Source organism: Oncorhynchus gorbuscha, linkage group LG01 (genome assembly GCF_021184085.1).
Source record: "Oncorhynchus gorbuscha isolate QuinsamMale2020 ecotype Even-year linkage group LG01, OgorEven_v1.0, whole genome shotgun sequence".
In the NCBI taxonomy this organism is placed as follows: Eukaryota; Metazoa; Chordata; class Actinopteri; order Salmoniformes; family Salmonidae; genus Oncorhynchus; species Oncorhynchus gorbuscha.
This window is the reverse complement of record NC_060173.1, coordinates 28,067,726-28,139,814: the sequence shown is the minus strand read 5'-3', so window position 1 is coordinate 28,139,814 and position 72,089 is coordinate 28,067,726. Positions and strand designations below refer to the sequence as shown.

Genomic DNA, 72,089 nt, shown 5'->3' with positions numbered 1-72,089 from the left:
TTGGCCGGGTAGGCTTTCATTGTAAAATAAGAAATTGTTCTTAACTGACTTGACTAGTTAAATAAAGGTTCACATTTTTACTCTAAAATAAAGGTATAGCAGTTAAAATACACCCACCCACAAAAACACCACATTTTAAGGACCCTGGCAGACCAGGCAGATTAGCATGCTATTTCCAGGCAATTACAGTGGTTTTAATTGCGAGGACCATTTTTTGGACCTAAATTTGTCCAAATGTCCTAAAATGGAAGATGTTTATGCAAGTGGGGGTTCCAATATGGTCTCAAAAACAACACACACACAATCCAACCAAACCAGATCTTTCAAACCAAGTTAGCCAACCTCTAATTGAAAGCACTGTGAGGCATATGAGCAGAGAGAAGACAGAACTTGACTGTGTCTCTAACTGGGGACATCTGTCTAGCTGTGCATATCATGCCTCCAAAGACCTTGCTGTTTTTAAAGGGACAACTATCTGCCTTCCTGATTCCTCTATCTATATCTATATCTATCTATATCTATCTCTCTATATATCTCTCTCTCTATATATATATCAATTCAATTCAATTCAAGGGCTTTATTGGCATGGGAAACATGTGTTAACATTGCCAAAGCAAGTAAGGTAGATAATATATAAAGTGAAATAAACAATAAAAAAAACAATAAAATGAACAGTAAACATTACACATACAGAAGTTTCAAAACAATAAAGACATTACAAATGTCTATATTTATATCCATCTATCTATCTATCTATCTATCTATCTATCTATCTATCTATCTATCTATCTATCTATCTATCTATCTATCTATCTATCTCTCTCTCTCTCTATATATCTCTCTCTCTCTCTCTCTCTCTCTCTCTCTCTCTCTCTCTGGTTTGACATCACACTCTTTCTCTCTCCCGCTATTGCTTTCTCTTTCTCCCTCCCTCTCTCTTTCCTTCCCTCACTCTCTGACTTTGTCTCTTCCCCCTCTCTCGTTTCCACCCTCTCTCTCTCTCTCTCTCTCTCTCTCTCTCTCTCTCTCTCTCTCTCTCTCTCTCTCTCTCTCTCTCTCTCTCTCTCTCTCTCTCTCTCTCAAAATGTCTGCATTGTGAGCAGTGTGTTCAGACTTTACCATGGTTAACCTCGGCTCACAGTCTCTTTCTCTCTGCTCTCCAACAGGCTACACTCGTAGGGTACATTCAGATTTTGGGGGCACTAGAATTTAAAGGACAATTTTAATGGTTTTCCACCATGAGTGGCTGAAAATCTCTTCAACATGTTATACAATCATACGTTTCGGCACCAATTGCCTTTTGTCAATTCATGTACCTGTTGGTCCGCAAAGATACTTTTTAAAAACTTTTATTTTGTGGGTATTTTCTTAAAACTACATTATTGGTTAAGGGCTTGTAGTAAGTAAGCATTTCACCTGTTGTATTTGGCGCAGGTGACAAATAAATTTTGATTTGATTTGAGGTTGTGGCAATATTCTTGTAAGTGTCCGCTCCCATCCAGAAGTAATAGGACTCTACTTCTGCCCCACTGGGTCCCTTGTCACTGGATTAACCCCCTGGCTATTCTGCAACAACATAACTCAGGGAGGGGCTAAAGGGTCAGGATCCTGGACACAAGACTGAACCCTGACCTGTTGACCCAGGGGTGTTCTGGGGCAGGGCTGTTGACACCACCCTTGTGGGGGAGGGATAAGCATACTGGTCACAGGGGCAAGAAGGGTTCAAACCAGCCAGGCAGGAACACAAACAGCCCTGGAGGACAAAATCAGACATGGCTGATCAAATGGTCCAAAGCCCCTGTAACCAGACACACGCTGTAGTGATTTAAATGTCTATGTAAATCATGCATTCATGTCATGCTATTGTGGTGGCAGAATTTGACAAGTTTTTCACAAGACTATTCTTAAAGCTATACTGTGTGGGGGAATCTGCACTCTAAAAAGAGATTCAAATGTTATTTCAAGCATCATGCTTTAATCATTCGTGTTGCTTTTTGCATGCCTCTCATGAGAAAAAATACTTTAAAATCTATTTTTGGGCACCGATCCCCCACACAGCATTTGATGCTACTATTTTCATCCACACACCCCAAGTTCTGAGTGAAGTGGTTTCAAGAACTTTTGCATTTTTAATGCTTGATCTCAAGTTACCATTCAGCCCATGTAGGTGACAGTTGCCAGAGTGCTTACTTGGACAAATATAGAAATTAATTGTTCCATTTTTTTTGTTTTTGCTTTGCACAGTACAACAAAACTATTTAAAAAATATATACGGTATATATTATGTTTTCCTCCAAACTGGGAGTAAACCCCTTACTCTGATCTCTTTTCATTTCACTGAACTGTGCTATGCATTAATCAAAAGGTCCTATTTTTTTAATCGCGCAGTTCAATGACAAAGAGTGGAGCCATCCATTTGATCCAAACAGGATGCACAACACCAGCACCTGATATAATTGGCTGTATTTCATTCCACGTCAGCCATAAAGTGGGCACCAGATCGTTTATGACCTTGCCCTTGCCAAAGCATGCATCTCCATAAGTTTTGGTGTTACGTATGATTTTGCTTCACTTGTGCCTGTGAGCTCTAAAGTGGCGGATAGCCTATCGCCACTGATGAATTTGTGTCCCCTGGGACTGGCTTGTAATCACTGTGGGCTGTCAGCGCATACATTACTCAGTTTTAGAGAGAATGATTATCACCATCAACAATTAAATGATCTAGTGTGGTGGGTAGTGGTGGAAGCAGAACATCACTGATAGATAGAGGGTGATACAAATACACACCATTATCGAACACACACACACACACAACGGGGGGGTATAAATCATATTTATTTAACGAGGCAAGTCAGTTAAGAACAAATTCTTATTTAAAATGACAGCCTACCCCGGCCGACACTGGGCCAATTGTGCACTGCTCTATGGGACTCCCAATCACGGCCGGTTGTGATACAGCCTGGAAACGAACCAGCGTCTGTAGTGACACCTCTAGTACTGAGATGCTGTGCCTTAGACTGCTGTGCCACTCGGGAGACCAAATATAATATAAATGGATCAAAGGCTCTGTTACAGTATGGTGGGTCTGTTCTGTTCCAGCCCACTGCACCCACTCAGCAGGAGAGGATGTCTTGCTCTTAGCTGGCACATTGGAAATCAATACCATACACCATAGATTTAAATGCAACATTGGAAGAAGTCAAACGAGTACAAAGAAAGCTGTCTGTGGACACCTTCATCTAGACTGTCCTCTCCTATCCTCAGTTCAGTGGTGATGACGGAGACGAGGAGATGATGCCACTTGTCCTGCCCTCCTTCTGTAGCTTCTTGCTGACTTTGAGGTTATGGTGCCCCCTAGAGGGTGGTAGTAAAAACAGAGAGAACCAATAGGCCTCTACTCCCGGCCTTTGTTTAAGTACCACATAAATCCCGATGACTGATAACTCGTCCTCATGAATAATTATGGACAGTTATACTGATAATGACTGGCCTTTCAAACCCACTTTAATCTATGCAAAGAAATGCTGTGTCTCAGCATTATCTATTTTTGTCCTCATAATTCAGTCCTGAAATATTGTTCTGGCCTGTTGACCTTTGTTTTCTTTAAAGGTGAAACACAACTGTATTAATGAATTGTACAATACATTTTCATTTAACTGTATCTTCATCCTAGCTCATTCCCACAGTTAGAAATATATTTGGATCAATAAAGGGCTTAGCATGTATCTGCACATTCTGACTCAAACTCATATCATTACTTCAAAATTAGCCCTCCAGTCAATTGTGGGAATTATCTCAGTGTTTGTTTAAGTTCTTTGCACACGTCACTCAAGTGTTAGAACAAATCTTCTACAGACATTCTGTAACGGTTTTCATGTGGTGAAGGAGAGTCGGACCAAACTGCAGTGTGTATATTGCGATCCATGTTTAATCAAACAACGTAGACACGAATAAACACAAACACTACAAAACAATAAACAGCGTATACTTGTGTCAACTAACACAGCACAAGGCCATCAAGACACTAAGGACAATCACCCACAACACAACCAAAGAATATGGCTGCCTAAATATGGTTCCCAATCAGAGACAACGATAAACACCTGCCTCTGATTGAGAACCACTTCAGACAGCCATAGACTTACCTAGAACACCCCACTAAGCTACAATCTCACTACATACACACCACATACAAAAACCCATGTCACACCCTGGCCTGACCAAATAAACGAAGATAAACACAAAATACTTCGACCAGGGTGTGACACATTCATGCACAATTATGAGGAAAGTTCCAGTCATACATGGATTATTATCAACCATTGTCATAAACCTAATTGTATACCATTATATCACTATATATGGCAGCAGAATAGATACCTACTAGGCTGTTTGATCACTACCCTATAGGCACCTCTCAATAAATGATGGAATGTTTTAAAGTTTACTATTTTTACGTGACTTCTCTTGGATGGGAGGCAGACTCATATCTACACTGGTTAATTCTTCAACAGTAATCTGCAGCTTTGAGTTTAGTCGATGTCACAGACACATTCTATCATTATTCCCTCTGGGTTCCCTAAATTAATTGTAGACGTGTTGCCTACCCTGACAGTCACAGCTTTATACTAAAATAAGATGCCAGAGAAAGGAGAGAAGGCTGCACTAGCCACGTTCTCTCTATTTATCACTCTCTCATTCCCTCCCTTCACTCTCTCATTCCCTTCCATCACTCTCACTCTCCCCCTCTCTCTTCTCCTTCTCCCTCACATTTCCTCCTCCCACGCTCCCTAAATCCAATTTTATTCTCCTCCTCCCACCCTCCCTCCCTCCATCCATCCCATTTTCTTCTCCTCCTCCTCCCACCCGCCCTCCCTCCCTCCCTCCCTCCCTCCCTCCCTCCATCCCTCCCTCCCTCCCTCCCTCCCTCCCTCCCTCCCTCCCTCCCTCCCTCCCTCCCTCCCTCCCTCCCTCCCTCCCTCCCTCCCTCCCTCCCTCCCTCCCTCCCTCCATCCATCCCATTTTCTTCTCCTCCTCCCACCCACCCTCCCTCCCTCCATCCATCCCATTTTATTCTCCTCCCACCCTCCCTCCCTCCCTCCATCCATCCCATTTTCTTCTCCTCCTCCCTCCCACCCACCCTCCCTCCCTCCATCCATCCCATTTTATTCTCCTCCCACTCTCCCTCCCTTGCTCCATCCATCCCATTTTATTCTCCTCCCACCCTCCCTCCCTTGCTCCATCCATCCCATTTTATTCTCCTCCCACCCTCCCTCCTTCCCTCTATCCATCCCATTTTCTTCTCCCTCCCTCCCATTTTCTTCTCCGTCCCTCCCTCCCTCCCATTTTCTTCTCCCTCCCTCCCTCTCTCCCATTTTCTTCTCCCTCCCTCCCTCCCTCCCATTTTCTTCTCTGTCCCTCCCTCCCTCCCATTTTCTTCTCCCTCCCTCCCCGCTCCCATTTTATTCTCTCTCGCTCTCTCTCATGATGATGATGTGCTCCCTCCCTGTTGGCTGATGATTATCAAGGCAGTGTGTTGCTGTCTCAGCTCTGAGCTATATCAGACACCTCACCAGTCTCCACAGAACGCCCTAAAGGGATGTCAGATCCCCCTCATCCTCTTAGCAAAGGTGTCCAATACCTAACCCAACAATCTACCCTCTCTCCATGTCACAAGGGACCACCACACATGCAGTAACACAGTGTTCACACAAAGTATTGCCTTGGCTGAGGATTACAAAATATGTCTCCAACAGTTGAATGTAGCCTAGGTGATATTAAAATATCAAAATAACAATTCTGCTTTGTCTTATCCAACTACCTGGAAACTTATAATAATTTGAAGTGTCCAATAATATAAAAAAGTAGAAATTGTCTACATTGACATGTATGCACTATTTTGGGCAACAACTCATCTAAATGCTTCCCTCTAAGTTAGACAAAGGGAAAAAAATGTCATATTTTAGGCCTCATAGCATTTGTCTACATAAGATTTAGATCATACTTTGGTCAGCTTTTCAGAAAACCACGCTGTGTTAAAAATGAGTCTATAGAGACTCATAGCTCATAATCAACAGAGTGAACAAGGACAGCAGGCCTTTACTTAGCCTAGGTCCCTCAAAACCCAAAGGTTGTTAAGAGGTTTCAAGGCATTCAGACATTTCAAGAACTGGCTCAAATGACTTATTATAGACAGTATACACAAACCTTGCTTTTGCACCACATACCCGGGCGGTTTTGAGTGTACCAATCCTGGCTGTAAACACCAGGCGAGCGTTAAACTGACTGACTACACTGAATACCATGCTGGTCCTGGCATGGCTAGAGCTTGCCTTGGGATCAGAACCACTGCCCACACACTGAGACAAGCAACAGTTCATGAAGTCCAACTATTGCCACAAGAGGGTGATCTGGTACCAGAGGCTCAGGCTGAGGAAAGAGTGGTAGTAATGAGCATTGTCCTTCTTCTCTCCCATGGGAATTGTTGTAGTTACTCTTCCTGGGGTCCAAACACATTAAGGCACTTACATTACATATAAAACAAAATATAAAACAGTACATCATATAACATTATTACACCACTTCATATCTACAATACAAAAGGTACGTATAATACCACTTTACAACAATAATACAATGTACGCGTGTGTAGAATGTGTGTGCTAGCACTTATATGCGTATCTGTACCTTTGTGTGTGTCTCTTCACAGGCCCTGCTTTTCCATAAGGTGTATTTTTACCTGTTTGTAAAATCTGATTATACTGCTTGCATCAGTTACCTGAAGTGGAAAAGAGTTCCATGTAGTAATGGCTCTATGTGGTATTGTACGCATGTCTTGTGGAGTATGCTGGGTGTCTGAGCTGTGTGCTAGTAGTTTAGACAGACAGCTCAGTCCATTCAGTTTGTCAACACGTCTTACAATAACAAGTAGTGATGAAGTCAATCTCTCTTCCACTTTGAGCCATGAGAGATTGACATGCATATCATTAATGTTAGCCATTAATGTTAGCTCCCTGTGTAGTTTTAAGGGCCAGCCGTGCTGCCCTGTTCTGAGCCAATTGTAAAAGTCCCTCTACGTGGCACCTGACCACACTACTGAACAAGTATTCCAGGTGCGACAAAACTAGGGCCTGTATGACCTGCCTTGATGATAGTGCTGTTAAGACGGGAGAGCTTTGTTATGGACAGACTTCTCCCCATCTTAGCTACTGTTGTATCAATATGTCCTCAACTTGCTCAATTTCCACATTATTCATTACACAATTTAGTTGAGGTTTGGGGTTTAGTGAAGCATTTGTCCCAAATACAATGCTTTAAGTTTTGGAAATATTTAGGACCAACTTATTCCTTGCCACCCATTCTGAAACTGTATTTGCTGACGTGTATAATGTTGAGTCATCCGCATGCATAGACACACAGGCTTTACTAAAGGCCAGTGGCATGTCATCAGTGTAGATTGAAAAAAGTAAGGGGCCTAAACAGCTGCCCCGGGGAATTCCTGATTATACCTGAGCAAAGCAAAGTACAGAGAGATCCTTGATGAAAACCTGCTCCAGAGTGCTCAGGACCTTAGATTGGGGCGAAGGTTCACCTTCCAACAGGACAATGACCCTAGCACACAGCCAAGACAACACAGGCGTGGCTTCAGGACAAGTCTCTGAATGTCCTTGAGTGGCACAGCCAGAGCCCAAATTTGAACCCAATCGAACATCTCTGGAGAGACTTGAAAATAGCCTTGCAGAAACGCTCCCCATCCAGCCTGACAGAGCTTGAGAGGATCTGCAGAGAGGAATGGGAGAAACACCCCAAAATCACTATGGGGTATTGTGTGTAGATTTATGAGGGGAAAAAACAATTTAATCCATTTTAGAATATGGCTGTAACCTACCAAAATTGTGGAATAATTCAAGGGGTCTGAATATTTTCCGAAGGCACTGTGCATTAAGTTACTTACATTGTGTCTTCCATCACCCCTGGGTTGTACATTTGATGTACATTTGACATTTTATGACAACTCAGCATCACAATGGTAGCTGCACCATTGAGAACATCCTGACTGGTTGCATTACTGCCTGGTATGGAAACTGCTCAGCCGCCGACTGCAAGGCACTACATTGGGTAGTGCGTATGGCCCAGTACCTCACTGGGGCCAAGTTTCCTGCCATTCAGGACCTCTATATCAGTCGGTGTCAGAGAAAGGCTCTAAAAATTGTCAAAGACTACAGCCACCCTAGTTATAGACTGTTCTCCCTGCTATCGCATAGCAAGCGGTACCGGAGCACCAAGTCTAGGTCCAAAAAGCTTCTTAACAGCTTCAAACCCCAAGCCATAAGACTCCTGAACAAACAAACAGACAGACAGACAGACAGACAGACAGACAGACAGACAGACAGACAGACAGACAGACAGACAGACAGACAGACAGACAGACAGACAGACAGACAGACAGACAGACAGACAGACAGACAGACAGACAGACAGACAGACAGACAGACAGACAGACAGACAGACAGACAGACAGACAGACAGACAGACAGACACCACATAACAGGTGGGTGAAGATCAGCTGAGGGGAGGATTGCTTAAAAAATGATTTGGAACGGAGCAAATGGAATGGCATCAAACACATGGAAACCATGGAAACCATGTGTTTAATGTATTTGATACCATTTCACTTATGCCACCCCAGCCATTACCACAGCCTGGTACGGCAACTGCACTGCCCTCAACCGCAAGGCTCTCCAGAGGGTGGTGCGGTCTGCACAACGCATCACCGGGGGTAAACTACCTGCCCTCCATGACACCTACAGCACCCGATGTCACAGGAAGGCCAAAAAGCCAATCAAGGACAACAACCACCCGAGCCACTGCCTGTTCACACCGCTACCATCCAGAAGGCGAGGTCAGTGCAGGTACATCAAAGCTGGGACCGAGAGACTGAAAAACAGCTTCTATCTCAAGGCCATCAGACTGCTAAACAACAATCACTTACTCAGAGAGGCTGTTGCCTACACTGAGACCCAATCTCTGACCACTGTAATAAATGGATCACTAGCCACTTTAAACAATACCACTTTAAATAATGTCACTTTAATAATGTTTACATATCTTACATTACTCATATCATATGTATATACTGTATTTTATACCATCTATTGCACCTTGCCTATGCTGCTCGGCAATCGCTCATCCATATATTTATATGCAAATATTCTCATTCACCCCTTTAGATTTGTGTGTATTCGGTAGTTATTGAGGAATTGTTAGATTACTTGTTAGATATTACTGCACTGTCGGAAATAGAAGCACAAGCATTTCGCTACACTCACATTAATATCTGCTAACCATGTGTATGTAACCAATACAATTTGATTGGATCCTCCCCAATTAAGGTGCCACCAAGCTCCTGTGGTGTAGGTCCACCCACACCCCCTGTCCCAACATCAGCACAATGTGACTTTTTTTTTTTCATTCAATTTTTGGGGCTGGTTAACTGGTTCTGTGAAACCAAGGTTCGGTACTGCCAACAGTTCCTCACCCACCCAGATTCCACTGACTGTGCGTATGTCACCACCAACTGGGTGAGATCATCGCCCGCTGCCTGCGTAGACTCACATGACATTATTACCAATAGAAACCAATAGCAAAACAAAGCTGGGCGATCCAGACTTGGGTTTTGCTGAAAAGCCCAGGATAAAAGGACTTTAAACTGAGAACAGAGACAATGTCTTTGCTGTAAAGTCTTGGAGTGTCTGGACTTTTTTGGGTGGTGTTCTCTTCTTTTTTTGGTTTGACTGCTTCCAATTCCATTTTCTCACCCTCTCTGTAGACGCACACACACGCAAGCACACAAGCAGACGCACACACAATACTTTCACAACCCACCCATGGGCATGTAACACACATCCATATATAATGACCAATTTTCCAAAGTAATAGCATAGGGTTGGTGGCCCACCCGAAACAGAACTGGAAACAAATAAAGGGACATACAACATGGAAACTTTGTTGCTATGGTGACACAAAACAAACTGTTGAGTGTGAACCGTCTGTCTGCTCCGTTGCCTTTGGCTGTTCTCCAGTACAGGCTTTCAAAACACACAGACATGCTCAGGGTTCCACTCGGAATCTAGTTCAAAACAAGGATGTGGGGAAAAATAGAAAACAACAGGCTTGTATACAGCAGGGTATGCAGTGCCTGTTGTGAAACTGATGAGTAGGGGCGAGAGTTTACATCGACCATGTGACCTGAGTTGTAAAAACAACCCAACCGATGAGCACGGAGAGACCAGAGGAAGCAGTGGTGTGTTTCAGAGACCTCGTGGCTCCCTGTAGGAGCGTGTGGCCGGGCCAGACGGAAAGACTCATTCCTCTTTCTCCTCCTCCTCTTTTCCTCTGTGTGTCATTCCCCCTCTACTCTGTGCTTTCCATTACTTGACCAATGGTTTTTCTCAGAGTGTTCCAGGGGTTCGGTCATCAGGCCAACCGCTGGAGGAAATCACAGTCTCCTTTCTCGTTTTTCTGAGACCCCCAGAGAGACACAATATGCCCTGAGGGTCTATTCCAGATATAGTGTTAGTCAGGCGAACTACTAAGAAGTTCCGTAATTATCTCAGTGCTTATCATCTTCATGAGCTTACTTCAGATGTACTGTATATACTGTTCCATTCAGCTGTATAGAGGTGTTCTGCATATCTCCAGCAGCATGAGGTGAGCATGTCAAAAACCATAAACATAAAGAGAGTCAGTTGAATGGAATTGCACAGGGTGTGAATACAGTATATGATATTGGGCTATCATGAATCGTTGTTAAATGGTATTTTAAAGATTTCCTCCAGCGATTTTGGAACTTTTACTTTTGAAAATTAATATCTCAAGTATTAACACAGTTAAGCTTTAAGGAATAGGGCATTCAAGGAGTTGGTCTGATGAATTTGGGATGTCATCGGCCTCCCTCTTGCTTAAGGAACAATAGAAAACAAAAGAGGAAAGGCCCACCCCACTTTTGTGCTATGTCATGACTTACCTGGACCACTTATCAAGATGTTCCTTTTGTTAAGTAAACCAGGTGTTAAATGAGGTATAAAGGAGACTGGTGTGTCCCCTACAGGTGTGTTGAGCTAACGTAGGCTAATTCAATTAGCATAATGTTGTCAGTAACAAGAACATTTTCCAGGACTTAATTGTTGCTATGGTGACACAAAACAAACTGTTGAGTGTGAACCGTCTTTCTGCTCCGTTGCCTCTGGCTGTTCTACAGTACAGGCTTTCAAAACACACAAACATGCTCAGGGTTCCTTTCGGAATCTACTTCAAAACAAGAAAAATAGAAAACAACAGGCTTGTGTACAGCAGTGCCTGTTGTGAATCTGATGAGTAGGGGCAAGAGTTTACATCGACCATGTGACCTGACTTTTAAAAACAACCCAACCAGTGAGCACGAAGGGACCAGAGGAAGCAGTGGCGTGTGCCAGATACCTCCTGGCTCCCTGTCGGAACGCGTGGCTGTGCCAGACGGAAAGACTCATTTCTCTTTCTCCTCCTCTTTTCCTCTGTGTGTGAGAGAGAGAGAGAGAGAGAGAGAGAGAGAGAGAGAGAGAGAGAGAGAGAGAGAGAGAGAGAGAGAGAGAGAGAGAGAGAGAGAGAGAGAGAGAGAGAGAGAGAGAGAGAGTGCTCCTGTCTTTCAGGCCAGGAGTTCGGTCAGCAGTCCAACTGCTGGAGGAAGTCAGTCTCCTCTCTTAGAACCCCCCCCCCTCCAACAGTATGAGGTCTGCAGTGCCTTGCGGTCAAGCAATTGTCATACCAGGCAGTGATGCAATGGTGCAACTGTAGAACCTTTTGAGTATGAGGACACATGCCAAATATTTTCAGTCTCCTGAGGGGGAATAGGTTTTGTCATGCCCTCTTCATGACTGTCTTGGTGTGCTTGGACAATGTTAGTTTGTTGGTGATGTGGACACCAAGGAACTTGAAGCTCTCAACCTCCTCCACTACAGCCCCATCGATAAGAATGGGGGCATACTCGGTCCTCTTTGTCCTGTAGTCCACAACCATCTCCTTTGTCTTGATTACGTTGAGGGAGAGGTTGTTGTCCTGGCACCACACGGCCAGGTCTCTGACCTCCTCCCTATAGGCTGTCTCGTCGTTGTCGGTGATCAGGCCTACCACTGCTCTGTCATCGGCAAACTTAATGATGGTGTTGCAGTCGTGCCTGGCCGTGCAGTCATGAGTGAACAGGGAGTACAGGAGGAGACCGAGCACGGGCCCCTGAGGGGCCCCTGTGTTGAGGATCAGCATGGCGGATGTGTTGTTACCTATCCTTGCCTCTTGGGGGTGGCCCGTCAGGAAGTCCAGGATCCAGTTGCAGAGGGTGTTTAGTCCCAGGGTCCTTAGCTTATTGATGAGCTTTGAGGGCACTATGGTGTTGAACACTGAGCTGTAGTCAATGAATAGCATTCTCACATAGGTGTTCCTTTTGTCCAGGTGGGAAAGGGCAGTGTGGAGTGCAATAGAGATTGCATTATCTGTGGATCTGTTAGGGCGGTATGCAAATTGAAGTTGGTCTAGGGTTTCTGGGATAATGGTTTTGAGAAATGCCATTTCAGTTAGTCCAGTTTAAAGGTGTAATTTAGTATAGGATTAGGCTTAATCTGTGCCCGCGAAACCGCCCCTATATTATAGACAATTTTTTTCCTTTTATGAATGTGCTATTCAATGCATTTCCATTGGCTATAGTAATAAAGGCCAAATTCAATATTTTATCAAATAATTTTTTCATACAATTTTGGGACACCGAAATGGGTCCTAAAATTCTAAGTCAATTAGCTTAATGATCCAAAACAATTCCATATGTCAGTTTAGAACCCCCCCCATAATGATTTGTATTGTGTATTTCACTGTAATATTGATTGGTGTATGAGTACACTTCAAATACAATTAGATTTAATTAGAGACAGTGTGAGAAAGATGATCCATGCTTCATCCTCATGTATATCCTATGACTATACAACCATGGAAATGGAACTCTCTCTCTCTCTCTGTCACAAGACACTATAATTCGATTTCTTGGTATTAAAACCACATGGGTTCCACAGGCTCATCCCTGTCTCATCTGACCCTGAAGTTCACATTAACCTCTCAAGCATCTTTTTGAAACAATTAACAGGCTATTAATTATGTCCCTCCTCTAGCCTTCTCTGATAGGCTACTGCGCTCACTTACAGTCATTCCAGGCACTGAACCAAGCAAAACTGACAAAAGCCCCAGTAAATAATTAAGCCCCCCTCTCTACCAAAGCCATGATAGTGCAATGTGTGTTTGATTGAATTGAGCTTATAGCTTCTTTATAGCTCCCTATGAATTTAAGTTCAAACCCCAGGGATGTTGGAGAATGTGTAGGTTACCCAGCAGTGTTGCAGTTCTTGACACACTCAAACCGGTGCGCCTAGCACCTACTACCATACCCCATTCAAAGGCACTTTAATATTTTGTCTGAATGTCACACATCCACATTTAATTTCTTAATTGTTTCAAGGCTTACAAATCCTTCTTTAATATGTCTCCTCTTCGTCTATCTGGATTGAAGTGGATTTAACAAGTGACATCAATAAGGGATCATAGCTTTTACCTGGATTCACCCTGTCAGTCTATGTCATGGAAAGATCAGGTGTTCATAATGTTTTGTACACTCAGTGTATATCATAAGGCCTAGTTTTTCCCTAATATAGTTGCTGCCACCATCAGCCTGCAAGTCACATTATGTTGGTTTGCAAAGCACTGTTTAACCTCCCAAGGTCGATGTCCACACATGCGTCTCAATCCATTGCATCCGTTTATGTCGCACTTCCACTTCCAGGTCTTGAGATTCAAAATAAAATAACAAAATGATCCTTGTTATGACCTTCTTAAAACAATTCCATATAGCTTAGTAGAACCCACCCTCACCTGGCTTAGTCAGGGTTTATGAGTTTATTCATATTGGAATCCTGCCAGAGTGGGGAAATCCAACAATTGAAACTTTTATTCAGCCACAATCTCCATGCAGAATGACTCCCTGGTTTAGAAAGATAAATTGAGACGACTTAATCCACTGAAATAAAAAAAAGTATTAAAATTAACATTTTATTCACTCACTACTGTAAGTCGCTCTGGATAAGCGCATCTGCTAAATGACTAAAATGTAAACTGGAACAACCATTTCACTAAAAGGTGCAATAAGTCCACCTAACAGATTGGATTAGTTTACAAAAATATGTTATTTATCTTTGTGTAGTATAAGATTAATGGATCAATATGCATTCAACCAACAAATATTGGTTGCTTGACAACTCAAACTGAATTCTTCTGCAGCTCCATGTTCTCTACTGTACATACTTCAGTCTGAGACAGCCATTGTCTAAGTCATTTATGGTGGTGTCAAAATGAGGGGTGTTGTACAAACCAACTCATCAGAGTATCAAAGTCAATGACGAATTTTCAAAACTGCACTTTACCCACAAATGTTTTCTGCATCTGGCCCAAACAATCAGTTTCTGGGGCCAATCAGAATAGTTATAATGTGTTTACGTTTCAGTAACGTAACGTAAAATAATAACAGCAACGCTTCCAACTAGATCCCCTACATATTGGTCTTGACTAGAATAAAACAATCTGTCAGGGAGGGTCTCCTCTGCAGTGTTTCATCAATCCAGTAAAACAAAATATATAATAATAGTTTATTATGGAAGAGGAGTTAACCAGGAAAAGCCCATTGAGTCTCTTATTCAAGGGAGACCTGGCCAAAAAGGCAGCAACAATCAATACATTATAGAATAAAATAATAGAATACAATACAATTCAACAACATGATCCAGCCTAAAATAAGCATTTTTACACTCCTCTGTAACAGTCTCCCATCAACAATGTAAATTCATCCAGTGACAAGATGAAGATGTCAAGATGAATATCAAGATGAAGCATTGATTGTAGACTATTCCATGCCTCTGGTGCCCAAGATGAGAAGGCAGTCTTGACTAATACAGGAAATGTCCTGGGAACTTTATGTAGCAACCACCTAGACTGGGAATGGTAACTGCTGGTGGTGAAGGAGACCAAACTACAGAGCTAATGAGGGAGTTTACTCAAAAGGGCTTTGTAAATGAACACATACAAATGTAGCTTTCTGCACATATAAAGTGAGGTCCAACCCACCATTTGGTGTAAGGTGCAATGGTGGGTAAGTGACTTGGCATTTGTAATAAATGTAAGACAGAGGAGGCTGGATGCATATGCAAGTTACCATAATAAATTACAGAGAGAAAAGTGGCCGGAACAAGCTTCTTTCTAGCCATAAGCGGGAAGCAAGTCTTATTATGAAATGTAATCTTCCTCACAAGATTATCCATATGACCTTTAAAGGACAACTTGTCATCCAACCGTAAACCTAGGTATTTGTAGGATGACACTTTTTCAATGGATAAGCCACCAGATTTGACAATGCTAACCTTCTCTGGCTGAGTGCTAGCTCTGGTAAAGGTAATGAATTTAGTTTTTTTGTATATTCATGACTAGTTTGAGAACTATGTAGATTTTCCCATGGGCCACGGTGCATCAGGTTTTTCAATCAGGCAACCGCTTCTCTGCTCCTAGCCTTCAGTGCACACCTGCACTTTGTAGCAGGACTTGTGGGCAGACAGACACTCCTGATTCTGTGTGCTCCAACTCCAAAAAGGTGTAGGCTACAGTTTATGAGCACCCCCCCACCTCCCAAAAAAGGCCTTCTCAATCAGAGATCTTTGTACAAGCACATTTCGTAAAACAGAGACTGATCTAAAAATAATAGTTCTTATATACAGCATCCACCTTCACATCAAAAGTGTTTGCATTAAAACATAAAAACTCAAATCTCAAGGATCAGACATACAAACGGACAGACTGATTGGCTGCCATCTTGGATTACCTGTGCAACTAGAGGAGACAAAACTTTAGATCACCTTTACAACCTTCTGTCCCTGTTCTTGATCGAGCGGGGCTTCTCCATCTGTAGGAGGCCTGCCACACCCATCCTCTCAACCATCCATAACGGCTTCTCTGAATCCTGAGAAGCGTGGGAGTGGGCACTGCGTTCATCCACCTCTGGCCTGCTCGCCTCCCTACCACTGAGGAAGTACAGTTCCCGCTCAGCCCAGTCAAAACTGTTCGCTGCTCTGGCCCCCCAATGGTGGAACAAACTCCCTCACGACGCCAGGACAGCGGAGTCAATCACCACCTTCCGGAGACACCTGAAACCCCACCTCTTTAAGGAATACCTAGGATAGGATAAAGTAATCCTTCTCACCACCCCCCCCCTTTAAGATTTAGATGCACTATTGTAAAGTGACTGTTCCACTGGATGTCATAAGGTGAATGCACCAATTTGTAAGTCGCTCTGGATAAGAGCGTCTGCTAAATGACTTAAATGTAAATGTAAATGTAAATTTCATCGTCCTTCTTGCCAGCGGTGATTCTGGGCAGCTCGATGGTAAGAAAGGTGACCATTCCGGGTGCAAAAACAATGTCATATCCCGGAGCTCGTGTAAATGACATTACTCAGCTGCTCCCAAATGTACTACGCCAAGACATGGAAATTGATTCTATCGTAGTCCATGTGGGTTTTAATTACATTATGAAGGGCAGTTCTGAAAAGCTGAAACTGGATTTTAAAGAGTTGATTGACTCTGCTAAACACTAACAAAAGACCCATCATATCTGGTCCTCTACCATCTCTGAAATGCGGCATTGAACGCTTTAGCAGGATTCTTTCTCTTCACAACTGGCTATGGAAGATCAATGGGTATAACTTTTGTTGACAATTTTGATACCTTTTGGAAACAAAACACATTTTATAAGGAGCATGGGATCCACCCAAATCATTTGGGATTCTGGATCCTTTCAGAGCATTATAAGGCTGCATTGAGACAATGACTTATCAATGACCCAAGCCCAGCTCAGCTAATCACTACCATTGTAATGCAGAGTTGTCTTAATGATTCAGCAATTGTACATTACACCAGGGGTGTCAGTAGACACAATGTAAGTAACCTAATTTATGTCCCGTTAACTGCACTGAATGCCTCTACTGTTCCTACAGCTTTTCTATGCAGTCATCATGTGCCTATGAACCAGCTGTATACTGTTAGCACTAAGCCGTTGTGGTCTAGGAAGAAGTCCACTGTGAGCAGCTCACCCTGCACTAACATAAATAACATGATCACATCTACTGCTGCTAAGCTTCCCAGTAAAGCATAGAATGCAAGTAAGCATTTCAAAAGAAAAGTGCTCAAAATAGCCCACATTAATACGGTTTGAAGTCAGAAGTTTACATACACCTAGGTTGGATTTTTCAACCACTCCACAAATTTCTTGTTAACAAACTAGTTTTGTCAAGTCGGTTAGGACTATTACTTTGTGCATGACACAAGTATTTTTTCCAACAATTGTTTACAGACAGATTATTTCACCTATAATTCATTGTATCACAATTCCAGTTGGTCAGAAGTTTACACACACTAAGTTGACTGTGCCTTTAAACAGCTTGGAAAATTCCAGAATATTATGGCATGGCTTTAGAAGCTTCTGATAGGCTAATTTGCATAATTTGAATCAATTGGAAGTGTACCTGTGGATGTATTTTAAGGCCTACCTTCTAACTCAGTGCCTATTTGCTTGACATCATGGGAAAATCAAAAGAAATCAGCCAAGACCATAGAACAAAATATGTAGACCTCCACAAGTCTGGTTCATCCTTGGGAGCAATTTCCAAATGCCTGAAGGTGCAACGTTCATCTGTACAAACAATAGTACACAAGTAGAAACACCATGGGACCATCAAGAGGGAGAAGCGTTCTTTCTCCTAGAGATGAACGTGCGAAAATGTGAAAATCCATCCAAGAACAACAGCAAAGGACCATGTGAAGATGCTGGAGGAAACAGGTCTTAAAGTATCAATATCCACAGTAAATCGAGTCCTATATCGACATAACCTGAAAGGACGCTCAGCAAGGAAGAGGCCACTGCTCCAAACTGCCATAAAAAATCCAGACTATGGTTTGCAACTGCACATGGGGACAAAGATCGTACTTTTTGGAGAACTGTCCTCTGATCTGATGAAACAAAAATATAACTGTTTGGCCATGTTTGGAGGAAAAAGGGGGAGACTTGCTAGCCAAAGAACACCATCCCAACTGTAAAGAATGGGGGTGGCAGCATCATGGGGGTGGCACTGCTGCACGATCATCCTATTTTTCCAACTTAATTGAGAAAAATAAAAACAATCCTAAATTTATTTTTGATACTGTCGCAAAGCTAACTAAAAAGCGTCATTCCCCAAGAGAGGATGGCTTTCACTTCAGCAGTAATACATTTATGAACTTCTTTGAGGAAAAGATCATGATCATTACAAAGCAAATTACAGACTCCTTTTTAAATCTGTGTATTCCTCCAAAGCTCAGTTGTCCTGAGGCTGCACAACTCTGCCAGGACTTAGGATCAAGGGAGACACTCAAGTGTTTTAGTACTGTATCTCTTGACACACTGATGAAAATAATCATCTCTTTTTGGAGAGATTGGAAACCCAAATTGGTCTACATGGACAAGTTCTGGTCTAGTTTAGATCTTATCTGTCAGACAGATATCAGTTTGTCTCTGTGGATGGTTTGTCCTCTGACAAATGAACTGTACATTTCGGTGTTCCTCAAGGTTCCATTTTGCGACCACTATTGTTTTCACCATATATTTTACCTCTTGGGGATGTCATTCGAAAACATAATGTTAACTTTCACTGCTATTTTATTTTACCTCAATCCTATTGAGCAGTTGTGGGAGCAGCTTGACCCTATGGTAAGTAAGAAGTGCCTATCAAGCCAATCTAAATTGTGGGAGGTGCTTCAAGAAGCATGGGGTGAAATCTCTTCATATTACCTCAACAAATTGACAACTAGAAAGCCAAAGGTTTTCAAGGCTGTAATTGCTGCAAATGGAGGATTCTTTGACACAATTAATTGAAGGACACAATTAATATTTCATTTAAAAATCATCATTATAACCTTGTCAACATCTTGACTATATTTCCTATTCATTTTGAAACTAACTTCATGTATGTTTTTTTAATGTAAAACAAGGACATTTCTAAGTGACCCCAAACCTTTGAACTGTAGTGTACATAGCTACCTCAATTTCTTCGTACCCGTTCACATCGACTCAGTGCTGGTACTCCCTGTATATAGCCATGTTATTTTTGACTGATTATTGTTATTCACTGTGTATTTATTTTTGGAATAGGACCAGTAAGTAAGCATTTCACTGTTAGTCTACACATGTTGTTTTATGAAGCATGTGACAAATAAAATGGTATTTTATTTTCCTGGACCAGACACCTTATACACCTTATTAATACACCTCTTAGAGTTAGTTCTCTTTCTGAAAAGAGTGTGTGTGTGTGTTTTTTTGTATACAGCTGAGCGAGTAGATAATGGGTTAAAACAGCCTATGGTTAAATTCAAGAGCAGTGACATCGTCTGAAGAGAGGAGCGGGGCTGTTGGAAGCCCTTCCTGACTGGAGCTCCTTACCAGGCTGCGCTGTATCCTGATGCAAAGGGGGGAGGGAGAGAGAGAGAGAGAGAGAGAGAGAGAGAGAGAGAGAGAGAGAGAGAGAGAGAGAGAGGGTGGAAACGAGAGAGGGGGAAGAGACAAAGTCAGAGAGTGAGGGAAGGAAAGAGAGAGGGAGGGAGAAAGAGAAAGCAACAGCGGGAGAGAGAAAGAGTGTGATGTCAAACCAGCTGAGCTCAGAAAGTAAACAGAGCTCCAGACTGCAGCATGCTTTCTGCAGTACGGGGACTGCAGCTGGGGGAAAGCCACGGGGGGACCCCTACGCTCCCTCACACAGGCACCCACCACTCCCCCGGGACCCGTGGATCTTCCCTCTTCATCACTCTCTTCATCCTCATCTCCCTGTACCAGGGGCTAGCATGGCCCTACGGTAAGAGCCCCTGCAAAATCAGATATGTCTCTCTCTGTCTCTCCACCCTTCCTCGTGTCTTTATCTCTCCTTCTCTTTTTCTCTTAAAGGGCAGAAAGGCTTTCAGAGTGCCTTGTGAAAGAAGAGCCATACAGTGAGATGTTAAGTAGAAGCTTTTGTAGAGGGAGGAAACAGAGTTTGTTGTTGGTTTGACTTAAAGAACCTGCTGTGGGATCCTGCTTTGGGATCCTGCATGAGTCAACCTCTTGGTGTTTTAACTTGTTATTGTCTACTTAAGAGTCATCACGCTCTTTCTTTCCTCACCCTTTACTTACTGTGCAACATGATTTCATATCTGCTGAGCACTTTAAATTATTTAATTTCAACTGACCATCTCTTATCTGAGATATGTGCTGGATCCCAAACAAAGCCACACATTCCTTGTAAATAGATGGAGCCGTTCGGAGCCTGCTTATCATCTTGTTAAACATTTGGCAGTCTGTGTCTATTGACAGAGTGTTGTGGATGAGGTCTGCTCAGAAGCATCCGTCTATTGGCCCTCGTGACCATTTGAACCGCTGCAGGGTGTGTATCATATTGGAGTGAATAATACAGTCTCTGCTGATGTGTCTACCATACTGTGTCTCTCATAACTTTCCAGTGAACTACACAGAGACTTACTAACTATAACTAACACCTCCAGGTGTTATGGCAGTACAATAAAGCCTATTGTAAAACGTTTTACGAGGTAGACTACAACCGTTTTAAACACCTGTAATGAAGATACCTCCCTTCGGCGATGAGAGATGTGTCAGAGTTTACTACTTACCTGATAATAAACAGCAATTACAGCAGTGAGACTGACTCAGGCTATTAATGTACCAGTTGCTTCAAATTCATTATACAATCAGTTGATGAAGGATGAAATCGGTTGAGCAAAACAGCAATCACTATGGAACTGTGCCTAGAGGGAAGGTTGTGGGTTTGATGGTTTTTCTTAAAGAGCAGAAGTGATTACACACTGGAGCCAAGTATTTGGCGTGAGGGCAGTGCAAGAGAGGAAACGTAAGAGAGAGAGAGACAAAGAGAGACGGGGGGAGGGGCAGGAGAGATTTAAAAACAAAGACAAAGACAGACAGATACATCTTGTGAGAATCCTTAACTCTTGAGGCTCAAGCTGAGTTCAGTCAGCAACAGGCTGCAGGCTGCCTGGACATTCTTTCCTTTTGAATGTGGGGTTCTCCCTCCACTGTGCTTCCAAAGGACCTCTGTGCTTCTTACACATTTCCTATTCTCCAGTCAGTCAATGATGTCTCCTCACAGCTTATTTGGCTAAGATCCCCAGGAGGCTGGTTTAGGCTAATGGGTAGTTAGCAGTTGTAAATAGAGACCAAGGTCACTGGCAGATAGAAGAGAGGGAGAGGGGAGAGGGATAAAAGGAGAAAGAAGAGGGGAGAATTAAGAGGGAATAGGGGAGAGAAAAAGGGGAAAGGGCAGAGTGGAGGTGGGAGAGGTGAGAGGAGAAGAGTGTCACGTTGGCATAAATAGGTTGGGAGACAGGTGCAGGAATGCATAATAGTTTTCTTTATTAAACCCAAATTATGGCATGCCGTGTAAAGGCACGGGGGCGAAGACCAAACAAACACGTGACAAAACCCAGGGTAGAAACCCCAAACAAAAGAGCGAGGAGCACCTCGAATAAATAACACACACGCACAATGATTAACACACAGGACGAGATCCGTAATCATCTGTGCAATTCACAACGGCACGAAAGGCTAAAAACACAGCACAGGTACTCACACGCACCATGGACATTGTAACAATAATCGACCACACAATGGAAACCAAAGGGCACACTTATACAAGTACTAATCAGTGGGAATAGGGGACAAGTGTGCGTAATGAAAGTTCTGAAGGGATCTGTGACAAAGAGAGAGTGACGGGGGCAGGGTATGGAGAGTCTGCCATTGATGAGAAAATGTTGGCGAAATTGAGCGTTTGGAAAATAGAATATCATATCGTCTGAAAGAGTTCAGTTCAACTCTCAAGTTAACAGACCAAATGTATGAAACAAATGTGCAAATTTCAGGCTCCTGTTTGACCTAGATTCCAGTATACATTTTTACACACGATACACAATTGAACAAAAGTGGATAATAGAGAAACGGTTGTATGTATTGAAATGGGCTTGTGGTTTCTTATCAGACAGATGTTTACTTAAAAGCATTGCAGAGGTTGTCCATGGAGACCTATATTTGGGATCAGGATCCATATGTGTGAACAGAGCTACAGTATCCCCAACACACTCCATCCCACATACTGTACACCACACAGGAGGTTGGTGGCACCTTAATTGGGGAGGATGGACTTGTGGTAATGACTGGAGCGGAATGAGTTGAATGGCATCAAATTCATGGTTTGATACCATTCTATTTCCTCCGTTCCAGCCATTATAATGAGCTGTCCTCCCCTCAGCAGCCTCCACTGGTACACCACAAACCCCAGAGGAGTTTCCTGTTCCACGGCCGCTAAATCGCTCAGACCTCAAAATATTAGACATCTGCAGCCAGGGAGCACAGAGAGTCAGCATGCACACAAAAGTGCACACACGAACACACTACAGCTATTCTGCTCTGAGTACGGGGACAATTTCTTTGGTAGCAGATGCAATGTGTCACAATAAAGTCAGAAACCACAGAGCAATGTGTCATCTTATTGATAGTCAATGTTTCGTGACACAACAGTGGCGAGGCCACAAGACACACAGCTCCTGAATCACAACACTTCCTGTGACATAAACACATGTAGCCATCAACAAGCGGCAACAGAGAAAAATGTAGATTTTTAACAGCTATGACAGAGCCCTGAATGCAGACGGCATTAATCTCTGATACGACGTTAAATCACTGCTCAGCAATGCTCAGCGCATCAGTTCTCTCGCTCGCCCATACGCATGAACACATGCATTAACCCATGCATGCCCGCGCACTAGCTCTCTGTGGTTTCTGACTTTATTGTGATCTTAATGGTCCTCAGTTGGGGTAGCAGGCTTTATTTAAAGAGGCAGTCTACGGTATTGTGCCATTTTTAGAGCAGAGGACAGGGAATAGTTTTTTGGGGGGGATGTGGGGGGGAGAGTACAGTACTCACAGCTGTGCCTCAAAGCATTTGGATGTGAAATCAGAGATGAGAGGAATGAAAAGAATTGTGTGGACTTTTTATACACAACAAATAAAGAGACTGTAGAGCAACCTTGAGTTTGACCCCAAAATAGACATTTATAAGGGGACTGCCATGAGTTGATATGAGTTGGCATGCTGCCAGGGCTGGAGTGCAAGCTGGTTTATGGTCAATATTAGGATTTTGGCCAATAAAATTCTGCACAATAGGCATATTTTGTGTATCAGTCAGAGCAGCTACATATTGGAAGTGGTGTATCAGTCAGAGCAGCTACATATTGGAAGTGGTGTATCAGTCAGAGCAGCTACATATTGGAAGTGGTGTATCAGTCAGAGCAGCTACATATTGGAAGTGGTGTATCAGTCAGAGCAGCTACATATTGGAAGTGGTGTATCAGTCAGAGCAGCTACATATTGGAAGTGGTGTATCAGTCAGAGCAGCTACATATTGGAAGTGGTGTATCAGTCCGTAAGGTTTGTCCTTTATATGCTGCTTGTATTTGTCTGATAGTGTATGACCTTTCTGAAGGTCTTGTTACTGCGTGAGACCTGTGGCATAGAGGGGGCAGTAGCAGGGCACTAGGAGGGCACTAGGACATGGCTCAGATACAGACATATCAGCACCTTTGTAGGAGGACTGTCTGAGTGTATGTTCTGCTCCCCAAAACAATGATGTCAGCATCTGGATCCACATCAAAGCCGGATGGCACATGTTAACAACCTTACAACCTGTGTCTAAACCCAGCAATGGGATGGGGTGGGGGATGGTGTTTTAAAGGGGGAAATGGGGTCTCCTCTCCCCACCATCCACCAGATGACAGGGTTTATTTGAAGAGGCTCAGATTATTGCTTTTTTGGTTTCCCCGGCTCCTTGACGTTCTTGTCGGAGCATATCTCCCACAACATCTGGGATGGAAAAAACAGATACCAATTACATAAGGCAAGAGTAGCCACACAAACAGCACAGAGATCTGCATGCCTAGCCAAAAGCCTGGAAAAATAACTTACCGGGGAGTTTTCTATTTGTTGGTGTGTTTTTCTTTTTTCTGTTCTAAGCTGTGAGCAGTTAGCACAATTGCGTAGCGCTAGCAGGGCTGTTCACAAGCAACCCAATCAAAATAGTCTGCAGGCTATGTGAGGAAAGAGAGAAAGACAATATCACAAAACATGCAAGCTTTTATTTCTTAATCAAGCTTGTTGTGTGGTAAGGGGTTGTGTATGACTATCAGTGCCCTGGGCAGGAGAGATTGAGTCATGCACAATCCATATCAGGTTGTTACAATGCACCGGTGTGGTTGTGGGCAGATCTGCATAATATTTGCATACAGATAATGGCCTCACACTGTGATTGCCTGTGCACATAGAAAGGGAGGCAAAGAGACTATACAAGATTATGCAAACACAAACATGAAACCTGTGCCTTCAGTTCAAAAGAGGGCAAACAAGGTAAAATTGACACATTCAAAGCCCAGACAGACAGTCTCAGGTTCAATATGTAATGCCTAAAGAAAAGAGGCAGGAGAGAAAGGAGTATAGGAAATGATTTGGTAAGTCTGTGCTATTTCCCTCACACTCTCACAATTATGTTGTCAGGCTTGGCAATTGCAGAAAACACCTAACTTAAAGATAATTAGTAACAAAAAATGCATGCCATAGGAAATTCGCACATATTTTTGCAGGGGTGAAAGTAGATCTAATTTCTTCCCGGTACGAGGACCTCCTAAGTGTACGAAACATTTTTATAGGCCTAATCATAGAATTAGGCTATATAGAACCCTATTAATTAATTTTGAAATCTGTGGACCTGAAAGTAAAGATTTGTATTAGACTATGTTTTAAAACTTCTTATGGCTAGCGGAATCCCTCGACAACATCCGCTGAAATGGCAGAGCACGGAATTCAAACATATTTTGTTGAAATATTTAACTTTCATACATTCACAAGTGCAATACACCAAATTAAAGCTGAACTTCTTGTTAATCTAGCCATCGTGTCCGATTTCAAAAAGGCTTTACAGCGAAAGCACGCCATACGATTATGTTAGGTCATTGCCTTGTCACAAAAAAACATACAGCCAAAGAGAGGAGTCACAAAAAGCAGAAATAGAGATCAAATTAATCACTAACCTTTGATGATCTTCATCAGATGGCACACATAGGACTTTGAGTTACACAATACATGTATGTTTTGTTTGATAAAGTTCATATTTATATCCAGAAATCTACGTTTACAGTGTCGCTTTATGTTCAGTAAGGTTGTGCCTTGAAAACATCCCGGAGAATTTGCAGAGCCACATCAATTTATAAAAATACTCATCATAAACTTTAATAAAAGATACATGTGTTATGCATAGAATTATAGATATACTTCTCCTTAATGCAACCGCTGTGTCAGATTTCTCAAAAGCCTCACAGAAAAAGCACACTATTCAATAATCTGAGTACAGAGCTAAGCCACAAAAACAAGCCATACAGATACCTGCCATGTTGTGGAGTCAGTAAAAGTCAGAAATAGCATTCTAAATATTCACTTACCTTTGATGATCTTCATCAGAATGCACTCCCAGGAATCCCAGTTCCACAAGAAATGTTTGTTTTGTTCGATAAAGTTAATATTTATGTCCAAATACCTCCTTTTTGTTAGCGCGTTTAGTTCACCAATCAAAATTTACGAGGCGCGGGCAAGTCCAGACGAAAGTCCAGACAAAAAGTCAAAAATGTTATATTACAGTTCGTAGAAACATGTAAAACGATGTATAGAATCAATCTTTAGGATGTTTTTATCATAAATCTTCAATAATGTTTCAACCGGACAATTATTTTTTCTTTAGAAATGAAAAGGAACGCAGCTCGCTCTCACGACCGCACGCGTGACTTAGCTCATGGCATTCTGCCAGACACCTGGTTCAAACAGCTCTTATTCGCTCCCCCTTCATAGTAACAGCCTGAAACAAGGTTATAAAGACTGTTGACATCTAGTGGAAGGCTTAGGAAGTGCAATATGACACCATTTACACTGTATATTGGATAGGCAAAGACTTGAAAAACTACAAACCTTAGATTTCCCACTTCCTGGTTGGATATTTCTCAGGTTTTTTCTCATGTCTGTGAGTTCTGTTATACTCACAGACATGATTAAAACAGTTTTAGAAACTCCAGCGTGTTTTCTATCCAAATGCATATATTAGCTTCTGGGCCTGAGTAGCAGGCAGTTTACTCTGGGCACGCTTTTCATCCAAACGTGAAAATACTGCCCCCTATCTCAAACAGGTTTTAATGTGTCATAAACACAACCAGTCATGAGGTTTTGATCTGATTGTCAAAGAATTCCTTCAAATGGCTCATATAGGATACCCGTGCACAGAGGTGTGTTCAAAATATAGTTTAAATCTATTATTTAACTAGGCAAGTAAGTTAAGTTAACAACAAATTATTATTTATAATGACAGCCTAGGAACAGTTGGTTAATTGCCTTGTTCAGTGGCAGAACAACATATTTTTACCTTGTCTGCTTGGGAAATCGATCTAGCAATCTTTCAGTTACTGGCCCAACACCACTAGGCTACATGCTGCCCCAAGTTTGAACCTCATTTAGAAGTTTTTGTGCTTATAAGTTGGTAGGTAATTTGTTAGTCAACTTGCCTATAATTAGATACATACAGTAGGCCTACAGTAGGCCTATAGTTTCTCTTCTGTCATCATTACTTGAAGCTAGTCTAGAATAATACGTAAATAAAGCCTTGCTCACCAGAATATTGCCATAAATCAATAGAATGATCAATGTATGTATTTTCTGTGGTTGAAAATGAAGTACTCTCAGCTTTTATGTCGCTGAAAGAAATTGCACATTTAGGCTACACAACACTTACTCCAGAGAGTGAATTTCACCATGACATTCAGGGGCCTCTATTGAGACATGCAGTTTGAATGCTGGAATTCTTTTGGAGTGGACCAACATGCACAAGTCGCCACATTTTTAAAGTGATTTGTTTGACAAATAGATGGAAATATAGGCCAATAAAAAAACATGTTGGAACGTTTTCACAGTGGTAAAAAAAAGGTTCTCCCTGTACTTTCAACGCATTCTTCAGAAAAACTTGGGTAAATGGCGTTTACTTGAATTTACCCTCCACTAGGCCTACACCACTACAGGTAGCCTACCCTCTCAGCCGAGGCAATTTTACACACATGAACACACGCAGAACAGGTAGAACAGGTAGCGTACTGGTCAAGAACTATAGGAAACGTGTGATCTCTGTAATTGCAAACAAAGGTTTCTGTACCTGCGTTTCTGATGTATCAAATACTTATGTCATGCAATAAAATGCAAATTTATTACTTAAAAATCATACAATGTGACTTTCTGGATTTTTGTTTTAGATTCCGTCTCTCACAGTTGAAGTGTACCTATGATAAATATTACAGACCTCTACATGCTTTGTAAGTAGGAAGACCTGAAAAATCGGCAGTGTATCAAATACTTGTTCTCCCCACTATACATCTGTTGGTCACAAAAGGTAGGGGTGTGGATCAGAAAACCAGTCAGCATCTCCTTCGCATAGCGTCGATCAGGCTCTTGATTGTGGCCGGTGGAATTTTGTACCACGCCTCTTCAATGGCTGTGCGAAGTTGCAGGATATTGGCAGAAACTGGAACAAGCTGTTATACAAGTCAATCCAGTGAAACGCAAAATCAAATCAAATCAAGCTTTATTTATACAGCATATTTCAGACTTCGAATGAGTTCAATGTGCTTTTTACAGGAAAAAAATCATTAAAAACTATGAAAATAATAGCTGAAATATTTACTACACAACAAACATAACATAAAAAGAACTAAAGAATGACAAAAGAACTTAACAAATAAAAAGCATCCTAAGGAAAGCAAAGCAAAAAAAGATGTGTTTTATGATCTCTTTTAACTTCTTGCGTCGAGCCATCCCGGATCCGGTATCGTGACTACAGCCTCAAGCTCATTACCATAACGCAACGTTAACTATTAATGAAAATCGCAAATGAAATTAAATTAATCTATTTGCTCTCAAGTTTAGCCTTTTGTTAACAACACTGTCATCTCAGATTTTCAAAATATGCTTCTCAACCATTGCAAAACAAGCATTTGTGTAACAGTATTGATGGCTAACGTAGCATTTAGCGTTAGCATTCAGCATGCAACATTTTCCACAAAAACCAGAAAAGCATTCAAATAAAATAATTTACCTTTGAAGAACTTCAGATGTTTTCAATGAGGAGACTCTCAGATAGCAAATGTTCAGTTTTTCCTGAAAGATTATATGTTTAGGACAAATCGCTCTGTTTTCTGCGTTACGTTTAGCTACGAAAAAAAAACTGTATCCAGGATTGTGTAAATCTATCCTCAAGCTCATTAGCATAACACAACATTAACTATTAATGAAAATCGCAAATGAAATTAAATTAATCTATTTGCTCTCAAGCTTAGACTTTTGTTAACAACACTGTCATCTCAGATTTTCAAAATATGCTTCTCATCCATAGCAAACTAGCATTTAGCATTTAGCGTTAGCATTTAGCGTTAGCATTAGCAGGCAACATTTTCACAAAAACCAGCAAAAACATTCAATAAATAATTTACCTTTGAAGAACTTCGGATGTTTTCAATGAGGAGACTCTCAGTTAGATAGCAAATGTTCAGTTTTCCTGAAAGATTAGTTGTGCAGGAGAAACCGGTCCTTTTTCTGCATCATGTTTGGATACCAAAAAAAAACGAAAATTCATTCATCCAAACGCCAAACTTTCTTCCACATTAACTCCATAATATCGACTGAAACATGGTAACGTTGTTTAGAATCAATCCTCACGGTGTTTTTCACATATCTCTTCATGATATATCATTCCTGGAAGTCTCCTCTCTGTCTCAATCACATGGATGAATGCGAGCAGCTTGGAGATTACGCAACAAATTCAACAAAGGACACTGGGCGGACCCCTGGTAAATGTAGTCTCTTATGGCCAATCTTACAATGATATGCCTACAAATACGTCACAATGCTGCAGACAACTTGGACAAATGATGGAAAGGGCAGGCTAATTCGTGGCGCTTTCACAGCCATATAAGGAGACAATGGAAAACAGAGCCTCAAAAATCCTGCTCATTTCCTGTTTGAAGTTGCATCTTGGTTTCGCCTGTAAGATCAGTTCTGGGGCACCCACAGACAATATCTTTGCAGTTTTGAAAACGTCAGAGTGTTTTATTTCCAAAGCTGGCAATTATATGCATAGTCGAGCATCTTTTTGTGACAAAATATTGTGCTTAAAAACGGGCACGTTTTTTTTATCCAATAATGAAATAGCGCCCCCCCTAGCTTCAACTGGTTAAATGTGTCCACATTTTCAGCCCCCCTCATGTTCTCTGGCAAGCTATTGCAGAGGCTTGGGGCATAATTACTAAAGGCTGCCTCTCCATGCCCCTTGGTTCTTTGGGAAAGTTAATAGGCCAGTGCCAGAGGACCTGAGGGACCTACTTCCTATATAACTTAAAAACATGTCTGACATATTGGGGTGCCCAATCGTGTATGGAAAAAACAATAGAACATATTAAAATGAATTATAAAACTTACAGACAGCCAGAGTGCAGAGACCTTAAAACTAGTGTAATGTGTGCTCTCCATCTGGTCTTGGTCAGTACCCATGCTGCAGCATTCTGTATGTTTTGCAGTTGACCAATGTCTTCCCAACAATGCTCAAATGGTGACATGTATGACGAGTATACAGGCCATGGAAGAACTGTAACATGTTCAGCTTCCATCAATTGTGTACAGATTCTTGCGACATGGGTTTGTGCATTATCATGCTGAAACATGAGTTGATGGCAGCAGATGAATGGCACAACAATGGGCCTCAGGATCTCATCACAGTATCTCTGTGCATTAAAATTGGCATTGATAAAATGCAATTGTGTTTGTTGTCCATAGCTTATGCCTGCCCATACCGTAACCCCACTGCCACCATGGTGCACTCTGTTCACAACATTGACATCAGCAAACCACTCACCCACACGACTCCATAGACACTGTCTGCCATCTGCCAGGTACAGTTGACACCATGATTAATCTGTGAAGAGCACATTTCTCCAGTGTGCCAGTGGCCATCGAAGGTGAGTATTTGCCCACTGAAGTCAGTTACGACGCTGAACTGTAGTCAGGTCAAGACCCTGGTGAGAATGACAAGCACGCAGATGAGCTTCCCTGAGATGGTTTCTCAGTTTGTGCAGAAATACTTTGCTTCTGCAAACCCACAGATTCATCGGCTGTCCGGGTGTGCTGGTCTCAGATGATCCCACAGGTGATCAAGTCCGGATGTGGATGTCCTGAGCTGGCATGGCTACACATAGTCTGAGGTTGTGAGGCCAGTTGGACTTGCTGCAGAATCTATAAAATTAAGTTGGAGGTGGCTTATGGTAGAGAAATTAACATTATATTCTCTGCAGTCAGAATACCATTTGTACGATCCCTCAAAACTTGAGACATCTGTGCATTTATTTATTCATTATTTTACCAGGTAAGTTGACTGAGAACACATTGAATGAGCCAATTGTAAACTGGGGATTATTAGGTGACCGTGATGGTTTGAGGGCCAGATTGAGAATTTAGCCAGGACGCCAGGGTTAACACCCCTACTCTTACGTTAAGTGCCATGGGATCTTTAATGACCTCAGAGAGTCAGGACATCCATTTAACATCCCCCTACACAGGGCAGTGTCCCTAATTGAAATATATTTTTAGACCAGAGGAAAGAGTGCCTCCTATTGGCCCTCCAACACCCCTTCCAGCAGCATCTGGTCTCCCATCCAGGAACTGACCAGTACCAACCCTGCTTAGAAGCAAGAAGCAGTGGTATGCAGGGTGGTATGCTGCTGGCATTGTGTTGTGTGCCAAACTGCACATTTTATAGTGGCCTTTCATTATCCCCAGCACAAAGTGCACCTGTGTAATGATCATGCTGTTTAATCAGCTTCTTGATATGCCACACCTGTGAGGTGGATGGATTATCTTGGCAAAAGAGAAATGCTCACTAACAGGGATGTTGACAAATTAGAGAGAAATACTTTTTTTGTGCGTACAGGATTATTTCTGTGATCTTTTATTTCAGATAATGAAATATGGGACCAACTCTTTACATCTTGCTATTATATTTTTGTTGAGTGTACTTCGGACCACAGATGGCACAGAGAACACCAGTATCCGTGCTCCAAAATGAAAAACAAAACAATGAACTCTAAACAGTTGACTGACTGTCACGACTTCCGCCGAGGTCGGTTCTTCTCATTGTTCGGGCGGTGTACGGTGGTCGACATCACCAGTCTTCTAGCCTTCACTGATCCACCTTTCATTTTCTATTTGTTTTGTCTTGTTTTCCCGCACACCTGGTTTGCATTCCCGCATTACTCGTCTTGCATATAACCCTCTGTATCCCCCCATGTCTGTGTGTGGAATTGTTATGTGTAAATGTATGTGTACTCCAGGCTGGTTTGAGCTGGGTTATTGTAACCCGTGTGTGTTTAGTTTTCTGAGTGCCGTGTTTTGCTCGCCTCAATAAAGGGCTCCGTTTGCTACGCATTTCTGCTCTCCTGCGCCTGACTTCCCTGCAGCCAGTTGCACACTCCGTTACACTGACAAAAGCAAACAAATCAATGGATTAATCTTATGCATTGGAATAAAGGCATGGGCTATTTTTATCAAACACATGGCATTTGTATTAGTAATTGCAATGAAAATCTATGCTAAAGGAGCTCAGCTGAAGCCGAAATGCAGCACTCCTGGGCTCCCGAGTGGCGCATTGTGTTCATTTCACTTGGAAGCTTTACTTTTCATATTTGGTGCACACACAAGAACACGCACACGCGCACACACACACACACACACACACACACACACACACACACACACACACACACACACACACACACACACACACACACACACACACACACACACACACACACACACACACACACACACACACACACACACACACACACACACACACACACACACACACACACACACACACACACACACAGTGAAATCACACCAGCCCTAATGTCTCCCCTTGTAAAACCCACAAAATTGTTAGGCTACTATCAAATGTATGGTCTTTGCAGGTGTTGAGCTTCATGCCTCACAGATGTGTGTTTATGTTTATAGGGCAGTAAGCCATATCTCTCTGCTTTGCATTATACCTGCTCTTCAGGCACATGCCAATGCACCAACCAGCAGATGTGCTGCCACTAAGGCCTAGCAAACAGTCATTAGTAGAGGAAGGGGTTGGGCTCCCCTCAGAGATATGTGTTGTGCATTCCTGCATGGTCCAGCACTGACAGAGTGAACTCTTTTAGTCACACTCTGAGAAAACACAACACATTTATCAACAAAACTCTGTCTCAGTAAACACAGTCTGTCTCTTTACACAGTATAAACACAATATAAAGGAGATAGAGCAACTAGCCCTCACAGTCTCACGTCAGAATTACACGTCATGTTTCTCAAACAGCAAATTTCAAAATGGCTGCAAACGTCGAAGTGTTTAAGTTTAAATTTAGGCATTAACTATGACATCTTAAGGTTAAGCGTGAACTCCAAATGGTTAAGGTAAGGGTTAAGTTTTGGAATAGGCTTAATATAAAAATCTCAAAAACAACTTTCTATCACTCGATTCCAATTTGCAACATTTGGAATCAGAGGCAGATGCTTATGCCCATCTACAACGCCCTACCAAAACCAAAACCTACTTGAAGGTAACAGCGCTCACTGTTGCCCCTAGAGGCCGGTTTCCATTTCCCAACGTCCTCAGACATGGATGGACGTCGAATACTAACTTGTATCACAGGTGATGTGGCTGGATAGAGACCAACAATTCACAAGTTCGGCTTCTCACCATCTAACGAACATGTCGGAAGGGGTAGTAGTTGATGGAGCACTGTCAACTGTGGGACGGTATATATATATATATATTTATATGCTCTATTCATTTGACGTTGCTACGCTGAACAAATCTTTGGCATGTAATATAATAATAATAATAATATACATGTAGCTTGCTAGCAGAGATTCAATGATGATGAGAGACAAGAACTTCAATAAATAATTGAATACATATCCAATAGGCGTACATAGGCCGCACTACGCTGGTAAATGAATTAAGAAAATTCCGAGAGTTTACAGTTTCCACGGTGAATTATTTGTTTCATGTTCATTGTTGGGATAGCTATCCTACTGACATTTGTAAAATGATACTTTGCTGCACAGGTCATAAAGGCAGACAGGTAGGTTTATACAACCCACAACTGTTGCAAACCAAGCAGTAGCATGGAAAAATAATGTGTACATGCTTTTTTCCCCAAGGAAGATGAAGTTGATGAATTTCCTGCCTGGACTGCGGGACAGTGGAATTATGAGATTAAAGGCCAGTTTATAATTGGTCTAATGACATGTCTGTAGACAATTAGAATATGACAAGTGTCACTGGTCAAAACGCATTCAATTTATACTCCGGAATGTCTGTAGACCGTCACTGCGATGATCTTCCTTGTCACACAGACATGAAAAAATTATATTGTTGTGTTATCGAACAGCCACTGCAACCAGACCAAATCCTCCTGTGCAGGTGTCCTAATATTCTCAGATATAATTATCCACTTTTATTTAATCAGAGTGTGAGTTATTTTCAGGAACCTTGTAACCTTGTAAAGAATTATGATGTTGTGGGTTTATTTTCCTCTAATAATGAATAAAAGTAGCTAAAGTTAAGACATTGACAGCTATGCTCATTATTTGAAATGGCTAGCCAAGTAGCTAACTAGATGGACTGTTAACCAGCCTTAACACTTCATGGTACTTTGCGTCCAGGATCCAAACAACCCGTTTTATAATCTTGTGTAATCCACTATATTCTTTAATCATATCAACGAGGATGACTATTTGACAGTTTATAGACGCCCTAGTGTCTGTACTGCTGTACATTGCAGTAGATCAGTGAGTGTAGCAGACATGAGTCTGCGTGGGGTCAAGGTCCATAACCACGGGGGCTAGATTAGTCTACACAGACACTTAAAAGATGCCATAGAAATCACAGGCTCCAGTCACTGTCGCCTCCACCATGGATCCCCTCCAGACTGCTGCTGGTAGTGCACTTAGTACCGAGCTCTGCAGAATATGAGACAAGGACAAAGTAGACCTTCTACTGTAGTTCTTATAAAAGCATAGCGTTCATTGTTGCTACCTTGCCATCTAACCTAGATGTCTGAATAGAAAAAACGACTAGATAGTGAAAAGGTATTCAGCCACTGCTGGAGGATAAATGGAAGTTGGTCAAATTGTCAAAACGGAATGCTGTAAGGCTGAGATCTGTTGGCTTAAACAAAATACACAAACAGGACAGAGACAAATACATTTAACACAGTTATTATGTTCATTCTATGGAATGTGGTCATTTATAGTGAGCATGCTTCTGATGCGGTCTGGTTAAATGTATGAGTAATTGACTCCAGTAACAATGCTGGTGAGGCAGGCTGAATGTGGAGCTTTCTCAAATATCCCTACATGCTCTTTAACCATTTATGCTGAAGTCTTAAATGCAGGGAGAGACAGGGAGGAAAGATAATTTAAGAAGAGAGAGCAAGAGAGAAAGAGGGAGAGAGAGACACGGTGTGACTGTGGTGAGGGTCATGCGACCAGAGTTGATGTAGAGTCTCTTGCGAACTCCATGCTTCTGCTCCTCGAAAACCTGGCCCAAGCGACCTCTCCCTCCCCACATCCCGGTCCATCATCCACCCTGGGGAGCGGTCGAGGCGTGGGTCACCCCCCCTCTCATCTGTACTTCTCTTATGCTATCTCTCTCAGTTGCGCTCCCTGTCTCTGTCTCTGTCCCCCCATACCCCCATCCCCGTCCCCGTCCCCATCCCTCCAAACGAGGCCATGCCGAGGAGGATGCTTGTGGTTTTCAGACTAGGAAATCCACAAAAATGTCAATATAAGTAGACACTACGAGTTATTCATTTTTAGTCAGGGAGAAGCAGACAGCCGGTCAAATCTGAAGACATCATACAATACAGAAGAGACGAGTATGGATGAGAACAAGAGTACTAGGCCACATGTGTTTTGAACACATAAAACCATCTGGGGGTTATTGAAGGGGGGGACAGGCTTGTTGAGCAAGGGGCTGGTGTTTACATGAGTAATAGCATCATACTGGAATTATACTGGAATCCTGAGGTCATAGACATTATGTTAATAATGCATGCCCTGTGTAGACTACGCCCTGTTTAGACACCCCTCCCTGTTCTCACTGAGTAGAGTATATTGTTTTGTTGTTTTACATTTTCCGTAACCCTTCTTTTCAGGGTTACCACGGCAATAATACGTCACCCAAAGAACAACGGATCCAAAACAAAGAGAATTGCAAAATCACTCATTGATTTTTCCAAACAAAGTATGAAAGCAGCGCCTTTAACTGTCTTCACTTAGCACTGATAATACATTTGACCTGGCCTCTTGTGTAATCCATTCTCAGAGTGATTAATATAGAATAGTATGCCATTCCTAAACTGTTCTTGGATGGCAGAGATTAGATTCTTAAGGAGAAGTGCAGATCTTCCGAGGAGTAGAATATAATTTATGAGTTCATTAATGTTACAGGGCCAGAGAGATGTGGGAACTGTTGGGAGTGATATCTAACGGCATTCCAGGACATCTGTACATCCTGTCCAGCTGACTGTCCTCAAACAGACTCTCACAGATTAATCAAAGCCTCAACACTAAGTCACATACTCTGTGTGTGTATTTTGCTGTGTGTGTATGTGTGGGCTAAAACATAATAACATTTACATTTACATTTAAGTCATTTAGCAGACGCTCTTATCCAGAGCGACTTACAAATTGGTGCATTCACCTTATGACATCCAGTGGAACAGTCACTTACAATAACATACTGCTGAGGTTGTTACCATGACAGACCTGCACAGCAACAGGACTTCGGATCAAAAAGAGGAGCCAGAGAGCTTCTTAATAAATTGAACAGTTCAGGCCTCATTGGCTGAATTTAAACCTCATATGAAAACTGGAAACATGTATGTTGAAGTCTTTAATCCAGGCTGCTGCTCCTCGAAACCCCGGCCAGGTGACCTCAACCCTCCTCATGTCCTGGACCAACAGCCTCTCTTGGGAGAGGTTGAGGCGTGGGTCCCCCCTATTGTCCTCTCATGTGTACTTCTACTTTTTCCACACACAGCACACGCTCTTGCACACACGCGGGCTTACTGAGCGGGCCCTAGTGGAGCCAGCAAGTTGTGTAAGGTGCGATTAGTTGAATAAGTCTGTGAGCTATTTTATCTTCATTTATAGGCTATTTGATCATTTATTTAGGGTGTATCGATCGAACGACAGCCTGTACAGGTCCGTACTGATGCAGTTGTTTTTTTTTTTTTAAACGTAGTTAATAATTTAACATTTTAAATGTTTTTCTCTTTTGAGACTTTTGTGTGTTTAATGTTAACTGTTAATTTGTGATTGTTTATTTCACTTGATTTCGCAATGATAACATATGTTTCCAATGCCAATAAAACCTGAAGAGCGAGAGAGAGAGCAAGAGAGAGAGAGAGAGAGAGAGAGAGAGAATTGTCTTACTAAATGAATGTTCCTCATTATTTCTGGGTAACAATTACATTTCTTACTGTGATTGTTTTCAATTAAAAGGTTTGGAAAAAAACTAAAATATCTTCTTAGCAAAGTGCAATTTCTCAAGCAAGAATTTTCTAGGGCTGTCTGGGAGTGGCCTGAGTGGGGTGGGGGGTGGGGTGGGGGACTGAAAGCTAGCTGTTATTACCAAATTAATGATGTCTGAATTAAAAGAAAATGACAAAACAGGCACTTTAATAAATACCAGCTATAGGCTGCCAGGATAATGGAATAGTTCCAAAAACTCCAAGCTAATACTTTAAAGTATTTGAAAGTGTCTGACTTATGTGTTTGACCCTGATGTACTGGTTGGTTCCCAGACTACAGGTACCTATATAACCAGTGTCCGGGCCCAGAGTGGAACGTCATGTGTCGGGGCTGCTGTGAGTACGACGTGATCCGCTGTAAGTGTCCCCTCCAAGGCACCCCCGTTGGCTACGCTGTGCCTTGCTGCCGCAACGCCCTCAACGAGTGTGACCCCTGCATCATTCACCCAGGTAAACCTGTCCAACACACCACCATGCTGTCTCAAAACCTGGGATGTCTATCCATTTAGTTTTTTTTTATATCTGGTAAACCCATGGAGGACTGGTTGAATGCATTCCTGCATGCTGTGTACTCAATTGTATTGACAACAACATGGTCAGATACATTATTCATTATTCATCATGAATTAATCATTAACATTTGGTTCATGCATGTGACCGACCAATACCTCATGAGCAGTGCTTAATTTGAGTCGGATACTGCCGGAACAAGATCCGGCACCTGTTCATTTTGGACTGTTTTATTCCGGAACCTAATTGGCCGGATCCGGTACCACTTGTGGCATGAAAAATTACTATCACTTTTTGCAATGTACAAGACCAAAGTTCAAGTTGTGGTGCCTCTTCGTTAATTCTCCTGCCTCCACAAAAGAAAACATGTGAAAAAGATTTTCAGCCTGGGCCTAATATTCTATTAGTTGATTTGGGTTGAGCCGGCCCGGGTTTATAGTTTGTGAAACATTCCCTGCAACTCTCATCTCTCCAGCGTGTTGCACTTCATCATTTATTTCCTTATAGAATCAAAGCTGCGCGAAAGGTTCTGGAGGAACTGCAGCACCCCCTGTTAAATTCAAATACATTTTCCAAAGTTATAGAAGTATTGCTGTCTGTTCAGAATTGCTGTCTGTTCAGAATGAAATCATTCAGAATAGCCTACTACACCATGGGAATCACTGTAATTTAGCCACAGAGGATCAACATCTTCTTTTAAAAAAATAGCCTTTGTCGGAAACATACTGCAAATCTGTCAGTGAAAATACAGCACGCAGACAAAACAGGCCTTTCGCAATATTTCAAATACAGTCGAGGGAAATCACAGGTTCGAAAGCAATGACTTCTGCTGAAAAGAGAAGACTACTGGAAGGATACCGAAATATTTGATCAACTTCCAAATATTGTTTTACAAAAGAGAGGGGGTAGGCTTTTGGCACAAGCGCATCAACAATTGCCAGTGAAACTGGAAAGCATTTTTAGGACTATAATTTCATCCTCATATTGTAGCCTACAATATAATGTCTCCACACACTTAGGCTATTGATGGATTCAAGACAAGGTCGTTTTTATTGATCTCAGATTCTGAGATTTTCAGTGCCATTTCCATCATTTGTGAAGTATTAAAAAAGATTCTGCCAAAGTCTAAAGTAAAAATTTTAAAAGTCCAACAATTTCCTGGACCATAGGCTACTAACATTTTTCCCCATGTGTGCAACTTCTAAGTGCCTCTACTGTACTGCTCTATGCCACTACCGCAAATGCAATGATATGCATGCAATGCTATATAATAAAGGTGATTTCTTTTCTTATGCTTTCTGATACCTCAGAAGTTCTCAGGTCACCCCCCTTTAGCACTCACTTTTGTTCCAGCACCTTCTGATTTACAAATTATGCACTGCTCAAAAGGCTTCTTCTCTCCAAGCTGAGACCTTGAAACTGAGACACCCCTTTTGGTTCTCAAAACAATGTTCTGGGCGTACTGACAAATTGATTGTACTAATTGAGAGGATTCCTCCCAGGCACGATCAATCAGTCAGTTGCATGCAACCCAGTCTAATTGGTTATTAGAAAAGCACAAACATAACATTTTCCTTCACACCTCTATGTTTGCTCTCCTGTTGTGTATTTACTCTGTGTGGGAGGTCTGTTGGCAATAACAAGGTTAATACAGCAGAAATAACCTAAGTGAAAACCTATTGCTGAAAAAGTACAATGAGTAGATATATAATATTTCACCACAAGTTGTTGCATGAATTATTGACCTATGGGAATATGCTAATACTTTCTCTTTATCAACGTATATTTTTAATCTGCTTCATCTTCAAATCACATGTACTCCTCGGCCTGAACTATTAGCCAGACACCCACACATTATTGACACATACACATGCACGCGCATCCCTTTCCACTCTGAGGATACTGTATGGAGGAGGAGACATGGTAAAGTAATGTGATGTTTACACGGATACCTGTTGATGTTTACATGTCCTGCTGCTGCATCCCTGACACCCATATCCCTGACACCCATATCCCTGACTCCCAGCCTGTCTGTCCTCAGGATATCTGCACTGCAGAGCACCACAGAACCCCCAAAGTGAAAATACATCTAAAACTCAGTCCTTCTGGGGGTTTTCTGGACATTTCTATTTCAGGAAGAACACATGTGTTTTTGTTGTTTAGTTACTCTGGTACAGTAGATGATGAGCCTGATGAGTTTAGCAGGACTGAGCTAAAAAGCAAACAGTCACTGAGTGGAGTAGAGTAGAGGTATGTGGCTGATTGTAACCCGAACAGTCATTGGGAACGGTCAAACCAAGTCTGTGACTGAATGCATCATCCTTATGGTGAAGAGGTTTTAGATGTTTTAGTGTTCAATCAGCACTATATAACCTCTCACTCTTTGTCTCTTTCTCCTCACATTCACCCTCTTTCTTTTCTTTTCTCTCCTCTCTCTGTCTTAGGTTGCAGCATATTTGAGAACTGTAAGCGGTGTAACAATGGGACGTGGGGGCCCAGAGATGATTTCTTCGTCAAGGGGAAGTACTGTGCTGAGTGTCGACCCGGCTGGTCAGGCGGTGACTGCTTGAGTGAGTTCACTCCTTCTCCCATATACCTCTACCCACATTACCTCCCAGCATTGTTACGGGTAAAACTCACCCTTAACCACAGATCTAGGATCAGTTTACCTTATTCCCACAGTTCAAACAAAAACCATTAGGGGGATTAAATTATATTTGACCCTGTATCAGGGTTATAGGCAACTTCTACTAGCTTCCCTTCCATGCCTATAGGCACATACCTTCTACCTTCAACCCAGTTAAACTGAACAAAAATAGAAATGCAACATGCAACAATTTCTAAGATTCTACTGAATTATAGTTCATATAAAAAATATGTCAATTGAAATACATTCATTAGGCCCTAAATCTATGGATTTCATATGAATAGGAATACAGATACGAATTTGAATTTGTTGTTCACAGACAATTAAAAAAGAGGTAGAAGTGTGGATCAGAAAAACAGTCAGCATCTGGTGTGACTCCATTTGCCTCATGCAGCGTGACACATCTCCTTCTCGTAGTGGATCAGGCTGTTGATTGTGGCCTGTGGGATGTAGTCCAACTCTTCTTCAATGGCTGTGTGAAGTAACTGGTTATTGCCGGGAACTGGAACACACTGACACACACGTCAATCCAGAGCATTCCAAACATGCTCAAAAGGTGACAGTTCTACTGAGTATGCAGGCCATGGAACAATTGGAATTGCAGGAATTGTATACAAATCCTTGCAACGCGGGGCCATGCATTATCATGCTGAAACGTGAGGCGGATGAATGGCATAACAATGGGCCTTGGGATCTTGTTACGTTATCTCTGTGCATTCAAATTGCAAACGATAAAATGCCATTTTGTTCGTTGTCCGTAGTTTATTCCTGCCCATACCATAACCACCATGGGGCACTCTAGTCACAATGTTGAAATCAGCAAGGCACTCGCCTACATGACACCATACACTTGGTCTGTGGTTGTGAGGCCGGTTGGACGTACTGCCAATTTCTCTAAAACAACATTGGAGGCTGCTTATGGTAGAGAAATGTACATTATATTCTCTGGCAACAGCTTTGGTGGACATTCCTGCAGTCAGCATGCCAACGTGCTTCTACAACTGCATTGCTTGCTGTTTGGGGTTTTAGGCTGGGTTTCTGTACAGCACTTTGAGATATCAGCTGATGTACGAAGGGCTATATAAATAAATTTGATTTGATTTGAATTTCACACTCCCTCAAAACATGTGACATCTGTAGCATTGTGTTGATCATTACACAAGGTTCACCTGTGTAATGATCATGCTGTTTAATCATCTTCTTGATATGCCACAACTGTCAGATGGATGGATTATCTTGGCAAAGGAGAAATGCTCACTAACATGGATGTAAGCAAATGTGTGCACAAAATATTAGAAAAATAAGCTTTTTATGCGAATGGAACATTTCTGTGACCTTCCACGTTGTGTTTATTTTTGTTCAGTGTACTATAGGAGAGACGTCTGGCACAACCGTATGTTTGGTGGATGAAAGCTAAATGCCTCAGGGTTTTATCATTCAATGAGCTGAAACAACAAGTCAAGACACTGTTAATCAACATCCTGGAATCTCACAATACCATTTGATATGTCATGTCTGGAGTATAGCTTTAACAATATGCAAATAACAAAATGTGCTGTGAGGCACAGGTAGAAAGACTTTTCATCAACAGCAGAAACCTGGCATGTATTTGCGGCTCTGGGCCGCAGGCCTGTGGTTTCTGCGTATTTTGTATATTTTTTCCAGCCTGCAGTTTTAATTTGTCTCCCACTGGAAATGTATTCTTTTTTTCATGTATTTTTTATGTGCTATCTAGAAACTAAACGGTTCTTTGGCGGAGCCCATAGGAGAACCCTTTATACAGAGGGTTCTACATTGAACCCAAAAGTGTTCTACCTGGAACCAAAAATGGTTCTCCTATGGGGACAGCCGAAGAACCCTTTTGGAACCCTTTTTTCTATGAGTGTATAACATTTTCTTACTATGTAACTAGTAACCAACATGCAATACCTCAACTAGAATGCAATAACATAGTGTAATTTGTAAACATTTCTAAAAACATAATTCCAATTTTGACATTATGGGGTTTTGTGTGTACTGTAGATCAGTGCCTTCAGAAGGTGTTCACACCCATTGACTTGTCGGACTAAAATTGATTTAATTTTATTTATTTAATATAAACGATCGAGTGGAATAAATTATATATACTGTATACACATTGTTGTCCTTAAGCCATTTTTCCACAACTTTGGAAGTATGCTTGTCCATTTGGAAGACCCATTTGCGACCAAGCTTTAACTTCCTGACTGATGTCTTGAAATGTTTCTTTAATATATCCACAGGATTTTCCTACCTCATGATGCCATCTATTTTGTGAAGTGCACCAGTCCCTCCTGCAGCAAAGCACCCCCACAACATGATGCTGCCACCTCTGTGCTTCACGGTTGGGATGGTGTTCTTCGGCTTGCAAGCAACCCCCTTTTTCCTCCAAACATAACGATGGTCATTATGGCCAAACAGTTCTATTTTTGTTTCATCAGACCAGAGGACATTTCTCCAAAAGTATGATCTTCATCCCCATGTGCAGTTGCAAACTGTAGTCTGGCTTTTTAATGGCTGTTTTGGAGCAGTGGCTTCTTCCTTGCATGAGCGGCCTTTCAGGTTATGTCGATATAGGTTTCCTCCAGCATATTCACAAGGTCCTTTGCTGATGTTCTGGGATTTATTTGCACTTTTCACACCAAAGTACGTTAATCTCTAAGAGACAGAACGTGTCTCCTTCCTGAGCGGTATGACGGCTGTGTGGTCCTATGGTGTTTATACTTGCATACTATTGTTTGTACAGATAAACGTGGTACCTTCAGGCATTTGTAAATTGCTCCCAAGGATGTGCCAGACTTGTGGACTTCTGCAATTTTTTTTCTGAGGTCTTGGCTGATTTATTTTGATTTTCCCATGATGTCAAGCAAAAAGCCACTGAGTTTTAAGGTAGGCCTTGAAATACATCCACAGGTACACCTCCAATTGACTCAAATTATGTCAATTAGCCTATCAGAATCTTCTAAAGCCATGACATAATTTTCTGGAATTTTCCAAGCTGTTTAAAGGCACAGTCAACTTAGTGTATGTAAACTTCTGACCCACTGGAATTGTGATACAGTGAATTATAAGTTAAATCATCTCTGTAAACAATTGTTGGAAAAATTGCTTGTGTCATGCACAAAATAGATGTTATAGTCTTGGCAAGTCAGTTAGGACAAGTAATTTGTGGAGTGCTTGAAAAACAAGTTTTAATGACTCAACTGTAACAACAACTGTATATTTTTTTTACACTAAAATATATTGATTAGATACTGTAAGTATTCAACCCCCTGCGTCAATACATGTTAGAATCACCTTTGGCATCGATTACAGCTGTAAGTCTTTCTGGGTAAATCTCTAAGGGATTTGCAGACTGAACCAAGGTGGTAAGGTGAAAAGGTGGAAAGCAGACTGAACCAGGTTTTCCTCTTGGATCTTATCTGTGCTTAGCTCTATTCTGTTTATTTTTACCCAAAACTAAACTACATAGGCCTTGCCAATGACAAGCACACCCATAATATGATGCAGCCACCACCATGCGTGAAAACACGTACTCAGTCATGTGTTGGATTTGCCCAAAACATAACACAAAATCAAATCAAATCAAATGTATTTATATATCCCTTCGTACATCAGCTGATATCTCAAAGTGCTGTACAGAAACCCAGCCTAAAACCCCAAACAGCAAACAATGCAGGTGTAAAAGCACGGTGGCTAGGAAAAACTCCCTAGAAAGGCCAAAACCTAGGAAGAAACCTAGAGAGGAACCAGGCTATGTGGGCTGGCCAGTCCTCTTCTGGCTGTGCCGGGTAGAGATTATAACAGAACATGACCAAGATGTTCAAATGTTCATAAATGACCAGCATGGTCGAATAATAATAAGGCAGAACCTTGTATTCAGTATTACTTTAGTGCCTTATTGCAAACAGGATGCATGTTTTGGAATAATTTTATTGTGCACAGGCTTCCTTCTTTCCACTCTGTCATTTATGTTAGGATTGCGGAGTAATTACTGAACCAAGGTGGTAAGGTGAAAAGGTGGAAAGCAGACTGAACCAGGTTTTCCTCTTGGATCTTATGTTTTGGATCCATCCTCAGTTTTCTCCGATCACAGCCATTAAACTCTAACTGTTTTAATATCACCATTGGCCTCATGGTGAAATCCCTGAGCGGTTTCCTTTCCCCCTGGCAACTTAGTTAGGAAGGGCGCCTGTATCTTTGCAGTAACTGTGTATATTGATACACCATCCAAAATGTAATTAATACCTTCACCATGCTCAAAGGGATATTCAGTGTCTCCTTTATTTTATTTTTACCCATCTACCAATAGGTGCCTTTATTTGTGAGGCCTTGTAATACCGCCCTGCTCTTTGTCGTGAAATACACTGCTTGACTGAGGGAAGTTACAAATAATTGGATGTTTTGGGTACAGAGATAGGGTAGTCCTTTACAAATTATGTTAAAACACTATTATTGCACACAGAGTGAGTCCATACAACGTATTATGTGACTTGTTACTTTACTCCTGAACTTATTTAAGCTTGCCGTAACAAAAGGGTTGAATACTTACTGACTCAAGACATTTTAGCTATTCATTTTTAATTAATTGGCAAACATTCTAAAAACATAATTCCACTTTGACATTATGGGGTTTTGTGTGTAGATTTATGTCACAAAATCTCAATATAATCCATTTTAAGTTCAGGCAGTAACAACAAAATGTGACCGACCTGCTCGATTCGGTCTTATGTCGCAAATTTGAAACTGTGTTTCTTACATTGGATAAAAGTAGAGACTCAGAACTAGACAATGTTATATCATACACTACAGGAACAATGGAAAAGTAATTATTCTTTGAAAGTTGATACATTTGTAACCTTACTTGAATGTTTTGGTAAACCTACTGGAGAGCTCTCCTGTGTCTACACCCATTCAGCATTGTTCACACCCTCTTAAGCCTTTAGTCCCACCCATCTCTTTAAGGATTCACATATGAGGCCAAGTACTGAACAACCAAAGATTTCAAGACTAAAGGCTGGTTTATACTATGTCTATTGACAGTTGTTGCAGTGAAATCATGAACATGCTATTGTTGTCCGACATCAAACTTGTCGTTTGTCAATTTGAAAAAGTATAAACACAAAAACTACAGGCTGCATGACATCGGCAGCCTGATGGTACAAAATAGCATAACTACTGTAGTGTATTTTAACACCAATAAATACACCCATTTAAAATATGTATTTAGTGTATGTCAATCTAGCAAACCAGGCAACTAAAAGCAACTTTTCTAAACACTGTTTTGGTTTGTTTTTAGCTTGTTAGCTAGGTAGCTAATTTTAAGTTAGCTGGCTAGCCAGCTCCAATAATGACCATGCCATATAGCTGACAACGTCTTCACTTTAGCTCATTTGTCTTCATTATTACAGAAAATAAACTCACAACAAAATTATTATTTATTATTATTTACAAGTTAATGGCGAGCCAATTACAGAAAATACCTATTCCAACTAAACTACTGAAAGAGCTGCTTCCTGTGCTTGGCCCTCCTATGTTGAACATAATAAACGGCTCTCTATCCACTGGATGTGTACCAAACTCACTAAAAGTGGCAGTAATAAAGCCTCTCTTGAAAAAGCCAAACCTTGACCCAGAAAATATAAAAAACTATCGGCCTATATCGAATCTTCCATTCCTCTCAAAGATTTTAGAGAAGGCTGTTGCGCAGCAACTCACTGCCTTCCTGAAGACAAACAATGTATACGAAATGCTTCAGTCTGGTTTTAGACCCCATCATAGCACTGAGACGGCACTTGTGAAGGTGGTAAATGACATTTTGATGGCATCGGACCGAGGCTCTGCATCTGTCCTCGTGCTCCTAGACCTTAGTGCTGCTTTTGATACCATCGATCACCACATTCTTTTGGAGAGATTGGAAACCCAAATTGGTCTACACGGACATGTTCTGGCCTGGTTTAGGTCTTATCTGTCGGAAAGATATCAGTTTGTCTCTGTGAATGGTTTGTCCTCTGACAAATCAACTGTACATTTCGGTGTTCCTCAAGGTTCTGTTTTAGGACCACTATTGTTTTCACTATATATTTTACCTCTTGGGGATGTTATTCGAAAACATAATGTAAACTTTCACTGCTATGCGGATGACACACAGCTGTACATTTCAATGAAACATGGTGAAGCACCAAAATTGCCCTCGCTAGAAGCATGTGTTTCAGACATAAGGAAGTGGATGGCTGCAAACTTTCTACTATTAAACTCGGACAAAACAGAGATGCTTGTTCTAGGTCCCAAGAAACAAAGAGATCTTCTGTTGAATCTGACAATTAATCTTAATGGTTGTACAGTCGTCTCAAATAAAACTGTGAAGGACCTCGGCGTTACTCTGGACCCTGATCTCTCTTTTGAAGAACATATCAAGACCATTTCGAGGACAGCTTTTTTCCATCTACGTAACATTGCAAAAATCAGAAACTTTCTGTCCAAAAATGATGCAGAAAAATTAATCCATGCTTTTGTCACTTCTAGGTTAGACTACTGCAATGCTCTATTTTCCGGCTACCTATAAAGCACTAAATAAACTTCAGTTAGTGCTAAATACGGCTGCTAGAATCCTGACTAGAACCAAAAAATTTGATCATATTACTCCAGTGCTAGCCTCTCTACACTGGCTTCCTGTCAAAGCAAGGGCTGATTTCAAGGTTTTACTGCTAACCTACAAAGCATTACATGGGCTTGCTCCTACCTACCTCTCTGATTTGGTCCTGCCGTACATACCTATACGTACGCTACGGTCACAAGACGCAGGCCTCCTAATTGTCCCTAGAATTTCTAAGCAAACAGCTGGAGGCAGGGCTTTCTCCTATAGAGCTCCATTTTTATGGAACGGTCTGCCTACCCATGTCAGAGACGCAAACTCGGTCTCAACCTTTAAGTCTTTACTGAAGACTCATCTCTTCAGTGGGTCATATGATTGAGTGTAGTCTGGCCCAGGAGTGGGAAGGTGAACGGAAAGGCTCTGGAGCAACGAACCGCCCTTGCTGTCTCTGCCTGGCCGGTTCCCCTTTTTCCACTGGGATTCTCTGCCTCTAACCCTGTTACGGGGCTGAGTCACTGGCTTGCTGGGGCTCTCTCGTGCCGTCCCTGGGGGGATGCGTCACCTGGGTGGGTTGATTCACTGTTGTGGTCGGCCTGTCTGGGTTCCCCCCCACCCCTTGGGTTGTACCGTGTCGGAGATCTTTGTGGGCTATACTCGGCCTTGTCTCAGGATGGTAAGTTGGTGGTTGAAGATTTCCCTCTAGTGGTGTGGGGGCTGTGCTTTGGCAAAGTGGGTGGGGTTATATCCTTCCTGTTTGGCCCTGTCCGGGGTGTCCTCGGATGGGGCCACAGTGTCTCCTGACCCCTCCTGTCTCAGCCTCCAGTATTTATGCTGCAGTAGTTTATGTGTCGGGGGCTAGGGTCAGTTTGTTTATCTGGAGTACTTCTCCTGTCCTATTCGGTGTCCTGTGTAAATCTAAGTGTGCGTTCTCTAATTCTCTCCTTCTCTCTTTCTTTCTCTCTCTCGGAGGACCTGAGCCCTAGAACCATGCCCCAGGACTACCTGACATGATGACTCCTTGCTGTCCCCAGTCCACCTGGCCATGCTGCTGCTCCAGTTTCAACTGGCCTGGGCCCTAGGACCATGTCCCAGGACTACCTGACATGAGGACTCCTTGCTGTCCCCAGTCCACCTGGCCATGCTCCTGCTCCAGTTTCAACTGTTCTGCCTTACTATTATTCAACCATGCTGGTCATTTATGAACATTTGAACATCTTGGCCACGTTCTGTTATAATCTCCACCTGGCACAGCCAGAAGAGGACTGGCCACCCCACATATGCTCTCTCTAATTCTCTCTTTCTTTCTCTCTCTCGGAGGACCTGAGCCCTAGGACCGTGCCCCAGGACTACCTGACATGATGGCTCCTTGCTGTCCCCAGTCCATCTGACTGTGCTGCTGCTCCAGTTTCAACTGTTCTGCCTTATTATTATTTGACCATGCTGGTCATTTATGAACATTTGAACATCTTGGTCATGTTCTGTTATAATCTCTACCCGGCACAGCCAGAAGAGGACTGGCCACCCCACATAGCCCGGTTCCTCTCTAGGTTTCTTCCTAGGTTTTGGCCTTTCTAGGGAGTTTTTCCTAGCCACCGTGCTTTTACACCTGCATTGTTTGCTGTTTGGGGTTTTAGGCTGGGTTTCTGTACAGCACTTTGAGATATCAGCTGATGTACGAAGGGCTATATAAATAAATTTGATTTGATTTGATTTGAGCTTACAGGTGTGAGTGTGACGAAACAAAAGCAGGGCTTTCTTCAGGAGAATTTTAGAACTTGGACACTGTCTCATTGACCTAACTTTGTATTCTAATTTGACTTTGGTGCAGGTCACATTCTTCACATTACCGTTTCTGGTAAACACATACTATATCAAATAAAATCTAAGTTGATTTGTCACATGCACAGGTTACATAAAATGTAGTGAAATTGTTACTTGCTTAGTAGGAGTATTTTGTTTAAACATGTAGCTAGCTAGCTAAATAATTAACCATAATCCCAACTCATAACGTAACTACCCTCGATGAATCTTCAGGTTTCTAACCATTCAGGTTCAATTTTGGCTAGCTAGTTAACATTACGCTATAACTAGCAATGCAAATGGCTCTGGGATACAAATAATAGACAGATCATACACATAACATTAGCTAATGAGCCAGCCAGCTAACATTAGCTAGCCAGCTAGCTATCTAACAGTAGGTTTTTAACTTCAAATTAAAATGACTTTCTGACAAAATTAGAAACATATAATATCTGAAAATGTAGCTAGCTAGACTATCTTAATCATATATATGGATGGACCCTTCTCCCTCTCTGTCACGAATGCCATGGTTGCCCTTAGTTTGAAGATGTAATCCGGAGCCAGGTGTTTTAGACAACAGCCTTCTCTGTGTTCTCTTTTCAACTCACTCTGCGTATTTGCAATCAAACGGCAGAATTTCCTTCATACCCTTAGCTATCATACTCTAAAAAAGTCTATATTCAAATGTGTGAGGCGCGACATACACCTAGTTCACTGAAATGAGTCACAAATGTGGAAAAAGTCAAGGGGTGTGAATACTTTCTGAAGGCACTGTATGAGCTACACAACACATTGATTTACTTATAATGACTAGAAACTGGCCAAATTATGATTCAAATTATCAACTAGTATGCTGTTTTACAGTAACATATAATTACATCAAGAAATGAAAAGCCTATTGCATTGCATAATTATGTAAAGTGTGAGCTCTGAGTGGTTCTTTTACTGTTTACAGAGTGTGGAGGAGTGATCCGTAAACGTCAGGGACACATAGTCCTGGAGAGTTACCCCACCAACGCTCGTTGTGAGTGGACTGTTCAGGTGGACCAAGCATTCACCATCGATTTCAGGTGGGTGTGACAAAACATGTATTTGACCTGGGTTGTCTCTGAACTTCAAGACCGAGTTAGTTCACTGAACTTAAAAACCTCTACAGGATTGGTGTCCCCAAACCGGGACGGTTGAGCTAATGTTCGTTAATGTGATTAGCATGACGTTGTAAGTAACAGCAACCTTTCCAGGACATAGACATGTCTTATACGAGCAGAAAGCTCAAAAAAAGGGTCAGATCCTTAGGAGATTTAAATGTAAATGTAAATGAGATTTAATTCATTTAAGCCTGGTGTTGCTAAATGTAAGCTAGTTCTAGCTAGTCAAGCATTGTGAAACAATCAGTGTCACTTAGTTATATTTTCCTATTGACCCAAAAAGGCTACACTTTTGGCCTCTCTGGTGACCATCTGTAATAGTTATTAATACTTGACCCATTTAAGACTAATTTAAGTTCAGTTTTCACAGTTCTATGAGAGGTATTTCATGGCCCAATGTCTAGACGAAAGTTGGAACCACACAAAGTCTTGAATAAAAGTCATTGCATTTCATTTATGTGATGTATTTTTTTATGTGATGTATTTTTTCCAAAATACATAAAAGTTTTGACAGGCAAGCATATATTTGAGGGCTTTTATGTATGATAAAAAAAAGCTGCATTGAATATTGAGCTGCATTCAGTCTGTTGGCACAATACGTAGCACATACTGTAATAGCTTTGAGTGTTAAAATAAACAGATCCATAGTAAAAAATAGCATTCTTCACATACACACAAAGTTCCAGGTTAAACTAAACAACCATGCCAGGCTCAGACAAGCTCCATGATCAGATGACAAATGTGTCTGCAAGTACAGTGAAGACATAAAACAGGTTTCCAGGCCCGCTTGGGCTATCGTCACATGACATGGTCTATCGACAGAAAGAGATTGATGAAATATCTCCAAGTGAAGAAATAGGGCCTCATACTGCTGTTTTATGTATTATATGACATACAAGCCACAGAAACCATGAATGAAATAGTGCTCTTTTCTGTTTCATGTTGCTCTGCTCATAGTTGGACTAATGGAAAGTTATGAGTTTTGGCATCAGCCAGCTAAACCTTACTGGCAGGGCCATCTTCTATTTATTACTCACTACTCTTGGCTACATCACGCTTATTTATTGCTGTACTAATGACGGACAACAACACACTCAGCGAGTTACACAGCAACACACGCTGCATGCCAATACTTTTAAGGCCCTAAGATATTCCCGAAAACGAAAACCCAGGGTCAATTAGCACAAGCCCCTTTTTTCTTTTTTTTAACTAGGAAAGTCAGTTAAGAACAAATTCTTATTTTCAAAGTCAGCCTAGGAACAGTGGGTTAACTGCGTCGTTCAGGGGCAGAACAACAGATTTGTACCTTGTCAAATAGGGGATTCAAACTTTCAACCTTTTGGTTACTAGTCCAACACTCTAACCACTAGGCTACCCTGCCGCCCTTGACCTAAGAGACTGTCACGCAACCTTAGATATCCTGTTTATCTCTATTTGGTTTGGTCAGGGTGTGATTTGGGGTGGGTATTCTATGTTCTATTATTTGTATTTCTATGTTTTGGCCGGGTAGGGTACTCAATCAGGGACTGCTGTCTATCGTTGTCTCTGATTGAGAACCATACTTAGGTAGCCCTATTTCCCACCTGTCTTTGTGGGATGTTGACTTTGTTTATGGCACTTATCCTTAAGCATCACAGTTTGTTTTGTAGTGTTTATTGTTTTGTTTGGCGTCTTTTTCTAATTAAGAAAACATGTACGCACCCCACGCTGCACCTTGGTCCTCTTCATTCAACGGCCGTGTCAGAACTTCCCACCACAAACGGACCAAGCAGCATGGTAAGGAGGAGCAGCGTGTTCCGGATTCATGGACTTAGGAATAAATCCTGGATGGGAAAGGACCCTGGAGGCATGCTGGGGAATATTGCCGTCCGGTAGAGGAACTGGAAGCAGCTAAAGCTGAGCGGTGGTGATATGAGGAGGCTAACCATAGAAGCAGGCACGAGTGGCAGCCCCAAAATAATTTTTGGGAGGGGCACACGGGGAGTGTGGCAGAGTCAGGATTCAGACCTGAGCCAACTCCCCGTGCTTACCGTGGCGAGCATGTGACTGGTCAAGCACCATGCTAAGGGGTGATGCGCACGGTGTCTCAAGTGAGCATTCACAGGCCGGCGTGCTCTGTGCCAGCGTCCCGCATTTACAGGGTGGAAGTGGGCATCCAGCCAGAACGGGTTGTGCCAGCTCTGCGCTCGAGACCGCAAGTGCGCCTCCACAGCCCAGTGTATCCGGTGCCTCTGCCAAGACCTAAGCCTCCTGTATGTCTCCCCAGCCTGGTGAGTCCTGTGCCTGCTCCCAAAGCCAGGCCTCCTGTGTGTCTCTCCATTCCAGTGATGATCCAAGGCAAGAACTTTCAAGTGATGATTCTTGGCACGAAGCCTCCAGTGATGATCCATGGCACGAAGCCTCCAGTGATGATCCATGGCACAAAGCCTCCAGTGATGATCCATGGCACGAAGCCTCCAGTGATGATCCATGGCATGAAGCCTCCAGTGAGGAGTCATGGCACGAAGCCTCCAGTGAGGATTTATGGCACGACACCTCCAGCGACGGTCCGGATCCTCCAGCGATGGTCCGGAGCCCCCAGGGACGGTCTCCGGTCCGAGACTTTGATAACACTTAGGGAAACTTGGTATTGTGACAAAGTCTGATTTAAAATATGAAGTAAAATTCTCCTTTATATGTTGAGCCAAAGATCTTAAATCTACCAATATAGATTGTAAACTCACACTCCATCCAAATCCTTGTTTTCTGTATTCCCTGTACTGTTTCCAGCTGGCATCACTCACTGTTCTGTCCCAACAAAAATCCAAGCTTGTTCATTAAAAGGATATACCAATATGTTTCTCTCACCAAGTATCCTATTCCCTTAAACTCCAATTAAAACAGGTCCCAAAGCCACACAGACCTATGGATGACCTTATATTCACAGGGAAAGCTGACAAAGCATGGTGGGAGTTGACATCAGTGTATTCACCAATCATACTATTCAGCTTGGCAGTGTGACATTTTGAGTTAATAAGCAATCGTACATCAAAGACACTTCAACAACTTAAATCAATCACTTACAATCAGACCAGTGTTAAGACAGTCAGTCACACATGTTTGATTTGATGACTGATTCTGAAGAATGAGATCAGATATTTACAGGCATCAAACACACATACCAGACATTTGTCACTGTGTTCAAAATATACAACTCTGATGGAAAACTGTGGGGATCCGTATTGAGTGTTATGTGCAAATGTACTCTTAAAGGGTGAACACATCAAGTATCCCTAAGATGTTTCTAATAGTACTGAAGCTTGACTACTAATATAGCGTATGTTTTCTATAACTGGACATGTGTTAACTCAAACATCCGTCGTTGTAAAATGTATGTCTGAAATATGTTCTGTTTTCGCAGCTCGTGTCACTAACAATTGTATCGTCATATCTTACATTTTTGATCTTAGCTCAAGTGCATTATTGTCCCATTAGTAACAATTGTAGCTTTGTTGCCTCAAATTGGATAGCATTAGACATGATCTCAGCTGAAAGCCTTGCAGATACATTTTTGATAACGACTGAGTCCATTTTTTTTAGCATTGATCTCTTTCGCAGGCAAGGGAAGCTTAAAAAAAGATGACTGTATGAAAAAGTACTCATCAGTGTTGCCTTCGTGAAAAGATTCCATATCCGTAATAGATTTCGCTTTCACCACAACGGGAGGAATTTAAACATTCAATTCTCACCTCCATTTAAAAGGAAGTGAGTTGTGCAAAGTAGTGGAATCACTGTTCCAATCACTACTGCTGGCTGTAGTAAAAGTCAGGGGTGTGAGATGGTGCCAGCCAGGATGGCAGCACCAGTAAAGCCAGGTAGGCAGAGCGTTCCAGTAAAAACAAGGGCTCTAGCAGGAAAGAAAGAGAAGTCTCCCTACTCATAGTCAAGGGGGGCAACGAGGTGCAATAATACGCCATTTACATCATGTTTACTATGTAGACCACGTGAGAAACCTCTTAATTAGTTTTAAATGGAAAATCCAGGCCTGGCTACTGCAATGAAAACTTTCTGGCTGGAATAAACAGAGGAGTGACAAGATGAGTGAATGGTATAAGTGACTAGCTGAAACAAACCGTGCCAATTTGCTTCCGTATACACACCTTTTAAATATCATTGCAAGAGAATAGGTACGTTCTCAAAACACATACTTTTTTCACTTGCAATGTTTTAGCTGTAGACACATATATTTCCAGGTTAATTCAAGGTGTGGAGATCAATTTATGTGGATTTGTGTCGCAAACCAACCCCCCAAACCCTATACTCCCATTAGTACTTCACATTGAGGTAAACTGTCAATACCACTAAATAAACTCAGTAATAAAATCATTTAGAACAGTCTCCCCAAGATACTTCTAACCAGCTCCCTCCCTTCCTCCCTCTCCACCCACAGGTTTATGATGCTGAGCCTGGAGTTTGACCATTCCTGTCGCTACGACTATATCGAGGTGCGTGATGGTGACAGTATCAACTCTCGTGTGATTGGTCGGTTCTGTGGGAACAACAGGCCTGCTCCAATCCAGAGCTCTGGCAACTCCCTACACGTCCTGTTTGTAGCCGATGGCTATAAGAACTTTGACGGCTTCTTCGCCACCTTCCAAGAAAGCTCAGGTAGGAACAGTACCTCCGAGAGTAGATTTTGTACCAAAAGTTGGCAAATTGATGAATAAGATCTGGGAATATATTGTGGTTTGCAAATATCCCATCATAAGTTGAGAAAGTTTAGAAAAATACTTGAGGGCTTCGGTAGCAACCTGAATGTTAACTTATGGCTGTTATGATAACTAAGCAGAGCACACCCATATCAAACTCATTCCAGGGAATCCCTGCTTGGCAGCCTAAGAGAGAAACCACATAAGTACCAACTTTACCTGTCACTCAGCTCCTCATTCAAACCCAATCACCATGAACACACATGGTAACATAGTACTCCAAGCACTCTACTCAAGCCACAAATACATACCACAGGATACTGTATATTTTGGGGATGGGTGTTGGAGAGTAGGCGTGAATTTAAACACCAAAGTATTTTCTCACCTATTTACAGTTCATACATTTTTTGCCATATCCCCAAAATAAACAATCCACTACAAACTTTGACTGTATTTCAGATCAATAATCAGGACAGATCAATGGTTCCTCTCCTGCTCTCCTTTGTTTAGTGCAGATGAAGGGTGGGAGCGAGGAAAGCCTGCAATGATTTGTATATTTTTTAACTACTGTTATGTAGCCCATGTAACGTGTCTAAGCATCCTTCCTGCTCCTTGTGTTTTCAGCATGCAGCTCCTCCCCCTGTCTCCATGATGGAACCTGTATCATGGACACGTCCCAGTCCTACCACTGTGGCTGTCTGGCTGGCTACACTGGACAGCGGTGTGAGAATGGTGAGTACACTAAACTTTGGGTCAAACTATTCACAGAGGTGATGTGACTTGTGTTACTGGTGTCTTCCAGCTGTACAGTACAGTTAAAACAAAGTCCTCAGACAACAAGCATGTAGAATGTTCTATTCTAAGTTAGAATTCTCCCATGACCATTTCTTCAGAGAGTCCAAATAGTGCTTACAACAATGAGTAAGTCACATTCACTGATCACTTCCCTATTCCCTGCTGGTCACCTCCCTATTCCTTGCTGGTCATCTCCCTATTCCCTACTGGTCACCTCCCTATTCCCTGCTGGTCACCTCCCTATTCCCTACTGGTCACCTCCCTATTCCCTACTGGTCATCTCCCTATTACCTGCTGGTCTTCTCCCTATTCCCTACTGGTCACCTCCCTATTACCTGCTGGTCTTCTCCCTATTCCCTACTGGTCACCTCCCTATTCCCAACTGGTCACCTCCCTATTCCCTACTGGTCTTCTCCCTATTCCCTACTGGTCACCTCCCTATTCCCCACTGGTCTTCTCCCTATTCCTTACTGGTCATCCCCCTATTCCCTACTGGTCACCTCCCTATTCCCTACTGGTCACCTCCCTATTCCCTACTGGTCACCTCCCTATTCCCTACTGGTCACCTCCCTATTCCCTGCTGGTCATCTCCCTATTCCCTACTGGTCACCTCCCTATTCCCTGCCGGTCACCTCCCTATTCCCTACTGGTCACCTCCCTATTCCCTAATGGTCACCTCCCTATTCCCTGCTGGTCATCTCCCTATTCCCTACTGGTCACCTCCCTATTCCCTACTGGTCACCTCCCTATTCCATACAGGTCACCTCCCTATTCCCTACTGGTCACCTCCCTATTCCCTACTGGTCACCTCCCTATTCCCTACTGGCCACCTCCCTATTCCCTGCTGGCCACCTCCCTATTCCCTGCTGGTCACCTCCCTATTCCCTGCTGGTCACCTCCCTATTTCCTACTGGTCACCTCCCTATTCCCTACCGGTCACCTCCCTATTCCATACAGGTCACCTCCCTATTCCCTACTGATCATCTCCCTATTCCCTACTGGTCACCTCCCTATTCCCAACTGGTCACCTCCCTATTCCCTACTGGTCTTCTCCCTATTCCCTACTGGTCACCTCCCTGTTCCCCACTGGTCTTCTCCCTATTCCCTACTGGTCATCCCCCTATTCCCAACTGGCCATCTCCCTATTCCCTACTGGTCACCTCCCTATTCCCTACTGGTCACCTCCCTATTCCCAACTGGTCACCTCCCTATTCCCTACTGGTCTTCTCCCTATTCCCTACTGGTCATCTCCCTATTCCCCACTGGTCTTCTCCCTATTCCATACTGGTCATCCCCCTATTCCCCACTGGCCATCTCCCTATTCCCTACTGGTCACCTCCCTATTCCCTACTGGTCACCTCCCTATTCCCAACTGGTCACCTCCCTATTCCCTACTGGTCTTCTCCCTATTCCCTACTGGTCATCTCCCTATTCCCCACTGGTCTTCTCCCTATTCCCTACTGGTCATCCCCCTATTCCCTACTGGTCATCTCCCTATTCCCTACTGGTCACCTCCCTATTCCCTACTGGTCTCCTCCCTATTTCCTACTAGTCACCTCCCTATTCTCTACTGGTCATCCCCCTATTCCCTACTGGTCACCTCCCTATTCCCTACTGGTCATCTCCCTATTTCCTGCTGTCATCTCCATATTCCCTACTGGTCACCTCCCTATTCCCTACTAGTCACCTCCCTATTCCCTACTGGTCACCTCCCTATTCCCTACTGGTCATCTCCCTATTCCCTACTGGTCACCTCCCTATTCCCTACAGGTCAACTCCCTGTTCCCTACTGGTCATCCCCCTATTCCCTACTGGTCACCCCCCTATTCTCTACTGGTCATCTCCGTATTCCCTACTGGTCATCTCTCTATTCCCTACTGGTCACCTTTCTATTCCCTACAGGTCACCTCCCTATTCCCTACTGGTCACCTCCCCATTCCCTACTGGTCACCTCCCCATTCCCTACTGGTCACCTCCCCATTCCCTACTGGTCACCTCCCTATTCCCTACTGGTCATCTCCCCATTCCCAACTGGTCACCTCCCTATTCCCTACTGGTCATCTCCCTATTCCCTACTGGTCACCTCCCTATTCCCTACTGGTCACCTCCCTATTCCCTACTGGTCACCTCCCTATTCCCTACTGGTCACCTCCCTATTCCCTACAGGTCACCTCCCTATTCCCTACTGGTCTCTCCCTTTTCCCCACAGGTCACCTCCCTATTCCCTACTGGTCACCTCCCTATTCCCTGATGGTCACCTCCCTATTCCCTACTGGTCATCTCCATATTCCCTACTGGTCACATCCCCATTCCCTACTGGTCATCTCCATATTCCCTACTGTTCATCTCCATATTCCCTACTGGTCATCTCCCTATTTCCTGCTGTCATCTCCATATTCCCTACTGGTCATCTCCATATTCCCTACTGGTCATCTCCATATTCCCTACTGGTCATCTCCATATTCCCTACTGGTCATCTCCATATTCCCTACTGGTCATCTCCCTATTTCCTGCTGTCATCTCCATATTCCCTACTGGTCACCTCCCTATTCCCTACTAGTCACCTCCCTATTCCCTACTGGTCATCCCCCTATTCCCTTCTGGTCATCTCCCTATTCCCTACTGGTCACCTCCCTATTCCCTACTGGTCACCTCCCTATCCCCTACTGGTCACCTCCATATTCCCTACAGGTCACCTCCCTATTCCCTACTGGTCTCTCCCTATTCCCTACAGGTCACCTCCCTATTCCCTACTGGTCACCTCCCTATTCCCTACTGGTCATCTCCATATTCCCTACTGGTCACATCCCCATTCCCTACTGGTCATCTCCATATTCCCTACTGGTCATCTCCATATTCCCTACTGGTCATCTCGCTATTTCCTGCTGTCATCTCCATATTCCCTACTGGTCACCTCCATATTCCCTACTGGTCATCTCCATATTCCCTACTGGTCATCTCCCTATTTCCTGCTGCCATCTCCATATTCCCTACTGGTCACCTCCCCATTCCCTACTAGTCACCTCCCTATTCCCTACTGGTCACCTCCCTATTCCCTACTGGTCATCTCCCTATTCCCTACTGGTCACCTCCCTGTTCCCTACAGGTCAACTCCCTGTTCCCTACTGGTCATCCCCCTATTCCCTACTGGTCATCCCCCTATTCTCTACTGGTCATCTCCCTATTCCCTACTGGTCATCTCTCTATTCCCTACTGGTCACCTTTCTATTCCCTACAGGTCACCTCCCTATTCCCTACTGGTCACCTCCCCATTCCCTACTGGTCATCTCCCCATTCCCTACTGGTCACCTCCCCATTCCCTACTGGTCACCTCCCTATTCCCTACTGGTCACCTCCCCATTCCCAACTGGTCACCTCCCTATTCCCTACTGGTCATCTCCCTATTCCCTACTGGTCACCTCCCTATTCCCTACTGGTCACCTCCCTATTCCCTACTGGTCACCTCCCTATTCCCTACTGGTCACCTCCCTATTCCCTACTGGTCACCTCCCTATTCCCTACAGGTCACCTCCCTATTCCCTACTGGTCTCTCCCTTTTCCCCACAGGTCACCTCCCTATTCCCTACTGGTCACCTCCCTATTCCCTGATGGTCACCTCCCTATTCCCTACTGGTCATCTCCATATTCCCTACTGGTCACATCCCCATTCCCTACTGGTCATCTCCATATTCCCTACTGTTCATCTCCATATTCCCTACTGGTCATCTCCCTATTTCCTGCTGTCATCTCCATATTCCCTACTGGTCACCTCCATATTCCCTACTGGTCATCTCCATATTCCCTACTGGTCATCTCCATATTCCCTACTGGTCATCTCCATATTCCCTACTGGTCATCTCCCTATTTCCTGCTGTCATCTCCATATTCCCTACTGGTCACCTCCCTATTCCCTACTAGTCACCTCCCTATTCCCTACTGGTCATCCTCCTATTCCCTTCTGGTCATCTCCCTATTCCCTACTGGTCACCTCCCTATTCCCTACTGGTCACCTCCCTATCCCCTACTGGTCACCTCCATATTCCCTACAGGTCACCTCCCTATTCCCTACTGGTCTCTCCCTATTCCCTACAGGTCACCTCCCTATTCCCTACTGGTCACCTCCCTATTCCCTACTGGTCATCTCCATATTCCCTACTGGTCACATCCCCATTCCCTACTGGTCATCTCCATATTCCCTACTGGTCATCTCCATATTCCCTACTGGTCATCTCGCTATTTCCTGCTGTCATCTCCATATTCCCTACTGGTCACCTCCATATTCCCTACTGGTCATCTCCATATTCCCTACTGGTCATCTCCCTATTTCCTGCTGCCATCTCCACATTCCCTACTGGTCATCTCCATATTCCCTACTGGTCACATCCCCATTCCCTACTGGTCATCTCCATATTCCCTACTGGTCATCTCCATATTCCCTACTGGTCATCTCCATATTCCCTACTGGTCATCTCCATATTCCCTACTGGTCACCTCCATATTCCCTACTGGTCATCTCCATATTCCCTACTGGTCATCTCCATATTCCCTACTGGTCATCTCCCTATTTCCTGCTGCCATCTCCACATTCCCTACTGGTCATCTCCATATTCCCTACTGGTCATCTCCCAATTTCCTGCTGTCATCTCCATATTCCCTACTGGTCATCTCCATATTCCCTACTGGTCATCTCCATATTCCCTACTGGTCATCTCCATATTCCCTACGGGTCATCTCCCTATTTCCTGCTGTCATCTCCATATTCCCTACTGGTCACCTCCCTATTCCCTACTAGTCACCTCCCTATTCCCTACTGGTCACCTTTCTATTCCCTACAGGTCACCTCCCCATTCCCTACTGGTCACCTCCCCATTCCCTACTGGTCATCTCCCCATTCTCTACTGGTCACCTCCCCATTCCCTACTGGTCACCTCCCTATTCCCTACTGGTCACCTCCCCATTCCCTACTGGTCATCTCCCTATTTCCTACTGGTCATCTCCATATTCCCTACTGGTCACCTCCCTATTCCCAACTGGTCACCTCCCTATTCCCTACTGGTCATCCCCCTATTCCCTACTGGTCATCTCCCTATTCCCTACTGGTCACCTCCCTATTCCCTGCTGGTCACCTCCCTATTCCCTACTGGTCATCTCCATATTCCCTACTGGTCACATCCCCATTCCCTACTGGTCATCTCCATATTCCCTACTGGTCATCTCCATATTCCCTACTGGTCATCTCGCTATTTCCTGCTGCCATCTCCATATTCCCTACTGGTCATCTCCATATTCCCTACTGGTCATCTCCATATTCCCTACTGGTCATCTCCCTATTTCCTGCTGTCACCTCCCTATTCCCTACTGGTCACCTCCCTATTCCCTACTGGTCACCTCCCTATTCCCTACTGGTCACCTCCCTATTCCCTACTGGTCACCTCCCTATTCCCTACTGGTCACCTCCCTATTCCCTACAGGTCACCTCCCTATTCCCTACTGGTCATCCCCCTATTCCCTACTGGTCATCCCCCTATTCTCTACTGGTCATCTCCCTATTCCCTACTGGTCATCTCTCTATTCCCTACTGGTCACCTTTCTATTCCCTACAGGTCACCTCCCTATTCCCTACTGGTCTCTCCCTATTCCCTACAGGTCACCTCCCTATTCCCTACTGGTCACCTCCCTATTCCCTGCTGGTCACCTCCTTATTCCCTACCGGTCATCTCCATATTCCCTACCGGTCACATCCCCATTCCCTACTGGTCATCTCCATATTCCCTACTGGTCATCTCCATATTCCCTACTGGTCATCTCCCTATTTCCTGCTGTCATCTCCATATTCCCTACTGGTCACCTCCATATTCCCTACTGGTCATCTCCATATTCCCTACTGGTCATCTCCCTATTTCCTGCTGCCATCTCCCTATTCCCTACTGGTCACCTCCCTATTCCCTACTGGTCACCTCCCTATTCCCTACTTGTCATCTCCCTATTCCCTGCGGTCATCTAGCCCTGTGCAATCAGCAGCTGGGGAAACTGTGTCCCATGTCGACATAAACCACTATGACCACCTGACAGAATTCTGACTTCATGAAACTGCACCTCACCATCTGAGTTTACTGTATGTATGGATTGTAAACATCTTGGAGAGAAATAACTTCCTTCTGTCCACAGCTCACCACAACCCTGCTTCTTTATGGCCGTCTGAACTCAGGCCTAGGTTTCCTCAGGCCTAGGTTTCCTTTTTCCTCAGGTTATGTGAGCAGTAGCTGTGTGGACCTATGTCTCTCTCTCGAGCCTGTTCGGTAGTTGCAGTGATGAGACAAGATCGTAATTGGATTGCGATTGGACATCACGAAATTGTGATATCCAATTAAATAAGAATGTGTGAGGAGGGATGTTTATATTTCAGTGTGTGTGTGTAGCACTACATTCTGAGGTCTCCTAATATCTTTGTACATATGTTTTTGTGTCCTTCCAGTTGTAGGGTGCAGGAGGCCCCCAGTACCTATCCATGGCTCCACAGAGGGGATATTCCATCACTCAGGGGCGCGAGTCACATTCCGCTGTGACCCTGGGTTCGAGCTGAGGGGGATCCGCACCGCCATCTGCCTCCAGGATGGCACCTGGAGCACCCCTGCCCCCCAGTGTGGTTGTAAGTCGCTCTGGATAAGAGCGTCTGCTAAATGACTTAAATGTAAATGTAAATGTAAGAGGCCAGAGAGAGAGGGGCACAGCACAACGAACAATTTAGATGCTTGGTGAAAAATCCAACCTGATTGCCCTTAGAGACATTGACACTGTAGGTTTGTTTTATACAATACATTTGAGACATGTTAACACAACAGCTCCTCTAAGGAATAATACTTTACAACTCATCTGCAAATTCAATAGTGTCTGACAATCTGAATCGCAGCATCACTGATCCTACATGTTATCTGTGTTCCTCTGCAGTGCCTATGGTGAAATTATGCGCCATCCCAGCCAAGCCTGTGCATGGAGACCACTTCCTAGTCTACGGGCCCAATGATATCATCATAGCCCTGCAGTACCTGTGCTACCGGCCCTACAAGCTGAGCGGGACACACCAGAGGACCTGTTTGCCCAACAACACCTGGAGCGGAACACCCCCCACATGTGGTAAAGGTTAGGATCAGAGCAAGGCATGATGGGAATCAGAGTTTGGAGACAGTGGGAACAGGTTTTGATAGGCATCAAAGGTGGACCTACTATTATTAGGAATGACTATGTTCTACATGACCAGACAATTGATCATATTTCACTAGTAGAATGTGTACAACCATTCAGAATGGTTAGCCAACTGTATAACAACACTTATTTGAATCCAGAAATTCACTTGTTTTCTCTCTTTTTTTCTTACAGTGAATAATACACTTGCTGAACCAGGCAAAGACAAAGGAAATGACAAAGCAAGAGATACAGAAAAGGACAAAGAAAAGGATGCAGAAAAAGAGAAAGACACTGACAAAGACATTGAAAAACCCAAAGACAAAGAGAAAGACTATAATACAGGTATCAAAGAGGACGTGGCTGGTAAAGATCCAGACGCAGGCCTGAGGAACACAACAGTGGATGGTAAAGATCCAGACGCAGGCCTGAGGAACACAACAGTGGATGGTAAAGATCCAGACGCAGGCCTGAGGAACACAACAGTGGATGGTAAAGATCCAGACGCAGGCCTGAGGAACACGACAGTGGATGGTAAAGATCCAGACGCAGGCCTGAGGAACACGACAGTGGATGGTAAAGATCCAGACGCAGGCCTGAGGAACACGACAGTGGATGGTAAAGATCCAGACGCAGGCCTGAGGAACACGACAGTGGATGGTAAAGATCCAGACGCAGGCCTGAGGAACACCACAGTGGATGGTAAAGATCCAGACGCAAGCCTGAGGAACACGACAGTGGATGGTAAAGATCCAGACGCAGGCCTGAGGAACACAACAGTGGATGGTAAAGATTCAGACGCAGGCCTGAGGAACACAACAGTGGATGGTAAAGATTCAGACGCAGGCCTGAGGAACACAACAGTGGATGGTAAAGATCCAGACGCAGGCCTGAGGAACACAACAGTGGATGGTAAAGATTCAGACGCAGGCCTGAGGAACACAACAGTGGATGGTAAAGACAAAAACATAGACATTACTCTGGTTAACATCCCAGGACGAAACGAGGATAAAACAAGTGACAAAGAAAAAGAAACTGGGATCGAGAAACCTTCTGGAGGTACAAAGGATAAAGTGGACAGTAAAGAAACGGATGACATTGTAAACACAGTGGAGGGAGAGAGAGAAAATGACGTGGGGAAAACCATTGCAGACATAGATGGCAGTCCAGATACTGGGGGAGACACAGACGTGATACGGGAGATAGGAAAGACAACAGAGATCCCTGATATAGTGGTGGAAGATAAAGGACAGGAGGGAGAGAAGAAGACAGAGGATCCAGTAGATAAAAGCAGTGATCCAAACATAGTTGATCCTAATGACTTAAAACCTAGGGGAGACACAACATTTGCCATAGATTACACTGAGTTAAAACCTAGGGGAGACACATTTGCTGTAGAGTACACTGTTACGGATGTGTTTGGCACCAATGACATAGAGCAGGGTATGAATACAACAATGTCTAAAGACATTGTGAAGATTTTTATTCCAACTAGAAACAACAACACACAGTTCACCCCATATTCATCAGGAGGTCAGGAAACTGAGAGGCTGGTGGAAAAGCCACACGAAGATATAGGAGCAACTAAAGATATAGGCTCAACTAAAGATACAATGGCAAGTACAAGCAAACCTGAAGAGGAAAATACTGGAAAAGATTCTGACAAAACAACTGAAGAAGAGTCTGATGATGAGAAGAGAGAAAACCAAAGCATCACCCCGAACACTTCAGGTGCATGTTGTACAATACACTGCATTATTGAAACAGATATTATAATGACCCTCAGCATCTTACATTTTGTTCTCCAATCTCTCGCTAGCTCTCCATCTATCTTACATTCTGCACCTCCTCTCTTTCCCCTCTCTTCCCTCCGTCTCTTCTTCCAGAGGAGAGCTGTCCCCCTCTCCCACAGCTCTACCATGGGTACCAGCAGGTAGTGCCAGGGCTGGTGCCAGAGACAGTGGATTTCTTTTGTAATCACTCCTACGCTCTGAGTGGTGACGCCAGACGCACCTGCCAGCCTGGTGGAAACTGGGGGGGCACTCAACCCCTTTGTGTGAGAGGTAGGCACTGATGTGTGTGCGAGTTTGTATGTGTGAGTGCATGCGAGCGTGTGTGCCTCAACTTTGTGATTATCAACAAGGGACACACTGGAGCACCTGCCAGTTGAGCACTATTTTTAGCAGCCTCTAATCAACCCAACATTGAGAATGAAAGCAGCTGCCAGCCTGTCAGTAGGTATTAATGGGAACCCTGTGTGTGTGTTTGTCTGCAGCCTGCAGAGAGTCCAAGGTCTCAGAGCTGGTCAGACAGAGAGTTCTGCCTCCACAAGCTCCATCCAGGTATGTTACAGAGCACACATAATAATACACATTATAGAGTCTATATTTAATTCCAGACGTAAGCATTAACCACCACTATACTGTGTATCCACATTGCCATCGAAATCATCATATGTTTTTATTTATCTGACCTTTATTTAACTAGGCAAGTCAGTTAAGAAGAAATTCTTATTTTCAATGACGGCCTAGGAACAGTAGGTTCATGGGCAGAATGACAGATTTGTACCTTATCAGCTTGGGGATTTGAACTTGCAACCTTTCGGTTGCTAGTTTCTAGTCCAACACTCTAACCACTAGGCTAACCTGCCGCCCCATATATCAAAACCACATACATAAAACTTATAGTATATGTGCATAATCATATATCAACATAATTGGCACACCACACGAGAGAGACCATAAACACAATGTATGACCCTGATTAATGCACACATCACAACAGATGACTTAGCTCTTTTTTGTGTGTGACAGAACCACTTTACCATGTGAAGCCCACATATCAATTACGGAGCGGCTGCGGATCGGACTTTTCCTTTTCCTTTCTTCCCAACAGCTAAATGTCCCACAGCTTTGCATGTGCAGGATTCTCTACTTTAGGCACAGTCTCTACTCTCTATTCTGGCAAATGGTGCTCGATCAGAGTTGAATCAATATCTGCAAGATCACATAATGATAGTATTATACACAACAGAACCGAATATAACAGCATACTGTAGTGTAACGTTACTTTAAGACAAAAAACAGCACCTCATTTCCAAGGAGATTTTAGGATGATTGTGCGAAGATCATTCACAATTGACAGTGTGAAAAGTGAAGGGAGAGTGACCACACATTTTGGGGGGCGTTAATAAGTAGAGGTAATGAAACACATGCGCAGAACGTGATACAGATCTTTCCGGTATTCCAGGGGAACGGACGGGATTAGAACAGGGCGGTTACATACAGATCGACAGCCTCTGCCTTTAAATGAAACATTTAAAAACCTAAAAGGAGTTATACATACTGCTAGCCTCTTTCGGTACATTATACACTAGGTTGTTTCTGTAAAGGAATCTCAATGGAACCCTCTCATCTCTCAGGAAGACCCCTGTGCATAAGCTCTACTCATCCTCTGGGTTTGTGAAGATGTTCCAGTCTGTCGGCCCCACCAAAGTTCCCCCAATGCTATCCCAGCTGCCCCAGGGGTTCCACCACCTCCACACTCACATAGCGTACGAGTGTGCCTCTCCCTTTTACCAGCACTCAGGCAGTGCACGCCGAACCTGCCTCAAGACTGGCAAGTGGAGCGGGCGTCATGTCTCCTGTTCACCAGGTGAGGGCAGCAGAGCCACATTATTTGATGTATATCTTAATATAAAGGGAAGGTGTGTCTTGCCACCTAGGCATGCTAGAATTGCGCTTTCAAACCACACTTAGACACTAAGCAATCAAAATAATTGGATTGAAAAAGTAATATTCCAGGTTGGGTGTGATGTGGAATAAGGTTTCCATACAGTATCAAGTGTTGTTTTATCACTCTGGCAGATCTGAGGTTTAACATCTTCCTTCCCCTTCTTTCCCAACCTTCTCACGCCTGGCCACACTTTCCTCTCGTCCACCCTTGTCTCTCCATCCTTCTGTTTTCCCAGTGTGTGGGAAGCACCCCACCTTTGACCCCCAGAGCCCGGCAGAGTCCCACTGGCCCTGGCTAGCCGCCATCTACCAACGCCCCACCAACGGAGCAGGGACCAAGCTGGACAAGAAGGCCAGCCTTGCGGGGTCACTAAAGAAGGGGACTGGAGCTGAATCAGGTGCTGGGGTTGGATCCCAGGGGCAGGATGAGGCCTCAGGCTGGCAGCTGGTGTGTAGCGGGGCCCTGGTGAACCAGCGGAGTGTGGTGTTGGCAGCCCACTGTGTGACTGAACTGGGGAAGCTGTACCCTCTGGGTGCAGCCACGGTCAAGGTGGTGATGGGAAAACACTACCGCAGTGACCTCCGGGAGACCAAGGGCCTGCAGCATCTCAGGGTAAGAGAGGGGATGGAGAGGGCTTAAGGGTGGGGAGTAGAGAGTGAGAGTGGCTAAATGGGTTAGTGGGGGTGGGCAGTGAGAGTGAGTTTGGAGAGGAGTAGGGAATGATGGATGATGTGGTTGGCTGAGACCACCTGTATTTAGCCACACACTGCAATGATTAGACTGAAATACAGCTATGGTGTACAGTTCACCACACATGATGTTACACACTATAGGTACATTTATCAAGCCTTATGAGATGGTAAAAACTCAAGGTCTACATCTATATAATACCAATGGCTGGGTGGTTTTCAACCAGTGTCCAATTAAAATGTATAATTTCACAACGATGACATCATGTCTACTACATCTAGCCATGTGGCCTTTGGCCTTTCTAGGGAGTTTTTCCTAGCCACCGTGCTTTTACACCTGCATTGTTTGCTGTTTGGGGTTTTAGGCTGGGTTTCTGTACAGCACTTTGAGATATCAGCTGATGTACGAAGGGCTATATAAATAAATTTGATTTGATTTGATTTGATGTAAAACAGCCCCATGTTTTGTTTTACGTTCAATCATTGAATAAGTGCCAGAGAGCTACTTTGACCATAAGTAATCACCAATGTGGTTGTGCGACATGGCTAGTCTGGATCTAACCAACATATACAGTAGCGTATTGCCATTTTGCAGTATATTATAAATAATATGGTCTAATGGTGCATTATGCACTTTATAAAAGGCTGTCAATTAATATACACCACATTACCAAAAGTATGTGGACACATGCTCATCGAAAATCTCATTCCAAAATCATAGGCATAAATATGGAGTTGGTCCCCTGTTTGCTGCTATAACAGCCTCCACTCTTCTGGGAAGGCTTTCCACTAGATGTTGGAACATTGGAACATTTCTGTAAGGACCTCACTTTGTGCACAGAGACATTGTCATGCTGAAACAGGAAAGGGCCTTCCCCAAACTGTTGCTACTAAGTTGGAAGCACAGAATCATCAAGAATGTCATTATATGCTGTAGCATTAAGATTTCCTTTCACTGGAACTAAGGGCCTAGCCCGAACCATGAAAAACAGCTCCAGATCATTATTGCTCCTCCACCAAACTTAACAGTTGGCACTATGCATTGGGGCAGGTAGAGTTCTCCTGGCATCCGCCAAACTCATATATATCCGTCAGACTGCCAGATGGTGAACCGCGATTCATCACTCCAGAGAACGCGTTTCTATTGCTCCGGAGTTCAATGGTGGCGAGCTTTAAACCCTCCAACCGACGCTTGGCATTACGCATGGTGAGCTTAGGCTTGTGTGTGGCTGCTCAGCCATGGAAACCCATTTCACTAAGATCCTGACAAACAGTTATTGTGCTTATGTTGCTTCCAGAGGCAGTTTGGAACTCGTTAGTAAGTATTACAACCGAGGACAGACAATTTGTACCCGCTACATGCTTCAGCACTCGGCGGTACCGTTCTTTGAGCTTGTGTGGCCTACCACTTCGCGAATGAGCCGTTGTTGCTCCTAGCCATTTCCACTTCACAATAACAGCATTTACAGTTGACCGGGGCAGTTCTAGAAGGGCAGAATTGATGAACAGACGAACAGACTTGTTGGGAAGGTGGCACGTGGAAAGTCACTGAGCTCTTCAGCAAGGCCATTCTGCTGTCAATGTTTGTCTATGGAAATTGCATGGCTGTGTGCTCAATTTTATATCTGTCAACAACGGATGTTGCTGAAATAGCTAAATCCACTCATTTGAAGGGGTGCCCACATAATTTTGTGTATATATATAGTATATGTGCCCATGATTGAGGAGTGTGAGTGAGTTGCCAGGTAACAGCCAACGTCATTCCACTGACAGCCAAGCTGTCACCCTGCTGTTATGTTTGGCACAGGATCTCTCTTCTTTCTACAGCTTTTATTTTTTGACACCGCCTTTCTCTCTCAATTCTTTCTCTTACCATCACTCCTCTCTATCTCTGACAATTCCTTCTTCATTCTGACTACCCCTTCGCTCCCTGACCATCCCACCTGTACTGTTTCTTTCTCTGACCAGTCTATTTTCTCTCACTCCCTGATAATCATTTCTTTCTGGCTCTCTTCCCATCCCTCCTCTTTTCCTTCAGGTGGCCTCCATCTCTATCCACCCCAACTACGACCCCCTGGTTCTTGACTCAGACCTGGCAGTGATCAAGCTGCTGGACAAGGCTCGTATCGGGGAGAAGGTCCTGCCCCTCTGCCTACCTGACATCCAGGGGAGAGAGGTGACCTCCAGAGAAGGTTTGGTGACGGGCTGGGCCCCCCTGCCAGATCCCCGGATCGGGGAAGAGGAGCAGGCCAGGGTGGGTGTGCAGCACCTGGCCGACGTGGTGCCCTGCGAGCAGCAGTATGCCCGTAAAGGGGTGCCCGTGAGCGTCACGGACAACATGCTCTGTGGCCGCCAGCGACCCAACTACAGCCCATCTAACATCTGTCCCGCGGACACAGGGGGTATCCTGATCCTTCCGGCCCAGACAGGCTCCCCCCAGGACCCCTCTCTTGCCTCTCCAGAGGGGCAGGACACATCCAAAGGGGAGTGGCGGCTGCTGGGGTTGGTAAGTTTTGGGTATGACCAGGGAGAGTGTGACCCAGACCTGTTTACAGTGTACACACATGTGGCCAACTTCAAAGACTGGATAGAGAGCCATATGAAGTGACATCACCAGGATGTGACTCGCCCTGTATCTCGTTTTCCTCCCTCTCTTCAACCAACAATTCCCTCTTTTGCTTCATCATTATTCCCCCTCTTACTTTTATTTGCCAACATTTTTCTCCATTCTCCATTCTCATTTTTCTCAATTTTTCTTCCATCTACCTGCTTCTTGTCATACCCAAGCAGGGAGTGTGATCACAAAAGAGCAGAGTAACACTGGACTGTACAGTGCTCTGAACTGACTTTAGGAGGCCCTAACACAAATGGATCAGATAGAGCTGCCCTCCACTCAGCACAGTACTTCAGTGTTCAGGTTTTACCTTAAATTTGTTCTTAGACATGAAAACAAAAACCAGTTCCCTGGGAAAAGCTGGTTTTCATTGTATTCTTTGATATGTATATATAATGTAATGAATTATTATTAAGGCTCTGTACGTGGTTCAAGGGATGTACATATTGTATAGAAGGACATAAATGTAATGTTGTTTTTAATGAAAGATATGTGATTGTGTGTAAAGAAACGTGGGTCTGGTTAGAGTTGTTCATCGAGTGTGGTTCTGTGAGGTTTCATCCAGCATTAATTCAAAGGATACCCATGTGATTCTACTAAACAGAGTTGAGAGAGAGAACCTGGTGCTTGCTATGTAAACCAGACAGCCATTTGGCCAGGACCAGAGAAAGCCTATGAATGAATCCAGATCAAGTATAAGGGCTGCAATCGAACACCTGCAAATTGAAATCATTAACAAAATAATGGATGTGCCTACACAGTTAATAATGTGTGTATAACACAGTTAATAATTTAAGTGTTGACCCCTCTGCAAGCCTATAAAGAGAACAATTGGTAAGTAATCTATGGAGAAAGTGTAGTGTGAACATTTAGCTACAAGGTGGCAGTTTTAAAATGTCAATTTATATGGATTTATGTGGAGGGATGCTCTGGTATTGGTATTTTGGTATTTTATTAGGATCCCCATTAGCTGTTGCAATAGCAGCAGCAACTCTTCCTGGGGTCCACACAACATGAAACATGACATAATACAGAAGATGAATAGACAAGAACAGCTCCAGGACAGAACTACATCAATTTAAAACAAAGGCACACGTAGCCTACATATCAATGCATACACACAAACTATCTAAGTCAAATATAGGAAACAGGCTCAGCCCAAATCTCACAACCAGAGGGATTGGGTATTCATACACACCAAAATGGTACTAACTCCACTTTCTCTCTTAATGTCCACAACATCTACAAAAAAAGTCAGAACAAGCCCACAAGCCCAGCACAGTTTTTGATCAGCTTGTACTTATCATGACCATATTTGTGTGATGTGTGTGATGTACTGTAAGTGTGTGTGTGTCCATTGTTCTCTGCCATACATTGCAGCACATCTACCGTAGCCCACCTTGCTCTTTCTTCTCACACACGCGCACACACACAGAGACACGCAGACACACACACATGCAGACACACACACATGCAGACACACACACACGCAGACACACACACACGCACACACATATACACGCAAACACACACACAGTGTCTGAAAGATGAACAGATGAAGGGGTATTTCTACCACATTGGGGGAACTGCTCTGTCTGTGATTGTGTTATAGGCGCTTGGGTTATGAGTCATGATGATTCTGGGAACGAGAATGAGCTGGTGTTACTGGTGATGCTTAGGCTGGGGTGCCATCATTGTGATAGCACTTCAAAGCTTATGAAGAGTAAACAACCAATCATTGCATATACTGTTTGTGATTCAAATACAATAGTGGCCTCATGGCAATGTGAAATGGAAAATGGCAGTGAGATGTCCATCTTTCATTGTACAGGAATAGGAAACATCTTGGGAGGTGTTTCGACGACATCTACAAGATTGCCTTAGCAAGCTGAGAGACATCACATTGTAGAAAATCTGCTCTTGGCAACAATTACAATCTGACCATAGCCATCCGTTGGACACTCACTGCCCTGGTAGGAATAGTCTGTACAAAGGATACGTGGAGGGAGATCGAAGTTCAATAAAATCTTTTGATGGATGTCATCCTAGAGACAATATACTTTCTCTTTCGCACAGGAACAAGATTTATGAAAGCTTTTCTGTCCCCTTTCTCCTCCTGTTTACTGGAAATGGATAAGGTCCTCATTTAGGCCCTTAATTCTCCTGGGTAGAGAGCTTTTCTACCCCGGCTGAAAGCAGACGTATTCTCAGGCCCCTGTTAGTTCACAGGTCAACATCAGTTTAGCCGGCCAACACTTCACCACAACTTGACTGTTCTGCTGGGAACTAGAGTATGACCCTGAGCCCAGTGGAAAGCACCTGACAATGCTGAGAAAAGTGCTGCAATGAGGACGCTATAGAGTGTTTGCACTGAAGAGGCAGAGGGGCAAGGCACTTGACACCTGACGTAGGCCTACACAAAATGGCCGATCACAGTCCAGTGTCACAGTCAAATCAAGCTGTACTACAGATGTCACTAGTGCTGTGTGTTCTTTAGAGCAAAGAAAAGAGATCCGCCTTGACTCACTCGTTGGAGACTCCAGGGAGAGGGAATTAGACAACAAAGAGATCGCCTTCCTTCCTGTCGACATGAGAAAGCCGTAGGACTAGTCTTGTGATGTTCTCAGGGTTCTGCTGTGTCCATGGAGACCGTGCATTTGCTTTTAACCTCCCCAGTGGTGTTCGGTGATGTGTTTACGTCCCCTCGCTATCCCTACCACACAGACCACATACACACACCACCACCACCACCCCCAC

General features: G+C 43.4%; 1 protein-coding gene and 1 long non-coding RNA gene across 4 annotated transcripts; one reads left to right on the top strand and one right to left on the bottom strand.

The window, feature by feature from the left end:
* Window positions 1–19,694: 19,694 nt before the first annotated feature.
* Window positions 19,695–69,859, top strand: LOC124035702. Of its 3 annotated transcripts, XM_046349312.1 has the most exons (15): window positions 19,695–19,993; window positions 37,185–37,361; window positions 39,866–39,991; window positions 49,437–49,551; window positions 54,059–54,276; window positions 54,942–55,049; window positions 61,588–61,761; window positions 62,061–62,252; window positions 62,490–62,678; window positions 62,721–64,025; window positions 64,181–64,357; window positions 64,570–64,636; window positions 65,716–65,948; window positions 66,265–66,641; window positions 68,757–69,859. In XM_046349312.1, the coding sequence occupies exons 1-15, from the start codon at window positions 19,831–19,833 to the stop codon at window positions 69,324–69,326; spliced, it is 4,191 nt and encodes a 1,396-aa protein (XP_046205268.1). In that variant the 5' UTR covers window positions 19,695–19,830; the 3' UTR covers window positions 69,327–69,859. The 3 variants fall into 3 exon arrangements, with proteins under 3 accessions (XP_046205268.1, XP_046205258.1, XP_046205253.1); XM_046349302.1 differs by having other exon boundaries at window positions 62,061–62,246; window positions 62,490–64,025; XM_046349297.1 differs by having other exon boundaries at window positions 62,490–64,025.
* On the bottom strand, window positions 23,805–24,310 carry LOC124035718. The gene is made up of 2 exons (XR_006838795.1): window positions 24,163–24,310; window positions 23,805–24,060 (listed from the first exon to the last, which is right to left on the bottom strand). It is a non-coding gene; the product is annotated as an uncharacterized LOC124035718 (long non-coding RNA).
* Window positions 69,860–72,089: the final 2,230 nt, after the last annotated feature.

Bases quoted from the DNA above. Each gene is read 5' to 3' on its own strand.
- LOC124035702 (XM_046349297.1), top strand. From the start codon at position 19,831: ATGCTTTCTGCAGTACGGGGACTGCAGCTGGGGGAAAGCCACGGGGGG. The intron at 39,992-49,436 runs GTGAGTTCACTC...TACTGTTTACAG, and splicing joins GTCAGGCGGTGACTGCTTGA to AGTGTGGAGGAGTGATCCGT. The intron at 64,358-64,569 runs GTAGGCACTGAT...GTTTGTCTGCAG, and splicing joins TCAACCCCTTTGTGTGAGAG to CCTGCAGAGAGTCCAAGGTC.